The sequence below is a fragment of the Neoarius graeffei genome, chromosome 14 (genome assembly GCF_027579695.1).
Source record: "Neoarius graeffei isolate fNeoGra1 chromosome 14, fNeoGra1.pri, whole genome shotgun sequence".
Classification (NCBI taxonomy): Eukaryota; Metazoa; Chordata; class Actinopteri; order Siluriformes; family Ariidae; genus Neoarius; species Neoarius graeffei.
This window is the reverse complement of record NC_083582.1, coordinates 74,485,149-74,557,237: the sequence shown is the minus strand read 5'-3', so window position 1 is coordinate 74,557,237 and position 72,089 is coordinate 74,485,149. Positions and strand designations below refer to the sequence as shown.

Here is a 72,089-nt window from a genome sequence, read left to right as displayed (position 1 = left end):
TGAGATCACCTGTGCCAATTTGCTTCCTCAGCTTCAAGGTCGCACCTGTCCATTGTACAACAAAGTTTGCAAATCTGCACCAGGACCAGAGGTGGACAAAGTACCCAAGTTTATTACTTAAGTCAAAGTACAGATCACACTGGTCAAATGTTACTCTGATACAAGTGAAAGTCGTACAGTCAAATTTTTACTTAAGTTGAAATATTTGCTTTTAAAAATACTTAAATATTAAAAGTACATTGTCTCTCAACACATTGCTGTATTATTCCCACAACGCTTACAAAACCTAATGCCTCTGAAGCAACCGACTGGATTTACTGATAGTTTGTAGAATCTGTAGAGCTGAAGCTTCACCTGACGTGCTCGCAAACTCTTTTCAAACTCGAAATCATATTGGGTAGCTAACGCTACTAGAAAAGAAAGATTTCTACATTCTGTTTGTTTGGCAAGATTATGCTAAAGTTAATGTCATTCATGTTAGCGTAACTCTGTTTTTACATTGCTAACTAACAGTGTCCAAGTTAACTAGCTATGTGTTAACGTTAGCTGTGGACAAGGCTACAGCAACTTGGCGGGCAAATCCATAGAAAGTCATTTGACTAACCAGACTGCATAGCTATTGCAACGTTATTGCTAGCTTTAAAAGCACAGACAACTTCATTGCAGGGTTTCTCTTGGAATGAAACATTTACAGACCTCAATATGCTTCCGCAGGTTGGATGGTGAATTTTTGTAGGCTGTGATTCATTTTAGGCAAACAAAACAAACATTTAAAATGAAACAAATCTTTAATCCTTTCTGAAAACTGAAACATGGGTTCTAGGTATGGCCATGGGTGCATGCATTCTCCAGAAAAACCGCCTCCTTACATTCTGCCATCAACTGATTGTGCTAAATAATGCTGCAGAGAAATAATTGAACTTGATTTTATACAGTCGATAGAGGTGACGTGACCCTGGTGATTACTGATAGGCTCTCAGTGTCACTTGCGAAAAAAAAACCCAATCATGTTTTATAAAAGAAAACAAAAAACATCAAATATAGTGAAGTTAAAGTCATAAGTCCCCCCCCCCCCCCCAAAAAAAAAAAACATCTCAAGTGAAGTACAGATAATCAAAAAGTATAGTTAAGTACAGTACTCAAGTAAGTGTACTTCATTACTGTCCACCTCTGACCAGGACTAAAGAAGCACACGGTTGTTCATAAAGGTCTGATTTGACAACCTGATCCAATGAACCCCATCAAGATATTAGGTTTTGTCTGATCTTCAGACTTATGAGCCACCTCAGAGCTCATGGATGCAAGTATGTATATATAATATATTCTATCCACATTCACTGGATATGAGCAATTGTGCACTCTGATTGGCTACTCGACTACTAGGATATCAGCTCAAATACCATGAGTAGAGAAAAACAAAATGGCGGCATGCATCAAGTCAGATATATCACTTTTACTTGTTATCAAGTACAACCCCAATTCCAAAAAAGTGGGGACAAAGTACAAATTGTAAATAAAAACAGAATGCAATAATTTACAAATCTCAAAAACTGATATTGTATTCACAATAGAACATAAACGACATATCAAATGTGGAAAGTGAGACATTTTGAAATTTCATGCCAAATATTGGCTTATTTGAAATTTCATGACAGCAACACTTCTCAAAAAAGTTGGGACAGGGGCAATAAGAGGCTGGAAAAGTTAAAGGTACAAAAAAGGAACAGCTGGAGGACCAAATTGCAACTCATTAGGTCAATTGGCAATAGGTCATTAACATGACTGGGTATAAAAAGAGCATCTTGGAGTGGCAGCGGCTCTCAGAAGTAAAGATGGGAAGAGGATCACCAATCCCCCTAATTCTGCGCCGACAAATAGTGGAGCAATATCAGAAAGGAGTTCGACAGTGTAAAATTGCAAAGAGTTTGAACATATCATCATCTACAATGCATAATATCATCAAAAGATTCAGAGAATCTGAAAGAATCTCTGTGCGTAAGGGTCAAGGCCGGAAAACCATACTGGGTGCCCGTGATCTTCGGGCCCTTAGACGGCACTGCATCACATACAGGCATGCTTCTGTATTGGAAATCACAAAATGGGCTCAGGAATATTTCCAGAGAACATTATCTGTGAACACAATTCACCGTGCCATCCGCCGTTGCCAGCTAAAACTCTATAGTTCAAAGAAGAAGCCGTATCTAAACACGATCCAGAAGCGCAGACGTCTTCTCTGGGCCAAGGCTCATTTAAAATGGACTGTGGCAAAGTGGAAAACTGTTCTGTGGTCAGACGAATCAAAATTTGAAGTTCTTTATGGAAATCAGGGATGCCGTGCCATTCGAACTAAAGAGGAGAAGGACGACCCAAGTTGTTATCAGCGCTCAGTTCAGAAGCCTGCATCTCTGATGGTACGGGGTTGCATTAGTGCGTGTGGCATGGGTAGCTTACACATCTGGAAAGACACCATCAATGCTGAAAGGTATATCCAAGTTCTTGAGCAACATATGCTCCCATCCAGACGACGTCTCTTTCAGGGAAGACCTTGCATTTTCCAACATGACGATGCCAAACCACATACTGCATCAATTACAGCGTCATGGCTGCGTAGAAGAAGGGTCCGGGTACTGAACTGGCCAGCCTGCAGTCCAGATCTTTCACCCATAGAAAACATTTGGCGCATCATAAAACGGAAGATACGACAAAAAAGACCTAAGACAGTTGAGCAACTAGAATCCTACATTAGACAAGAATGGGTTAACATTCCTATCCCTAAACTTGAGCAACTTGTCTCCTCAGTCCCCAGATGTTTACAGACTGTTGTAAAGAGAAAAGGGGATGTCTCACAGTGGGAAACATGGCCTTGTCCCAACTTTTTTGAGATGTGTTGTCATGAAATTTAAAATCACCTAATTTTTCTCTTTAAATGATACATTTTCTCAGTTTAAACATTTGATATGTCATCTATGTTCTATTCTGAATAAAATATGGAATTTTGAAACTTCCACATCATTGCATTCCGCTTTTATTTACAATTTGTACTTTGTCCCAACTTTTTTGGAATTGGGGTTGTATATAAAAAAAACAGAAATAGTTAAAGGAATATAGCTCCCCCCCCCCCCCCCCCCCCCCCGAAAAATATCTATAAAATTTGGTTTGTTACAACGTATCTTTTGATAGTTTTCAAGAATTATTATTATTGCATTTTTTTCACAAATTGCTCCTGTCATTACGCTGGTTTGTTTACATTCTAAGCAGAAATTATTTTGTCAGACGTTTTGTATGAAGTTTTTTCATCAAATTTGCAAAAAACAAAAATAAAAATGCTCTGTTTCTCAAATTCCAGTGAATGTGGATAGAATAAAACAGTCATTCCACTCGATCTTGTTGTACATTGTTGATAGCCCAGTCAGTGCTATGCGCCTCGTCTCAGCTCATGTACGACTTGATTTCGTGGAATAACTTGATAGATAGATAGATAGATAGATAGATAGATAGATAGATAGATAGATAGATAGATAGATAGATAGATAGATAAAAATCCAGAAGACATTGTTTGTTTTATCTTCCTGGAGGACTCCTGAATAAGGCTTATCAGACAAGCTTCCAAGTAGAACCTTGTTAAGAAGCTGACCCTTATCTAATGGTCAGCTTCTTAACAAGGTTCTACTTGGAAGCTTGTCTGATAAGCCTTATTCAGGAGTCCTCCAGGAAGATAAAACAAACAATGTCTTCTGGATTTTTATCTATCTATCTATCTATCTATCTATCTATCTATCTATCTATCTATCTATCTATCTATCTATCTATCTATCTATCAAGTTATTCCACGAAATCGAGTCGTACATGAGCTGAGACGAGGCGCATAGCACTGACTGGGCTATCAACAATGTACAACAAGATTGAGTGGAATGACTGTGAGATTTTGAAACCTCCTTCCATCAGCAAGGGCATTGAAGATGAAATGTGACTGGGTCTTTCAGCATGACAATGATCTCAAACACACCGCCCGGGCAACGAAGGAGTGGCTTCGTAAGAAGCATTTCAAGGTCCTGGAGTGGCCTAGCCAGTCTCCAGATCTCAACCCCATAGAAAATCTTTGGAGGGAGTTGAAAGTCCGTGTTGCCCAGCGACAGCCCCAAAACATCACTGCTCTAGAGGAGATCTGCATGGAGGAATGGGCCAAAATACCAGCAACAGTGTGTGAAAACCTTGTGAAGACTTACAGAAAACGTTTGACCTCTGTCATTGCCAACAAAGGGTATATAACAAAGTATTGAGATGAACTTTTGTTATTGACCAAATACTTATTTTCCACCATAATTTGCAAATAAATTCTTTAAAAATCAGACAATGTGATTTTCTGGATTTTTTTTTCTCATTTTGTCTCTCATAGCTATGATGAAAATTACAGGCCTCTCTCATCTTTTTAAGTGGGAGAACTTGCACAATTGGTGACTGACTAAATACTTTTTTGCCCCACTGTATCTATATATTTATTGTGTGTTCCAGTCTGGCATTAGTTTTTTTTTTTTTTCAATACTATCTTGTTTGCAGACTGCAGAGTGCATTAAATGCTTTATCATGCAAACTTTGCCTCATCTTTTTATCTATCTATGATAATATGAACTACTGTATATAAATAAAGATGATCATGAAATTACTCCTTATGCTCTGAGTGAACGTGTAAAATTGGCTCATGTGGAATGATTGTAAGGCAGTTTTATTGCTTGTGCTTCGTGTTTGCTCTTTTCCTGTTGCCTCCATGCTCACACCTGTCAGCATATTTTCATTACACTTGTAGAGTACACACAGCCCTGAGAGCAACACACACACTCAGCACTCATCACGTTCACAGCTATCATTCGAACTGTTGAACTGTATTCACTACGTTAACCCATATTTCACATGCAGAGTCCAGAATGTTTTAATCAATTCATTCATTTATGAAACTTGTGTACATACAATACCTTTCCAAACATTAAAAGTCTTCTTAAGTAGAAGCAGTATTTTCCCCTGTATAATGCTGGTTTCAAAAATTTTGGCACCCACATATTTAATACTTTGTGACGCCTTTCCTTAAAAAGAACAACAGCACTGGGCCTCTTCCTGTAATATCTCACAAGGTTGAAGGCTCACATTTCCATGCAGAAAACTTCCTGTTCCTTCACAGTCTTAAGTTTGTGCATGTGGACATCTTAAATTTAGATCACAGATTAAAATCTGGAAACAGACATGGCGGTTTACAAAACATTGATTCTGTGTTCCTTTTAATCATGTCCGTGATAATTTGGTGGTTGTTTTGGATCATTATCTTGTTGAAGCATCCATCTAGATCTGTGTATTAACCTCTCTGCAGACGGAACTAGATTTTAGAATCAAATTATCTGATTCATAACATTAATATTCCAAAAATAAAAATATGCATTTCTAGTGTGTGTGTGTGTATATATAGTGGGTTTGGAAGCTTTAACTCATATGTGGTTTGTTTTGATCAGTAAACATGTTGACGGGGCAAAAAAGTTTGCCTTGTCCAACAACAATATGTGACATTTTGGATTTTGCTGTTCTTTGGATGGGCTTTTTTCAAGTAACGCTTCCAAACAGTTCATTTTTAGTTCCCATTTTTGTCCATTCTTTTGAAGGGTGCCAAAAAGTCTGGATTTGACTGTAATATAAATCAAGCAAATGATTCAATTAAACAAACACTGGTCCATTTAAATTACAGGACCGAGTTAGTGTCAAGCTTGAAGAGGGATATTAGTTAATAAAAAAAAAAAAAAGGCAAGGCCTATTGCATGAGTGTTCAAATTGTGGCTGGCATGAAAAATATTTTAATATCGAGAAGTTTTTGGCATTATATAATTCCTAAGAAACACTCCAACACTCCACCCTTTTGCCTTGTAGTTATTGGTGTAAGGGTCAATATTTTTATTTAAAAAAAAACTAAAATAATAATAATAATAATAATAATAATAATAACAACAGGTCTGTTAAAAACCATCAGAGCTATAATTCACACTCTGTAAACACTCATGAAACACTTGATGATAATACGTAGCAGCATTCTGGTACACTCAGCTTCCCATTCTTCAGCAGTGCATCATATTTCCTGTGGTTTCCCTGGAGAAGGAAAGGAACTATAAATAAACACAGAAGGAGGGTATAAAAGCCCCTTGAATCATCTGAGACTGTGATTCAGCAGAAGAAAGACATTAGACACAGTGCTCTCTGACTTAAAAAAGAAGAAAGAAGAAGAATAAGAAGAAGTTTTATAAAGACAGTAACCAAATCACATGAATCTCCAAGAGATCCTGGATTGTTTCACTCTTTGTGGTCGTCCCTCAGACATGTGGTATCACATGCTGGCTTTTCCGTGCCAGAAATGCCCTTATTGTTCTGCTGTGGACAAGTTTCCCACACGAATGCCAACGATTTCAGCTGTATTGTTTGTTAAGTACGAGGCAGTCAACTGAGAATTGTCACAACTCTTCAATTATCTCAGGAGGTGAAAATGAGAATGCAATTGCATTTCATGTAAGCCTTAAAGGAACCTTAAATTTAGGAGTGTATTTAAGTTTCCTTTAACATCAGCCCTTAAATTTATATGACCTTTACTGAACTTTTTTCTCATCTCATCATCTCTAGCCTCTTTATCCTGTTCTACAGGGTCGCAGGCAAGCTGGAGCCTATCCCAGCTGACTACGGGTGAAAGGCGGGGTACACCCTGGACAAGTTGCCAGGTCATCACAGGGCTGACACATAGACACAGACAACCATTCACACTCACATTCACACCTATGCTCAATTTAGAGTCACCAGTCAACCTAACCTGCATGTCTTTGGACTGTGGGGGAAACCGGAGCACCCGGAGGAAACCCACGCGGACACGGGGAGAACATGCAAACTCCGCACAGAAAGGCCCTCGCTGGCCACGGGGCTCAAACCCGGACCTTCTTGCTGTGAGGCGACAGTGCTAACCACTACACCACCGTGCCGCCCATGAACTTTTTTAATTCATTAAATATACTAGTGACTTTAAAGTGCATCTCATCTCATCTCCTGTAGCCGCTTTATCCTTCTACAGGGTCGCAGGCAAGCTGGAGCCTATCCCAGCTGACTACGGGCGAAAGGCGGGGTACACCCTGGACAAGTCGCCAGGTCATCACAGGGCTGACACATAGACACAGACAACCATTCACACTCACATTCACACCTACGCTCAATTTAGAGTCACCAGTTAACCTAACCTGCATGTCTTTGGACTGTGGGGGAAACCGGAGCACCCGGAGGAAACCCACGCGGACACGGGGAGAACATGCAAACTCCACACAGAAAGGCCCTCGCCGGCCACGGGGCTCGAACCCGGACCTTCTTGCTGTGAGGCGACAGCGCTAACCACTACACCACCGTGCCGCCCCTGAACTTTTTTAATTCATTAAATATACTAGTGACTTTAAAGTGCATATCACGGGTAAATTCAGGAGCAAGAGCAAGATAATTCTCCTATTTTATATTAAACTTTGATCAAATATCTGTCACATTTTGTATTTTGTGCAATTTTTTTACCTTGCGCAATACCAGAAATATTTAGTTGAAATCAAGCCATTTGAGGCGAATTGGTCCGCCTCTGAAAAAACTTGCCATTTGGATTTCCCGGGAAACATTGATTTTCGTGACATCACATGCGGGACGCCTCCCTCTGAATCCTACATCAGCGCTGGTTTGTTTATGAGAAAATGACCGTATTATTTACATCCCCAGTGTTGTCTCCGTCATCTTCACTACTTGAATCAACATCAAATCCAAACAGATGAAGCCCCAATTCTGACATCTCATTATATTCTTCACCCAAAGGTGAAGTAACATTGCGCTCAGGTGACAATTCCATATTTCAATGCAAAATCGCTCGCTGCTAACCTTGGTCTACACAGGCTGTGCACTGAAACTGCGCAAGCTCGCGCAGCCTGCTGGCGGATCCGCACGTGACGTCACTAATCTGGCTCCAGACTCCCTTGGGATTTTTCCAGACGCGTTTTGTTATTTTATTTTTTTCTGCTGTAGACAGATGACCTTGTGCAAAATTACCCTTCTGGATGAGTGTGTAAAGGGACATACTTTCATATTAAACCCCCCCCCCCGAAATTGGTCCAGGATATGCACTTTAAGACCCTTTATTGGTATTCTGAAAAGTAGTATTGACTTTAGGTGACATCTCAAACTTTCTTCTTTAACAGCATTTTGTTGTCTTTAAGAAGTCATGGAAGCTCACTTAAGTTATTCCACAAAATCAAGTCGTACATGAGCTGATAGCCAATGAGGCACATAGCTCCGAATTGGCTATAAGCCATGTATGACGAGATTGAGTGGAATAACTGATTATTCTGTCCACATTCACAATTTTGAGAAACAGAGCATTTTTATATTTATTTTTTTTCAAATTCAATAATAAAAACATCAGACAAAATCATTTCCGCTTAGAATGTAAACAAACCAGCGAAATGACAGGAACAATTTGTGAAAAATGCTATAATAATTAAAAAAAAGATATGTTCTTACCATCAAATACTTTTATTCCATATTTTGTTACTTTTTTTGGGGGGGGGGTTGTTTTTGAGTAGAGTTTTTATTTCATCCTTGGTTGGTTCAGCAACACGCTCCGCCATTTTGTTTTTCTCTATTCACGGTATATGAGCTAATAGCCTAGCAGTAGAGTAGCCAATCAGAGTGCCCGATTGTTCATATCCATTCAAAATGGATAGATAATTAAAGTTATACTTTATATAAGAATTCTTAAACTTATAAGTAAATACAGTGAAATTTATCATTTTGTAAACTTTCTGGATACTTTAACAAAATCTTAAAGCTGTTCATTCGTCTCCTGTCTGTCGCAATGATCCACAGCATCATGTGTCCAGTTGAATAAACTTACTTGCATCCAGTATGACTGAGATTGCAAGATAAAGAAAGGGCGGAGTCAGAGCTCCTGCTGTCTTTAATGCAGTGAAAATTTGTTTAGTTGCAGTTAGGATGATGGACAGACTGCCATTGGAGCTTCTTATCAGTGCTGCTTCAGACTTCCTGTTTTATAAACTGCATCTGTCTTGTGGCTTTGAGACCAAGTTTTTGAATTTTAAAGAGCCAGGTGGGTTGTACTATCTTTTCTTTGTAACAGAGAAAGATTCTGTGGCAATCAAACTTTTCTGGACTCCTTTAACTGTAAAAATACATCCCACTACTGCCTCAGTGCAGCAATTAAAATATTAGGATGAATATTTAAATGTGAAAGTTGATATTCTGGCAATTTAAAATGCTAGTCTTACGGAAATGACATAAAATCCTGGGTTTTCTGTGTCTGATACGCTCAAATAGGTTGTAAAGTTCACCGATAAATAAAAAATAGATTCAAAAAAGATTTTTTTTTTTTTTTTGCGTCTGGATTCTGTTCCAAAAATCACTAAAAGCTTCTCCGCCGTTAGATCGGAGTGATTTATTGGTCAGCGGCGCTGCGTGTGTGACGTCATGCGCAGCTGCCTTCTGTTGTAAAGCTACACAACTTTACGACAACAAAGGCGAAGAAGAAGTGACTCAGAGTCAGCGTGTTCTGGTTTGATTTTAGATCAGAAACTGTCTGTTGGCTATCTGAGTATTATATTTGGCCACATAGAAACTACTTTAGAAAGTTATGGACCTGATTAAAGACAACTAATCAATACAAGCAACAGGCCGAACCCAAGCTCGACACTTCCTGTGTGGCGGTGAGCTCTGAGCTCTTTGGGACGACGTTTCTGACTTCTGTTTCCAGATCGTAGGAACGGCTCCGCGTCCCAGACGTCGCTTAAATGCTTCTATGTGAATTTGCCTCACAAATTTATCTTTTTCAAAATGTTTGAAACAGACACCAAACCATCCTGTCGGCTTGAAGTGGCCTCTCTCTGGTGGGGTTTACATTAGACCGTATCAGCGGATCATCAGATTAACGTTTTTAAAACGATTAGTGTGCACACAGCAACACCAATACACGATTTGCGTGCACACAGCAACACCAATACACGGATACGCTCGGCTCTGCAGGCATCCTGAGCTCCAAATCACTCCGCCCTGAACAGCGAGTGCCCTCTGGAGGGTGCGCACTCCGGCCCTGCGCAGCTCACAGAGCGCGCGATTGAAGTGCACTAGCAGTGATTCGGGACTGAGCCGCTGTGTGTGTGATCCCAGCGCATATCACTTACCACTTGCAAGTGGAAGGATGGCAAGCCTAAAGACAATCATAACTACACAATGGGCAGTATTTGCATCAGTATTTTCAGTATTTTCATACTTTTATACTCTTTAATGAAAGGTGATACAAGGCGGAAGTCCGTGCCGTTTTTCAGCAGTCGCGTCACATGACCAATGCCAGCGAATCAGGAAGGTGGATGTCACAGTGACGTTGTCCAATGATGACGCCAGCTAGAGCTCAGCACAGCGTATCCGTGTATTCTCAATGTTTACACAGCACCAGACCAGACACGATCTGGATTGAATACGTGGACCCTGGCGGATTCCCGTTTCCCGGCGTTTCCAGGCGTTTTAATGTAAACGGACAGTGCATCCGCGAAGAAAACGAGACAGATACGGTCTAATGTAAACTTGGCCTCTGTCTGTACAAATCGAACCCATTCATTCTGTAAGCGTCCTGCTGACTTTGGGCTATAACGGATCGAAATTCCGCTTTTTAAAATCGGCTACACTTGAACAGCCCTGAACGACACACCTCTTCTGAGGCATAGTTTGGTTTTAGTTTTGTTTTGGAACAAAAAAATCGTTAAAAACATGTTAAACTTTGTAAAGCAGTCGAAGCCAGAAATGCCACGAACTTTCAAGCACTGAGCGTATGACGTCACTTCCTTTGAATTAACAGTAACTTACCAGGAACGCATTCGTGTAACAGCGGACTCAAAGAGCCGAACTTTACCGGCTAAATAGAACATGTTCCCGGTCTCGTATTAAAATACAATTTAGAAAATAAACTATTTAACATGCCTAGTTTTATAAGGTATCATTTCCAGGGGTGATGTCATTTTTGTAAGACTAGCACTTTAATGGAACTGTAGAGTTTTTTTATTTATTTTTTAATTATTATTATTATTATTATTATTATTATTGAACTTTCTATCAACAGAGCATATTGGTTCCAAGTTGACATTGTTTTCGAGTTACTGAGGTTTGGATTAAATCCATTCAATGTCAAATCGGCTAATAAGAAAAGGACTTAACAATAAATAAAATAACTTTGAGCTTTGATGATAGTGGTTTGTGATTTCCACTTCTGTAAGAAAACCCTTTGGGATCCATTAGAATAGTATATTATGCTGACTGTATTAGTTGCAAAGTGATAGAAGAAAAAAAAAATGACCATGTCATCGATTATTAAAAGCACACCCTAACTAAAATCTAACCCTTGATGAACTGTTTTGATCTGTTGCCTTGGAAATGAGAGTTCCTAATTTTAAAATAATGGGACACCGCCCTTCTAATGACAAGTACAATTTAAGGAACTGCGACCACTTTGAGGAAGTCACTTGGAGTCTGGGGGAGGGAGGTTGGTCGACTGTTCTAAGCTAGCTGGCTAATTAGCATTGTGATAATGGAGCAAGCCACTTCCTGTAAAGCAAACATTTCATTCCAATAATACATCATATCTTTTAATTGTGCTAATGCAAAAGAAAAATAGTTAGCCACTGCTAGTAATAGATTTTCATTGCAATCGTATAACTTTGCTAACTGGGCATGATTTTGCTCATCATCATCATCATCATCATCAAAAACAAATTACTTCATTGACAGACTCAGTACACAGAAAAAAGACTTCTCAATTGTGTGTATAGCGTGTAGAGTGAAAACGTACAGAACAGTAGCTACACATTTGAGGAGAGGGAAGAAGAACTGTGCCAAGAAGAACAAAATAGCATAAGGGGAACTGAAAGTTGATCCAGTGAACATTATTAGGGAGTGTGGTCAATTCTCTGTGGTGTATTAACACACAGTACTTTCAGACAGTTGCTGTGAATACTAACTTTCCACACCTTTGAGTGTGAATGAGTGATTAATAAGGGATGGTTTACACCTGCACACTGTATAGCATTAAGCTACTTGTGTGCTTTTTTTTTCTAAAGGCATCCTTGGATTGTAAAGAGAGACGTTGGGTGATCTGCTGCAGAGATAAGACTGATGTGCTTTATCAAAATATATTATATGGAAATGAGTGTTTTACTGGGAAATACCCCACTTATATTTTTCATACGAGCTTCATCCGGGACATGGAGAACCAAAACCGTGACATAAATTTCTATATGTCACTAGTGAGGAAATTGATGAATTGTTTTGATAAATTTGGATGCTTTTTGTTTGTGAAAGTGTTGATATAATAAAAAGAAAATCACATGTTGGCTTGAAGATATGAAGTTTATCTTCTTGTGTTGAACAACGAGTATTTTTCATATGAAATACATCACGGATCTAATGGCCCTTTTCCACTACCCTTTTTCAGCTCACTTCAGCTCGCTTCAGCTCACTTCAGCCCGACACGGCTCACGTTTCGACTACCAAAAAACAGCACGACTCAGCTCGCTTCAGCCCTGCTTAGCCCCTAAAACTCGCACCATTTTGGAGTGGGGCTGAAGCGAGCCAAAGCGAGCCGAGTGAGGCTGGGGGCGTGAGCAGACACTCCCCTGTGCACTGATTGGTGAGGAGGAGTGTCCTCACATGCCCACACACGCCCCGCGAGCACGCTGGGATCTGTAAACACCGCAAACCCGGAAGAAGAAGAATTACGAGAATTTCTGAAGCCTTATGCGCCTCGCCTCATCTATACGCTCTTGCCAGTATCTGTTGGCGTTGTCGGTGACAACAAGCCACAGCACCAAGACCAGCAACACTAACGACTCCATGTCCTCCATGTTTATTGTTTACTATTCGGGTCATGAGACTACCGCTTAAAAGCTCACTGATGTCACTGTTTGCGCTGCTTAATGACATCACATGACATCCACCCACTTTCGCTAACTCCACCCAATGTGTCCACCCACTTCCAGCCAGCACGGTTCAGCGCCGTTGTAGTCGAAATGCAACTCCAACAGCCCCGCTCAGCTCGACTCAGCTCGACTCAGCACGGCACGGCTCAGCCGCGTTTGTAGTGGAAAAGCGGCATTAGTGACATATTTAAATACAGTCAAAGTAAAAAGTATGTGAACCCTTTGGAATTATCTGGTTTTCTACATGAATTGGTAATAAAAAGTGATCTGATCGTCATCCAAGTCACAGGTACTGATATACACAATGAGCTTAAGCCAATAACACAAAAAAATTCTACTTTTTCATGACTTTATTATACAAATGCATTCAACATTCACAGGAGTGGTGGAAAAAGTAAGTGAACCTTTGGATTTAATAACTGGTTGACCCTCTTTTGGCAGCAATGACCTCAACCAAGCGCTTCCTGTAACTGCAGATCAGACCTGCACATCATGCAGGGGGAATTTTAGCCCATTCTTCCCTGCAGAACTGCCTTAACTCTTCAATATTCTTGGGTTGTCTTCTGTGTATGGCTGTCTTCAAGTCATTCCACAGCATCTCAATAGGATTGAGATCTGGGCTCTGACTAGGCCACTCCAAAAAGTGGATTTTGTTCTTCTGAAACCATTGTGCTGTGGATTTGCTGCGATGTTTGGGGTCATTGTCCTGTTGCATCACCCAGCCTCTTCTGAGCTTCAGTTGACGGACAGACACCCTCACATTATCCTGGAGAATTTGTTGATAAATTTGGGAATCAATTTTCCCCTCAATGATGGCAAGCTGTCCAGGCCCTGATGCAGCAAAGCAGGCCCAAATCATGATGTTCCCTCCACCACACTTTACTGTAGGGATGATGTTTTGATGTTGATATGCAGTGCCCTTTTTATGCCAAATGGAGTTCTGCTTGTTCCTCCCAGATAGTTCAATTTTGGTTTCATCACTCCACGAAACATTTTCCCAGTACCATTGTGGAGTGTCCAAGTGCTCTTTTGCAAAATTCAGGCGTGCAGCAATGTTCATTTTTGACAGCAGTGGCTTCCTTCTTGGTGTCCTGCTATGGACTCCTTTCTTGTTCAATGTTTTGCGTATTGTTGAATCACGAACAGAGATGTTAGCCAGTTCTAATGACATCTTCAAGCCTTTTGCTGTCATTCTCGGGTTCTTCTTTACCTCATTAATGATTTTGCGTTGTGCTCTTGGGGTCATCTTGGCGGGGCACCCACTTCTAGGCAGAGTAGCCACAATACCTAATCATCTCCATTTATAGACAACTTGCCTGACAGTAGACTGATGAATACCTAAAATCTTTGAGAAGACTTTGTAACCCTTTCCAGCCTTATGTAAGTTAGCAATTCTTGATCTTAGGTCTTCAGATAGCTCTTTTGTGCAAGGCATGATTCCCATCTGGATATGCTTCTTGTCAAAAGTTCAAACTCAAACTTTTCAGGGGTTTTTATCAATCAAAGTAATTCTAGGCCACATCTCTGAACTCGTTTCATTAAATGGAACCCAGGTGTGCTAAATTCTGACTGCAATGAGCTTTTTAAAAAGTCATTAGCTTAGGGTTCACTTACTTTTTCCGACCTTCAGTTTCACAGTTTGAATGATGTATTCAATATGGTCACACATTCTTTGAAAATCTGTGTATCTTTAGTTATAGGAGACTGTCTTTGTTCATTATTGTAACTTACATGAAGATATGACTACAGTGGTGCTTGAAAGTTAGTGAACCCTTTAGAATTTTCTATATTTCTGCATAAATATGACCTAAAACATCATCAAATGTTCACACAAGTCCTAAAAGTAGATAAAGAGAACCCAGTTAAACAAATGAGACAAAAATATTATACTTGGTCATTTATTTATTGAGGAAAATGATCCAATATTACATATCTGTGAGTGGCAAAAGTATGTGAACATCTAGGTTTAGCAGTTAATTTGAAGGTGAAATTAGAGTCAGGTGTTTTCAATCAATGGGATGACAATCAGGTGTGAGTGGGCACCCTGTTTTATTGAAAGAACATGGATCTATCAAAGTCTGATCTTCACAACACATGTTTGTGGAAGTGTATCATGGCACGAACAAAGGAGATTTCTGAGAACCTCAGAAAAAGCGTTGTTGATGCTCATCAGGCTGGAAAAGGTTACAAAATCATCTCTAAAGAGTTTGGACTCCACCAATCCACAGTCAGACAGATTGTGTACAAATGGAGGAAATTCAAGACCATTGTTACCCTCCCCAGGATTGGTCGACCAACAAAGATCACTCCAAGAGCAAGGCGTGTAATAGTCGGGAAAGTCACAAAGGACCCCAGGGTAACTTCTAAGCAACTGAAGGCCTCTCTCACATTGGCTAATGTTAATGTTCATGAGTCCACCATCAGGAGAACACTGAACAACAATGGTGTGCATGGCAGGGTTGCAAGGAGAAAGCCACTGCTCTCCAAAAAGAACATTGCTGCTCATCTGCAGTTTGCTAAAGATCACGTGGATAAGCCAGAAGGCTATTGGAAAAATGTTTTGTGGACGGATGAGACCAAAATAGAACTTTTTGGTTTAAATGAGAAGTGTTATGTTTGGAGAAAGGAAAGCACTGCATTCCGGCATAAGAACCTTATCCCATCTGTGAAACATGGTGGTGGTAGTATCATGGTTTGGGCCTGTTTTGCTGCATCTGGGCCAGGACGGCTTGCCATCACTGATGGAACAATGAATTCTGAATTATACCAGCAAATTCTAAAGGAAAATGTCAGGACATCTGTCTATGAACTGAATCTCAAGAGAAGATGGGTCATGCAGCAAGACGACGACCCTAAGCACACAAGTCGTTCTACCAAAGAATGGTTAAAGAAGAATAAAGTTAATGTTTTGGAATGGCCAAGTCAAAGTCCTGACCTTAATCCAATCGAAATGTTGTGGAAGGACCTGAAGCAAGCAGTTCATGTGAGGAAACCCACCAACATCCCAGAGTTGAAGCTGTTCTGTCTGGAGGAACGGGCTAAAATTCCTCCAAGCCAGTGTGCAGGACTGATCAACAGTTACCGGAAACATTTAGTTGCAGTTATTGCTGCACAAGGGGGTCACACCAGATACTGAAAGCAAAGGTTCACATACTTTTGCCACTCACAGATATGTAATATTGGATCATATTCCTCAATAAATAAATGACCAAGTATAATATTTTTGTCTCATTTGTTTAACTGGGTTCTCTTTATCTACATTTAGGACTTGTGTGAAAATCTGATGATGTTTTAGGCCATATTTATGCAGAAATATAGAAAATTCCAAAGGGTTCACAAACTTTCAAGCACCACTGTATGTTTTATATGGGAATTAGACATAAATATAGAAAATTCCAAGGGGTTCACAAACTTTTTACTTTGACAGTAATATTGGCTGGCGTTGAGTGGTATATCAGAAATATTCCATTCAGCTAGCATGATACTGAATGAGTATGAAGACAAGTAGCTGAATGGAATAATATCTAATATACCATGAGAAAAAGCCAGCCAATATTATTATTATTATTATTGTGATACATAAACACTCTTGGGGCGGCATGGTGGTGTAGTGGTTAGCGCTGTCGCCTCACAGCAAGAAGGTCCGGGTTCGAGCCCCGTGGTTGGTGAGGGCCTTTCTGTGCGGAGTTTGCATGTTCTCCCCGTGTCCGCGTGGGTTTCCTCCGGGTGCTCCGGTTTCCCCCACAGTCCAAAGACATGCAGGTTAGGTTAACTGGTGACTCTAAATTGACCGTAGGTGTGAATGTGAGTGTGAATGGTTGTCTGTGTCTATGTGTCAGCCCTGTGATGACCTGGCGACTTGTCCAGGGTGTACCCCGCCTTTCGCCCGTAGTCAGCTGGGATAGGCTCCAGCTTGCCTGCAACCCTGTGGAACAGGATAAAGCGGCTAGAGATAATGAGATGATGAGATAAGCACTCTTCATATCAGCATTCTCAAAGGCCAATGCTAGCTTACCCGTGACTCGGTGCTGTTAGTGAGGTAGTGCAGTTATCTTCCAGCCGGTGTAGTGTTAGCGAAGCCCAATGCTAGCACAGTCAAGCAGAATATTATTATTATTTTCCCCATGTAATTGACTTTGTTACTTTTAAAATCAACATTGACAGCTACACACAATGGAGCGACCTGGCAGCCAAAATTCTCTCAAAATCTTCCGCTTTTAACAAAGCAAACCTAACGGCCATGTTAGTTTACAAACTGTCACGGTCACTCACTAGAACAGAAGTTTTACATCTTTGACATGTCTCTTTTCCAGTTTTTCGATGTCCGTTGGTATGTTTTTCTCTTGTAAATATGCGTGAAGAATATCTAATGAAGTTTGGGGTGTTCAGTGTGTATTCAGTTTCAGTTTATTTATTTAGTGCTTAAACTTAGCACTGGATTAGCCTCGTCTTCTCTCTTTCCCGGCGGACAAAGAAATGATTCTGTGCATGCACAGCAGAAAAGTTTTGTCATTGGATCTTTACGAGCTCTGATGTGTGATGTCGTGTTGTCTTGACAACGTGCAATATTATAACAATATTGCATGCTCATTCTCCATTGGGGAGAGTGGCGCAATACATGGAGGATAAGCAATATGATAACAATATTGCATGCTATCTATCAATAAACCCATTAGAAGGGAATAGAACACATTTTTTTATTCCATGGAAAAAGTGTCCTGTGTGTATAATAATTCCCTGATATTTCACTCCAATGATGTCACTCCCAGTGTTTTCCCGCTGACTAGATGTGCGTTGTCAAAATGGCAAACCGGTTCAACATGAAAATTCTTTTGATTAACTTGCATGTATATATTTTTTTGTGAATGCGTCCATATTATATAAAGAATATTACATGGAGGAGTAAAGATATGAAGTTTATCTTCTCGTGTTGAAAATTATTTCACTCATTCGCTTCACTCACTTGTGATATACATTCATGACTCAAAGATAAACTTCATATCTTCATGCCACCATGTAATATCCTCTCTATATTGAATGTATTAGAGTTGTAAAGAAAATTTAGTGCCAAAAGGCAGCTCTGCAGATTTATTCCTAATCTCCCAGGGCATCTGGATAAGGGTGTGTCAAATCTCTTGGCAGGAAATTATATGATGAAATGCTACTGTGACTGATAGATGGATAGATACACTGCTTTTTTTTTTTGGTTTGGTTTTAATCAAAGTCATCACTGTATTACTCAGCAGTAGTCACGTAGGTATTCATTCATTCATTCATTTATTCCCACGATCATGTAATGGTAGAAAAGATTACCACCCAGGGGTTTTTTCATGCCCCAAAAGGAAAACTTTAAAAGAGTCAAATATCCCATGAGTCATTTTAGATCATTAGTCAGTTTTATTATTTTTGTCTGTCCCACCCTACTGTCACATTTCAATGAAGTCATGTCAATGATTCCATGGTCACGTCAGATATTAGTGAAGTCAAGTCAAGTCAACTTTATTGTCAAATATGCTATACATGCTTGACATACAGCAGAGACTAAACACTCAAACAGACAATATAAACAGTATAAACTCTATATAAACTCTATAAACATATATAAACATATATAAACTCTAGATATGAACTAGACGTACTGTAGACTAAACACTCATATATACATACATATGGTATATATATATATATACACACACACACACACACACACACACACACACACACACACAGACAGACTAAACACTCAAACAGACAATATAAACAGTTTAAACACTCTAGATATGAACTAGACGTAGACTAAACACTCATATACACACACACACACACACACACACACACAGACTTTTAAAGTTTTCCTTTTGGGGTATGAAAAAACCCCTGGGTGGTAATCTTTTCTACCATTACATGATCGTGGGAATAAATGAATGAATGAATGAATAAATACCTACGTGACTACTGCTGAGTAATACAGTGATGACTTTGATTAAAACCAAACCAAAAAAAAGCAGTGTATCTATAAACAGTTTAAACACTAGATATGAACTAGACGTAGACTAAACACTCATACAGTATATACATACATGCATATATATATATATATATATACACACACACACACACACAGACTAAACACTCAAACAGACAATATTAACAGTATAAACACCCTAGATATGAACTAGACATAGACTAAACACTCATACAGTATATACATACATGCATACACACACACACACAGACTAAACACTCAAACAGACAATATAAACAGTATAAACACTCTAGATATGAACTAGATGTAGACTAAACACTCATATATACATACATATATACACACAGACTAAACACTCAAACAGACGATATAAACAGTATAAACACTCTAGATATGAACTAGACGTAAACACTCATATATACATACATACATACACACACACACGCACACACACACACACACACATTAAGTGTTCCTAGTCATATTAAAATTTGATAAAGGTTAAGACGAATACTTCAGAATTTCTCGAGGAAACCGGTGACTCAGGAGGGGCGGTGTCTGTGGCCATGTGCTGAAGTATTTCCCCTCCAGATTGTCAAAAAGAAGAAAAAAAAAAACAGGGGGTCATGCTTTCCTGAAAGTTAATCCCTCTAGATCCTCAAAACACGAGGTTGTAGGCTTCCACATGAAATCCTTCAGAGTCATAGAGTTAACCTTTTTTCATACATATAAAATCTGCAAACATTGCTCACATGTTGACTTTACAACTTACAAGAACACAATATGGCTTTGTCAAAACTGCTAACATTAATAAATCATTCTACATGTTAACATTCCTTCAGAGAGGAGAAGTTGGCCTTGTGCATATATAGAGTTTAATTCATGATTTATGTATCCAGTTTGAGATATAAATGATAGTGTATACTGAGTAAAGTGTTGGTGGTGTGCTTTTTTTTTCTTCAGTACATCATTGTTTACTTTTACTAAAGAAGTCACTGACTCATTTTGATGACTAGTTTTACCAACATAATTTTACCTCAAAAAATATTTGGCTACTTTATTAACATCCACTAGTCTGGAGAGATTCTGGAAACACTTTTTTCATTTAAACTTCTTTCATCAACATATTTGCCTGTTTTTACTTTGGTTAACGGTTTCCTCAAGGCACGCTGCAATACAGATGTGAGTAAGGAGTCAAACTCTCATGGTTACCAGAGGACCAGCCCCCTACTGTAACCCTAGCTATATAATAGGCAAGAAGCCAAGAGCTAGAGAAATGTGAATCAATGAGCCTTCGACACCCATGACCCTGTCACCAGTTGTCCTTTGGATCCTTGGACCACTTTTGGTAGGTACTAACCACTGCATACCAGGAACACTCCACAAGATGCGCCATTTTGGAGATGCTCAGGCCCAATCATCTCACCATCACAATTTGGCCCTTGTGAAAGTTACTAAGATCCTTACTTTTGTCCATTTTTCCTCCTTCCAACACATCAACTTCAAGAACTGACTGTTCTCTTGCTGCCTAATATATCCCACCCCTTAACAGGTGCCACTGTAATGAGATAATCAATGTTATTCATTTTCTATCTCCACTACTTCCACATTGGATTTCTCAATAATATGAGATTGAATGTTACTGGGAAATCGCGAGGGCCAACAAAGCACTTGTTCTTTTGTTTTTTGGAGCTAACAACAAAATAATGACCATTGTCAGTGATGTTTGAGATTTGTTTTTTTCTTCTCCAGTGTAATGGTGTTGATGATGTCTGCCTGTGATGTCAGTGTAGCAACAATCAACAAAATAGCACCAGAATTTTTTTTTTCCCCTTTCAAGTTTCTCATGGATGGGATGCAACATGCATGTCTATTCGATCAACATCCCTGTCAAGATCTGATGTATGTCATAACAGGCTCAAGCACTGTTAAAAATAATCTGTGATGATGTGAAGACTGCAGCGGGGATTCCAGAGGCGACCAGGGTCAAGAGCAATGAGCGAAGGCCAACTATTTGTGTTCACTTCATTATTTGGTTTTTAGGGGAGAGAAACTCATGCACACATCTCCACGTAAAACACATCAGCCATGTTGACTCGGAGAGGGGAGTGAGGTCTTACTATGTATTGCTCAGCACGTCTAATCATGAAGTGGTGAGAGGTTTTGATGCGCACAACACGTGACACACAAGCAGAGGCAGTGCAAGTCTGGAATGTGCTGCTGTGGGATGGAGAGATAGCAGAGAGAAGGAGGCAGACTGGGGTCAGGAAAAATGAACAAAGACCCATCTTCTTTGTTAGATCTTCATTATCATTTGTATAATTGAATAACTACTTGACTTATTCTGTACACCTCTATTGTGGGGCACATTAGCCTTCTCATGAAGGAAACAAAATAAAAGCAAATCATTTTTAATCGCTCAGGACTGTGTCATACTAGAGTCATCGAGAACATGAAATGGAAGTTTCTCTTATATGATTTTCACAAATTTCCACAACTTAAAAGAACATGTGGGTGACAATTTAAAGGTACACAAATGTTCTCTTCCTCCAAAAGCAATCAATCTGACAAGTTTGGCGCCTTCACTTTTATTTATTTATTTATTTTATTTATTGTAGTGCATACATTACATTAAACTTTTTAGAATTAAATAAAAAAAAGAAACCATCCTTGTTCTTACATTACATAAGCAGTTTTGGTAATGCTTTATTTATTTATTTTATTTTATTCTTTTTGAAATTACTTGATTTCATTGTACAGGGTGTTGGCTGACATTTTTTCTTTAAATGAACAACATTTATTTTATTTTTATTTTTTTTACATTTGCTTACTTCATTTTGCAGTGAGCCTAATGGAACAAAGAATATATTTTCCTGAGATACAATCTCAAACCATCGTATTTGTTCATGTTTCAAACAGCATTAGCACACAAAAATATCAAACGTATTGTGAAAAAAATATCTCCATAAAATTAGTGCTCAGATAAAAAACAGAATGTGAAGATTTGCAAATCAAGGAAATCCTATATTTCATTGAAAATAATACAATGACAACATATCAAATGTTGAAACTGAGAATTTTAATTTAAATTTTTTTTAATCTATGCTCATTTTGAATTTGATGTCAGCAACATGTTTCAGAAAAGTTGGGACGGGGCAACAAAAGAAAGTTGTGCAATGCTAAAAAAACCCTAATTTGGTTAATTGGCAACAGGTCAGTAAGATGATTGGGTATAAAAAGAGCATCCCCGAGAGGCGGAGTCTCTCAGAAGTAAAGATGGGGTGAGGTTCACTGGTCTGTGAAAGACTGCATGGGCAAACAGTCAAACAATTTAAGAATAACGTAACATTCTCAATATAAAATTGCAAACAATTTGTGGATCACATCATCTATGGTCCATAATATCATTAAAAGAGTCAGAGAATCTGGAGAAATCTCTGTATGCAAGAGACAAGGCTGAAAACCAACATTGGATGCCTGTGATCTTCAGGCCCTCAGGAGACACTACATTAAAAGCAGACATGTGTCTGTAGTGGAAATCACTGTATGGGCTCAGGAACACTTCAGAAAACCATCGTCTGTGAAAACACTTCATTACTGCATCCACAAATGCAAGTTAAAACCAGATATAAACAATATCCAGAAACCCCGCCCCCTTCTCTGGGCCCAAGCTCTTTTACGATGGACTGAGGTGAAGTGGAAAACTGTCCCGAGGTCTGACAAATCAAAAGTAGAAATTCTTTTTAGAAATCATGGACTCCACGTCCTCCAGGCTAAAGAGGAGAGGGACCATCCGGCTTGTTATCAGTGCACAGCTCAAAAGCCAGCATCTGTGATGGTATGAGGGGGTATTAGTGCACATGACATGGGTAGCTTGTACATCTGGGAAGGCGTCATTAATGCTGAATGATATAAACACATTTCAGAGCAATATGCTGCCATCCAGACAAAATCTTTTTCAGAAAAGGCCTTCCTTCTTTCAGCAAGACAACGCCAAACTGCTTTCTGCACAGATTAAAACTGCATGGCTCCATAGTAAAAGAGTCCAGGTGCTAAACTGGCCTGCTGCAGTCCAGACCTGTCTCACATTTAAAACATTTGGCACATTATGAAGCACAAAATATGACAAAGGAGACTCCGAACTGTTGAGCAACTGAAACTGTATATCAGGCAAGAATGGGACAATATTTCATTTTCAAAACTACAGCAATTGGTCTCCTCAGTTCTCAAACGTTTACAGAGTGCTGTTAAAAGGAGAGGTGATGCAACACAATAGTAAACATGCCCCGTCCTAATTTTTTTGAAACATGTTGCTGACATTAAATTCAAAATGAGGTCTTGAGGTACCAACAAGATGTCTGCATTACAGACACAACTGAACAAAGATCTAGATTCTGAGTGAGAAAAAGAAATGGAGGCATGCATATCTTAATTTTTTTGCACACCTTGGAACAGATTTTCAATCACAGGCTCATGTCTCAATATAACATTTTCCTGCTATGAGTCTTCAGTTGTTGCAGCCACTGGAACCACAGTGTAAATGTGAAAAGTATGCAAGTGACTCAGAAAGTAAATCTGTGAAACTTTCTGAATGATTCAGCTGTACTTGTTGACTGAATTTATGGCTTTTGTAAGACCAAGACCAAGCCCTTCATTGTAAAAGCAGTGGAAGCATGGAGAGTCACAGTTTGATGTTAGGATCCTGGCAAACAATGAAGCTTATATGTAATTAGCAACTTCAACTTGAACTCAAAGGTCAAAATTGGGAGGAGATGGAGATCTTATCTGTAAAAATTGACCTCAGTGGAAATCATCAGTCTAAACATCTCTTCAAATTTACTAATTTACACCTAATTTACAAATTTTATTGATGAAAGTTTCTTTCAAGGGAATTTGGAGACTTAATTAACCGCTTTGATTTTGACTTCAGTTCTTTTGTGCATTGAACTGAAATACCAAAACAGGCGAGGTGTGTCAACTTAGAAGTCATTTTATTGCTTCCTTTTAAAGTATGTTCCAGTTTACTCCCCCAAGAATAGAGAGACAATAACTATTAAAAGGCATGACTAAGATCAGAGATTACACTGTCCGTCCCAATAGACTGCATGTCTGAAAAATTCATAGTCCCTCCCATGCCAGGACCTGGTCTTCCCAGGCAGTCTCCCATCCCAGTATTAACCAGGCCCTTAGGCGGTACTGATCTCCGTTTCTATACCCCATGGCTCCTCGCCTATTACATATGCAACTGTAATGGTCCTCTGGTAACCATAAAAGTTTTACTCCATACTCACATCTGTATTGCAGCGCCTTGCCAGATGGCAGTAGGTACCATTTTAATGATGGTCTTTGGTATGAGTAGAACTCACAATCCTTTGGTCAAGAGGTGGACATGCTAACCACTAGGCCAGCTCACAGTTTCAACCGCATGTACATTTCTAAAAAAATAATTGAAGTGTGTTGCAATTTGGTGAAATTTTATAATACTTTAGTAAACTTAAATAATGCACTTAATTTGGTTCTCCAGCTCACATCACAGCTGAAGGTTCTACAGGTTAAGAGAGAAGGTTCACTGTACTCACCATCAGTGTATAAAGTCTGGTTGAGCTGCACTTCTGCAAACTGATATTCCCAACATCTCATCGCTGATCGTCACTGTTCCCAATGACTAATCATACATCACTGTTGCTCCCAAAGACCAATCAGTCAGTGTGTTTACATGCACATCCAAATCGAGCTGCTGTCGGTAATCGAGCTAAGGGTCCCAGCAGGGGTGCCAGAGAAATCCAATCCTACATGCACACAAGGAAATCGAGCTATTGTGTGAGGTACATTGTGCACCCGAGCCACAGGTGGCGCTACACGCCCCATCGTGTTGGTACACTTCCGGTTGTTGTCATGAAGAAGAGCTATTCAAGAGTATAAACAAAGTTCTCCTTATTCCTCCTGACCTCTTCTGCTGCTCGCTACTACTACTATTGTCATGCCGACCGAGGCTGTTGTGTTTCCCGCTTGTGGTCTCGCCACTCATCACTTCCAGAAGGGGCAGTGCTGAAGTAAGTAGCTCGACTACGTAGCTCGATAGGGTCTACATGCACTAAGTAGCTCGGCTACAATCGCATAATCTAGGTCGTGTAGCTCGATTACGAGAAATCCAGTTTGGTTCGATTTCAGCCGAGCTAAGGTGTTTCTATGGCATTTAGAACTTCGATTTCAGTCGAGCTATGGCAGAAATTTGATTTTCTCTATGTGCAAGTAAACGCACTGAGTGATCACACTTGTTCCCATCGACCAATTACTGTTGTTCCCAAAGACCGATCACTGATCACCACTGTTCCCATTGACTGATCACTGATCCCTGTTGTTCCCAATGACCAATTACTGATCACAATTGTTCCCATCAGTGAATCACTGTTGTTCCCAAAGAACAAACACTGATCACCATTGTTTTTCCAACAACCAATCACCAACATTCCCAACAACCAATTACTGTGCACCATTGTTTCCCAGCAACAAATCACTGATCACTATTGCTTGTTTCACTCAGTAAAGCTTACTTTTAAAAAATTTAAACTTTCTTTTCGGCAATATTTAGAAGCAACATTGCCATTAATTGCTTGTTTCATTATGTCTGCATACTTGAAAGAAATTATAGAGTCTATTTTGTAAATACATAAATAATTTATTTTGCCCTGGCCAAAAACTTCTTTTTTTCTCCATAAACTGGAGAAACACTAATGTTATTTTCTATTCTGATAAAACTCTTATATTCTAAGTGTCTTCAGAAAATCCTGGAACACCTTTTTCATATGCAAATGATCACGGCAGTTCAACGAATATGCAAATTAGTAAATCAGTGATTTGATGTCTTTTGTTAATGTTTGGAGCTCACCTTAGCCAGTTTTCCTGAAAAGAATTGGCAGCACTGCCTGCATCTGTGTAAAGTCACAAGTGGGTGTTGGAAACTGAGCGTGTGTTTTAGATCGCACTGTTCCTCCTCAAACACACATTAACTGAAACATCTGTTTCTCTCATGGTGTTTGAGATGTCCTTCACAAATATTTTAGTCCACACTGAGGAAATTCTGTGACACTGACTAGGTTTAAACAGCTTTTAATAGAAAGAATGAAGACTGAAAGAGTCCTTAATTCGAAACTTGGACATTTTCTTCAAGAATGTGTTGCAAATAAACTAGTTAGTCTAATTTTACTGTATATGGTAGCAGGAGGAAACAATACAAGATTAGCATCAATTATTTATTTATTTATGTTCCATAATGAACAAGTTGAGAATCCAGTTATTTAGCTACGACAGGATATTTCTGGGCTTTATTTTAAACAGCAGACCTACAAGTGAGGATGAGCACCAGTCACATGTTTAAAGTTAGCGTTGAAGTCAGTTGATTCTGATAATGGCCAGTGAAAGTCAATATAAGTAGATAAACTCTCAGCAAGTTTGTTTATTTATCTATTTATTTAACAGATTGGTACCAGTTTGTAATTGCTCAAGGTTCTCTTTTAGGACCTTGTTTTTTTCTCCAATTATATCCATCTCCTTGGATACTGGATATACTTTTATTCAGCCCTTTGGAAGTATTATGCTTAAATAATTTTGAGCTTTGGCTTCTATGATGATAGATTAATTTATTCGTGACTGCTGACTATTTCATTCATGTGCCTCAACCAAAATACTTTATTAGAATCTTTTATATGGAAAAAGATTTTCAACTCAAAGCAAATTACTACATTAAAGCCGCAAACAGGTTTCTAAGTATATCCCACCAAGCGTGGGGTGCTGGGAAAACTCTTCCTCATGCTCATGCATTTCTCCTGATCCAGGAAGAGTGAGTTGGCCTTGATGGAGAGGTCATGCTCCAGAGCGACTTTGGTCTTCACCAAGTTCTGCAGAGTGTTTTCAGCCTCTGCTAGGCGTTCTTGCAAAATATGAATTGTGTTCTCAATCTCCCTCACTTCACTCACCAACCTGAAAGAGGTGATGGGGAAAGAAGGGAAAGTATACTGTAAGTAAATACATATACATCAGTCCGCCAGATTTTCATACCAGATGCTCAGATTATGGATTTTGAGTTATACCTGCTGCATTAAACTACCAAACTATGGAGGTATGTAGGAAATACAAACCAAAGTGAAACTGGACCAAGGAAAGTTACTCTAAATCTGACATGAAATCATGTGCACGCAACCGAAAATGGTCCATTTTCCAGGCAGAAAGCCTTCAAAATGTCCATGATGTTTCAGCGAGGTCTAAAGTGTATTTTTGAATCAGAATGACACTAGTTTCACTATGAGTTTGCTAAACAGCTATCATCATCTAACACTGTCTCCGCCTGTGGCAGATTGCGCACTAATATAAGAAATTGCCTTCCAAAGTTTCCTGTTATGTGTAGCTTTGTTAAGGTCGTTGATATCAAGACCAGACCATTGGTATATATTGTTTTGCCAATGCTTTTTCGATCTTCCTCTGTTCCGTTTGCCTTCCATCATACCTTCGACACAGATCTTAGCAACCCAGATAGCACATATCCGGCGGCCCGCTAGCGACAGTGAGCGGCAAACACATCTGCCGGTCTGTTATCAGACCACCAGCAGCTCACGGGTGGCAGGACACGTGAGAGTAACGAGATCTCGTAATTATAATAGCTATAGTCATTTCCAGCTGTTTGGCACCACGTGGTTTACCGTTACACACAGCAGGGTTCTGGGCACCGATTTCTTTACAAACTTCAGTGCAGGTAGGTTAAAACTATCTTCTTCTCTTGTAATAAATAAATAAATAAATAATATATGCATCCTTTTTTTTCCCTTTATCGGCTTGCCGACATCAGCCCGACGAAGGCCCGCTGGTAATACCTCTGATGGGCCGCCGTGGCAGCCGATGGTGGGCCGACAGAGGTGTGCTATCTGGGAAGTCCTCTTTCTGCCTGTTTTACATGGCCAAAGAGTTTGAGGGTTTTGCTCTTGATTACATTCATTATGGGAGACATTTTAGTAGCTTCAAGAAGATCCTCAATTTTGATGTGGTCTGTTAACCTGTGGTTTGTCATGAATCTCAAAATATGGTTTTGAAAGATCTCTATTTTTCTGCATAGGTTTGACGTCCAGTTTACACATTTTAGTCTATGAAGGACAATTGGTAAAACGTATGTATTGTAGATTTTGCTTTTGATATGAAAAGGAATCAGCTATAGCTAATTTAATTTGATGCCTCATTGATTGGTTAGCACCATGCCAAATTAATTTTTGGCACTGTGCCAGTGATGTCAGAATATTAGTCGCCGATACTCCGTTTCTAACATGGGACCAACTTTAACCTGTACAAAATGTTACCAATAAAGCTAGAACTGTTGTTGATACAGGATAGTCAGTTATAAAATGTGTTTTTATTCCTTCTAACGTCTGAAAATGCAGTGTTGAAAACATGGAGACCTGGACTCAGAATCAGTCAGGACATGTACAATGAATGCATGCTGTCAAGTGTTGACTCATTTCCAGTTCTGGACATTAACTATACGGTAGTCATTTAAAACAAGTCCCTGTCTCAAGTCCTCTAGAACCAGCCTCAGTCCAACAAAGTCGTGGATGATGTTAAAAGTGGTAAATGTATCCCGTAGGGGCGCTATTGAGGTGATTGATCCAGTAACTGTCACGAATAGCCAGCAAAAATGGTGCAAAATATCGCATGCTTTTCAATGCCATTTCTACACATTCTGTAAACCGAGCATCTGGTACAAAAATCCTGTGCTACAACACATATATGAACCATATTCTATCTGAGTTTTCCCTTGACTTTGATAGGTTCTCCAAAGTTGCACCTATGATGAGGATTGTCTCTGCAGAGTTCCACATTAGGTCGACGGGTTCTCTCCTCCAGACGTGTCTGAGCCACTTTGAGAGGGTTCTCCTTATCACGAATCACCTTTTTCAAGGTATCAATGAGCATCTCGGTCTGGTAGATCTCCTGAAGGGTCTGAGGGAATAAGAGGAGATATGTTTTTGGAGATGTGAGCAAATTAACCCTTTGATGCAAAACATGGGTCAAAAGTGACCCGGCTGAGTTTTTATCTTCTATATCTTTGCAATAAATTAATTCCATCATTCAGTATTCAAGGTATTCCTCAATTAACTTGTTTTTGATCATCATACAGTACATCCTTATTTTATTTTTTCCTTTCTTACTTTTTGAATAAAAACCCTTTTTGTATCACTACCCTTCTAATGCACAACATGGATCCAAAACGACCTGCGTTCATTTTCCAGGTTATTTCATGTATGGCTGAGTGTTTCTATGATATACTTTTGAAATAAATTCATTTTGTCATTTACTTTTCCAAATATGCAGTAAATATCTTGTTTTTGTTGAGCACAAATCATCATTTTTATTTTTCCTTTCTTAAGTTATGAACAAGCACAGCTTTTGTAATTCTACATCAAGTTTACACACATGGATCAGAACCGACCCGCATACATTTACTCCAGCGTTTGGTGGGAACTGTGAATTGTGCTTGTGTCAGACATTTCACAGCTCAGCACGGCGCCCTTTGCCCATCTAATACATGCAAGTAATGTTTTTCAATTGTTCTAACATTACCTTAGAAAAAAAATGGATTATGTTTAGGTTACCTTGAGAGTGAGTAGATTACTTGTCAGAAAGTTACAGGTAATTACTATTAGCTACCGAGCTGTTGACATATTCTACTTTAGTTAGCTAATTTTATTGTAGTTGGCTTAGCTAACGACATAGTTAATAAATAAATAACTGGCCCCATTCACTGCTAAAATAATTACTTGAAACAAATTATTATTATAGTATTAAGACATTTAATTTTAAATCACACTTGGATGACCCATGTGTAGTAATCTAAAAAGTATTTTTGTTCATAAAGTAGGAAAGAAAAAATTAAATTAATGATTTGTGGAATTAAAAACAAGATATTTAAAGAATATTTGGAATATTCAATCATAAAATAAATTGATTTCAAAAGATAGAGCAAAGAAAAACTCAGTCAGCAAGAAATAACCTGGAAAATGAATGCGGGTCATTTTTGACCCATGTTGTGCATTAGAAGGGGTGTGCATATGTTTTGCATCAAAGGGTTAAAAATAACATTCAAACCTGCTATTCGAAAATCCTGCTGTTCTTGATGTGAAGGAAGGCCAGCTACAAGTGGCCTATCAAATCTCGTGACCAGAATGTTGTAAGTTGTAAGGCTGTAAAGATGATTTTAGGGTAAAAATGCTTGTTGTGAAGGTAGTTGTAGTACATTATTTGTACCTATTATTGAGAGAAATGAACATAGACCAGACTAGAGCTCCAAATATTTTTGACAGACTTGTGTGTGGGTGGTTGGGAGAAGAAGGATTTGAATCAGGGTTGACTACATGTGGGGAATTTCAGGGGGCGTGGATTGATGTGGTATTTGGATCTTTGCACGGTGCTATGAATTTGTTTTCTCTAAATTAGTGATTAGCAGCTGGTTAAAGTCTTGAAAAATTGACAGCATTGCCACAATCCAGGTTCAATCCTGAGCTTAGGCTGCTGTACCCCAGGTTCTCCAATAAATGTTCAATAAATTGCCCCAGGCATGAAGAAGCCTAGGCATGGCACTGAGCAATGAACTGACCTGTTCATGTTGGCATTTTCAAATCTTTTTCATGTGGACGGATATACTTGTAAAGCTCTACTCTTGATGTGGAAGGGAATTAATTTGAAAATAAAGAAGTTAAAAAATGCTTTGAAAAATATCAGGACAGGGTCTAAAAACACTTCAGATTACCTTCTCATCTCATCTCATCTCATCTCATCATCTCTAGCCGCTTTATCCTTCTACAGGGTTGCAGGCAAGCTGGAGCCTATCCCAGCTGACTACGGGCGAAAGGCGGGGTACACCCTGGACAAGTCGCCAGGTCATCACAGGGCTGACACATAGACACAGACAACCATTCACACTCACATTCACACCTACACTCAATTTAGAGTCACCAGTTAACCTAACCTGCATGTCTTTGGACTGTGGGGGAAACCGGAGCACCCGGAGGAAACCCACGCGGACACGGGGAGAACATGCAAACTCCACACAGAAAGGCCCTCACCGGCCCCGGGGCTCGAACCCAGGACCTTCTTGCTGTGAGGCGACAGCGCTAACCACTACACCACCGTGCCGCCCCAGATTACCTTCTTACAGTAATAATAATATTTAAATGACCAATTTTACCAATGATGGATGATTTTCTCCAAAACAAGTTGAATATTGTGCACATTATGAAGTAGGAGAATCTCAGAAAGAGGATATATAGCAGTTATTCCACAAAATCCATTTGTACATGAGCTGATAGCCGACGAGGTGTGTAGCACCAAGTTGGCTATAAGCCATGAGATTGAGTGGAATAACTGTTTTATTCTATCCATATTCACTGGATTTTGAGAAACTGAGCATTTTTATTTTTAATTTTTTGCAAATTCAATAAATAAAAACTTTATACAAAATGTCCGGCAAAATAATTTCTGCTTAGAATGTAAACAAACCGGTGAAATGACAGGAGCAATTTGTGAAAAAATTTTGCGATAATAATAATTTCTGACAAATAAAAAAATGATACATTCTTACCATCAAATATTTTCATTCCATATTTTGTTGCTTTTTTCCCTTTTTGTATTTTTTGGAGTTTTCTTCTTCTTCTTTAGGCTTTTTTGTCGGTTGGCAAACCAACTTAAAGGTGCATTACCGCCATCGACTGAGCTGGAGTGTGGAACAGGAAATATTGGAGCGGGGAACTATATTCTTTCAGCTATTTCTGTTTCTTTTAAATACTTGATAACAATTTTGTAGTCTTGTTTTCAAGTAGAGTTTTTATTTCGTCCTCGGTTGGTTCAGGAGCACGCTCCGCCAGTTTGTTTTTCTCTACTCATGGTACGGTATATGCGATGTCTCATCACATCGCTCCTGTGGAGGACGGCCCCATATGGACAGTTGAAAGTCGCACTTGGAAGACGCTCTGACTCTTACAGTAATGCTTTTATGGCTGAGGACTTCAGTTGACTTGCTAACTTTAGGACTGCAGTTGTGAACAGTTTTGCACTCAAGTTTCCATCAATAAAGCGTTATAACATCAACGAAACAGACTTCATGGTAAAACTGTTTAAAATGTTATAATTATGTTGTCTGTTATCACCCAAATGAGGATGGGTTCCCTTTTGAGTCTGGTTCCTCTCGAGGTTTCTTCCTCATGTCGTCTGAGGGAGTTTTTCCTTGCCACCATCACCACAGGCTTCATCATTGGGGATAGATTAGGGATAAAATTAGCTCATGTTTAAAGTCATTAAAATTCTTTAAAGTTGCTTTGCGACAATGCATATTGTTAAAAGCGCTATAAAAATAGACTTGACTTGATAGCCTAGTAGTAGAGTAGCCAATTAGAATGTGCAATTGCTCATATCCAGTGAATGTGGATAGAATATTTTCAGTTACTCCAAGGGTTCTAATTCACACAGGCTATGTAAGACATCCAATTTAGTCCACCAGTCAAACTGCAACACTGTAGATGATGACGCTTTATTATCTACCTTGAGCCTGTGATAAGAGCTGTCAATAGCTTTATCGTGACCTTTGGTTACCCTGCTACACAATAGCACACAGTGTTTAAAGCTGTTACTTCAACGAGCTTATCACACTCACACGCATTGTGCAATCGCTCCTGACACACCAGCTTCTCTATTTAGCCTAAAACACAATTTCATTCCTTTGGATCTTGGTCTGTATAATATGATTTTGGCTGGTACACACTGATACAGTTATGAAATGTGGTTGTTGAGGAATTAAGAGTTGAGAAACCTGCAATGAAGAATACATGCATGTAAAGGGCTTGGTTCTCCTCTGCAAATCATCATAATTACAAGATAAGATATGGAAGGAATTCCCTTGTTACAGCTGTGTTAGCACAATGTAAAACGGTTGCACATGAAATATGACAACACTGCGTCTGGTTTTCATTATCGTCGTTTAAACTGATCGTGGATGATTAAAGATTTGCTTCTGAAAATGAATAACAATGTCACAAATCAAGCAGGAGGTTTAACCATGGGCCCTTGGATGAAGGAATGGTTTGACTTTGCACTAACACATGCAAACATGACTGATTTCAAAACGGACCACATTTCACAACACGAGGCTGTGGCTGCAGTCTGGAAACCACTCCATGGTTTCAGGGCTTTTATCTTGCACATGTTTAAACAAGGCTGAGATGTGAGGGACATGCTGTGGTCCTCACCTTAGCCAAGTGAACCTGCAGGCTGTTCTTGGTATCAGCCATTTCAGAGATGCGGTTGGTGAAGGATACGTTAACGGTGTTGAACTGGTTCCACATCTCATTCGAGGTGATGTTGAGCAGCACCTCGATCTCATCACGGAGTTTGTGTGATGCCGCACGTTGACTCTGGGAATGCAGGATGTTGTCATCGGTGAACTTTGACCATGAGTCAGGCAAGCTCAGACTGCTTGCAGATAAAAATAATAATAAAAATTAGTAACTTAACACCAAAACATAGGAGCATACTTCTAGTCGAATAAATAACAGAGTAACCAAAGGGTTGAGCTCTAGACCCAAATAGAGATCTAGATTATGTCTCATGTGTTCTAGTGAAGCCATGGTCTAATGGTTAGAGAAGCAGTTTTGGTTCCAAAAGGTTGCTGGTTTGATTCCCTGGACCAGCAGGGTGGCTGAAGTGCCCTTGAGCAAGGTACCTAATCCCCAGGCTGCTTTGGGTATGTTGTACATTGCTCTGGATAAGAGCATCTGCTAAATGTACTGTATGGCTTTCTATTAAACAACTGCTGACCGTTGTATATTTCTTCCTCAAAGTGATGTCATAAGAAAATATTTATGTACGTTTAACACTATTTCAAACCTGTCTTTTTTGGTGTTTGGACCACTTTGTAACTGTCCTTGGAAAAAATACATTGGAAATTGTAGATGCCTTTCTGATTTATCATCGTCTAACATTAATGGCTACAGAAACTGTTACCCCTTGGTAATTTATCTTTGTGACCACTTAAACCATTTTGCAAACATATTTCCTGTCTCAAAGTGTTTTCGGTGTACAACAGGCTCAGTTGCTGGAAAGTCAACATTCTCTCCTGCACTCTCTTTAATTCTGAACTCGTTTCTAGTCTGATAGTCAAGACCACCGAAACTGAGACCAACCCTGTGTCCGAAATCACTCACTAATCACTATATAGTGGACTATATAGTGAGTTCGCCATTTTGTAGTGCTGTCCGAATGTATAGTGAGAATTATTACAACCTTGTCGTATCCCACAATACATTGTGAAAAGTAGTGTACAACCGATGGTCACTAACCAAGCAATATATACCATCATGCTTTGCAGTCACGCTGAAAGAAAAATGGCCGACAACAAAGAGGAGCAGCAACACCGGGCAATAATATTGTAGTGTGTTGGGGTGAATGGATGGAGGAAGAAACACATTATAAATGGACATTCAAGTACAAGTAAAAATAGTAAGAGAATAGAAAATAAGCTAAAATAGAATAAGACACATAAAATACATGAATAAAGGTTACAGTTCAGAGCGAGGAATTAATCAAAAGCTTCAGATTTGATTTGATAAAAGGCAGCGGTGAAGAAGAAAGTATTCAGCCTTGATTTAAAAGAACTGACAGATGCAACAGACATAAAGTACTTTGTATTTATTAATGTGGGAAATACGCTCAGTATAATATGGATTTATCACAAAAATACATACAGGTATTTATTATTTTGAAAACCCGCCAGCCGACTGATCTGGCACATTTTAATTGTGTGACAGTAATGACGTAAATGACAGCGCGGTGGAGTAGTGTCCAAAAGTGTTTTTTTTTTTCATTTTACCAATAAGCTCACTATCTAGTCCTCTATATAGAATTCCCTAGATAGGGAGTAGAGAATGAGTGAGTGATTTCGGACACAGCACAAGTCATGACCAAGACCAGAGTGTATCGAGACCGAGACAAGACCAAAACTTTGCAGGGTTGAGACCAAGTCAAGACCAAGACCAATGCAGGGCAAGCCCAAGTCAAGACCAGGACAAGACCAGTGTGTGTGAAGGGGGGCAGGGTGGGGGAGGGGTGACGACAGTTAACAGTAATGAAAATTTCAAATTAGCAATGAGTCACATTATTGGTTGCATTGGAAGCAGGAAATTTTACATCCAATCACAGTGATGATGTGAACAAATAAGTCAGGCAATGCACAGTCAGTTTAGTGAAATCCCCAAGGTTGTGGTCTTGACTGGTCTTGAAATAAAATCCAGAGTCCTCTATGACTGAGACCGAGACAAGACCGAGTAAAAATGCGGTCGATTCTGAGACAAGACTGAGACCTTCAAAAAGTGGTCTTGAGACTGGTCCCGAGTACAACACCACCACTCATTTTTGTAATCAGTTTTGAACCAGAGTCGATACATAAATGACAAACACTGATTTTGAAGCAGTTACTCAATTCACCCGGCACTGAAAACTTGTATTCATCTTATATTCAGTTGTTCTACACTTCTATACACCAGTGCCTAACCGTTACTATTAGAGCTGGGACTTGAGCTCAGCCAAAACTTAGCCAGACACCAAAAAAGCAACAGGGTAAAGGATTTTGTAAGGGATTAGCGTCAGGCTGCCAGGTCGCTCCGTTGTGTGTAGCTGTCGATGTTGATTTTACAACCCCGATTCCAAAAAAGTTGGGACAAAGTACAAATTGTAAATAAAAACGGAATGCAATGATGTGGAAGTTTCAAAATTCCATATTTTATTCAGAATAGAACATAGATGACATATCAAATGTTTAAACTGAGAAAATGTATCATTTAAAGAGAAAAATTAGGTGATTTTAAATTTCATGACAACAACACATCTCAAAAAAGTTGGGACAAGGCCATGTTTACCACTGTGAGACATCCCCTTTTCTCTTTACAACAGTCTGTAAACGTCTGGGGACTGAGGAGACAAGTTGCTCAAGTTTAGGGATAGGAATGTTAACCCATTCTTGTCTAATGTAGGCTTCTAGTTGCTCAACTGTCTTAGGTCTTTTTTGTCGTATCTTCCGTTTTATGATGCGCCAAATGTTTTCTATGGGTGAAAGATCTGGACTGCAGGCTGGCCAGTTCAGTACCCGGACCCTTCTTCTACGCAGCCATGATGCTGTAATTGATGCAGTATGTGGTTTGGCATTGTCATGTTGGAAAATGCAAGGTCTTCCCTGAAAGAGATGTCGTCTGGATGGGAGCATATGTTGCTCTCGAACCTGGATATACCTTTCAGCATTGATGGTGTCTTTCCAGATGTGTAAGCTGCCCATGCCACACGCACTAATGCAACCCCATACCATCAGAGATGCAGGCTTCTGAACTGAGCGCTGATAACAACTTGGGTCGTCCTTCTCCTCTTTAGTCCGAATGACATGGTGTCCCTGATTTCCATAAAGAGCTTCAAATTTTGATTCATCTGACCACAGAACAGTTTTCCACTTTGCCACAGTCCATTTTAAATGAGCCTTGGCCCAGAGAAGACGTCTGCGCTTCTGGATCATGTTTAGATACGGCTTCTTCTTTGAACTATAGAGTTTTAGCTGGCAACGGCGGATGGCACAGTGAATTGTGTTCACAGATAATGTTCTCTAGAAATATTCCTGAGCCCATTTTGTGATTTCCAATACAGAAGCATGCCTGTATGTGATGCAGTGCCGTCTAAGGGCCCGAAGATCACGGGCACCCAGTATGGTTTTCCGGCCTTGACCCTTACGCACAGAGATTCTTCCAGATTCTCTGAATCTTTTGATGATATTATGCACTGTAGATGATGATATGTTCAAACTCTTTGCAATTTTACACTGTCGAACTCCTTTCTGATATTGCTCCACTATTTGTCGGCGCAGAATTAGGGGGATTGGTGATCCTCTTCCCATCTTTACTTCTGAGAGCCGCTGCCACTCCAAGATGCTCTTTTTATACCCAGTCATGTTAATGACCTATTGCCAATTGACCTAATGAGTTGCAATTTGGTCCTCCAGCTGTTCCTTTTTTGTACCTTTAACTTTTCCAGCCTCTTATTGCCCCTGTCCCAACTTTTTTGAGATGTGTTGCTGTCATGAAATTTCAAATGAGCCAATATTTGGCATGAAATTTCAAAATGTCTCACTTTCGACATTTGACATGTTGTCTATGTTCTATTGTGAATACAATATCAGTTTTTGAGATTTGTAAATTATTGCATTCCGTTTTTATTTACAATTTGTACTTTGTCCCAACTTTTTTGGAATCGGGGTTGTAGAAATAACTCAGTAAATTCTACAGGGAAATGAATACTTAAGTCTGAGTGAAAAATGCTGTGGCAAGCGTGCAGCATAGAAGAAGAGTCTGGAGACAGAAATCTTAGTTTCTCGGTCATTAGTCTGTGCTACTTGCTCTCAATAGATAGCACTGGCTTGACCACTTTATTAGCATTTGCTAACACGACTGATGAACGCTACACCGGCTGGAAGGTGCCTTCACTGCTGCGCCGACGGTGCTGACTCGCGGTTAAGCTCGCGTTGGCCTTCGAGAAGGCCGAGGGCGATACATTTTTGGTCCCTCCCACTATAAATCAAAATCTGATTGGTTAATTCATCTGTCACTTCCTACATAAACATACACTGCCATGGCCTTCTGTCCCGGCAATGAAGTCCGAACCAATGAGTGAGCAGCTCTAAACTCTTCTCAGCCTGGAGACAACAAACAAAATAAACAATCTCATTGGATAACTCGATTTGAATGTTTTCAGGACAGTAACCCTTTCATTTCTGAAGCAAATTTGATATAAAATGAGGCTGAATTAGAATTAGAAGAAAATAATTATCATGAAATTATGAAAGAATGAAAGAAATTAAATATAACATTTGAAATGCTGATATGTTTGAGCCTTCTCTGAAGGTCTAGAAGGCCTTGACTTTTTAAAGGGTCTTCTGTGAAATGTTTATTTCACATTTTTTTGAAGGAGTCTCCAGTGTCAGCAGCCTGTAACTGCTTGAGGTGAAACTATAATACTTCGGACAGAGAGACGTCTTCAGCATGGAGGGCTTTTTGGTTTCACAGAAATGTGACAAGCTGCATTTTTTGTCTTCTTAACTTCGAGAGAAGGAGAAATGTAACTATAAACAGAAAAAAAGCATGATACGTCATTCTTTAATAATTTTTTAAAAAATTATTTGTGATGACAAACTGCTGTGGTATAAAAGGAATAAAACATGATGGGGCATGCTGTGATAGGAAAATAGGCAAGTTTATTATTTATCTTAGGTGATAGCCTTGAATAACCTAAAAGTAATAATCCAAATGTTACAAATGAGAAATCCGAGACACTAGTTGAAATGATATCCCTTGGGATAAGTGATCATCCTGTCCTTCATCTTGTTCTAAAATTAATGTTTGTGTTCTATTCCCTCCAGCACAAATGCAAACCTCCACATGAAGATGAGCTTTCTGTGAAACTCACGAGGGATCCAGACGCTCGATGCCTCTGTAGTAGCTGATGCCGTCTGAGGCGTTGCACATCTGATGACACCTGTCGTCTATACGCTGAGCTCTAACCTTATCACTTAAATCTCTTTCCAGTTCATGCTGCGCTGATCGATTTGATCTAAAAAGGCGTGCACGCACACACACACACACACAATTCACTATTTAGCTATTTCCTCACTCGCTACATTTACATGCACAAAATATTCCAGTTTTTGCCCTTATTCAGAAAAAAACCCAATATTCCTACTCAGCAGTTTACATGGCTTGTGAAAACTAATATTAATATCCACTAATATTCTATCCACATTCACTGGATATAAGCAATCATGCGCTCTGATTGGCTACTCTACTACTAGGCTATCAGCTCATATACCATGAGTAGAGAAAAACAAAATGGCAGAGCACATTAAGTCAGATATATCACTTTCTTATCAAGTATTTAAAAGAAACAGAAATAACAAAAGGAATGTAATCCCCCCCCCCCCCCCCCCCCCCCCCCGTATCTCCTGTTCCACACTCCAGCCCAGTCGGTGGCGGTAATGCACCTTTAAGTTGGTTTGCCAACTGTCAAAAAAAATCTAAAGAAGAAGAAAAACAAAATGTCGGCGCGTGTTGCTGAACCAACCGAAGATGAAATAAAAACTCTACTTGAAAATAAAACCCCAGAAAATGCATTTAAAAAAAAACAGAATATGGAATGAAAGTATTTGATGGTAAGAATGTTTGTTTCTTTTTTTATTTTTCAAGAATTATTATTATTATTATTATTATTATTATTATTATTATTATTATTATAGCATTTTTCACAAATTGCTCCTGTCATTTCACCGGTTTGTTTACATTCTAAGCGGAAATTATTTTGCTGGACATTTTGTATAAAGTTTTTATTTATCGAATTTGCAAAAAATAAAAAATAAAAATGCTCTGTTTCTCAAAATCCAGTGAATGTGGATTGAAGAAAACAGTTATTCTGTTCAGTCTCGTCATACATGGATTATAGCCAACTCAGTGCTACGCGCCTTGTCAGCTATCAGCTCAGGTACGACTCAATTTCGTGGAATAACTGTCAAATACTCCCATTTATCCCATGCATTTGTGCATACTCTTATTGTCTAGGTTTGTGTCCAACACACAGAGCTGACTGTAAACAGGTAGAAGGCCGTGTGTTTTAAACTGCCGTAAAAACCCAAACTGAGATGTATAGTCCGAATGCACTGTATACCGTACATGTCCAAAGAATGCTCCAGAAACCCAAATAACATCAGAATATCCCATGTATCCTCATCGGAAAATGCTAAACTCCGAATATTCAAAAGGAATATTCTGTTTCCCTGACCCATACCAAATTCCAAAGATTGTCATATTCAAAATAATATTGAAATAGTAGTGTACAGTAAACATATTAACTGTTTGCATTTTTCAGAGCAATGATTAAAAAAAAAAACTTGCTGAAAAATTGACTCACGCCAGCTGTGCAATGGCTTTGTCCAAACTCCTCCTCATTCTCTCCTGACATGATTTAATTACCTCCACTTCCTGAACAAGAGAAGAATATAATAATCACTGCGAAATCAAAGCAATTTACCCTAAAATCCATCTCGAGTAACTTTAATTTTGAAAATTAAGAGTTTCTGAGAAACATATTACAGAAAGTCTAATCTCAGTTTGAGAACTGGACAGTTAGCGCTATGATCCAAAGTCTTAAATCATTATATTCCACCTGACATTATAGGCATTTAGCAAACACTCTTATCCAGAGTGACGTATAACACACCCAGAGCTGCCTGGGGTTAGATGCCTCGCTGAAGGGCACTTCAGCCATTCCTGTTGGTCCAGGGAATCAAACCAGTGACCTTTTGTTCCCAAAACTGTTTCTCTAATCATTAGACCATGGTTTCCCCATTTAGGTATTAATTATACTCCAATTGTTATCATGTTTAAGTTTAAATGATACGGCGAAGACTGCACCTTGATCAGGTCTTTTTCGACACCATCATGTACCAGGTCGATGGACATCCTCTTCTCTCGATGAAACAAACATTCCTGAGACACCTAAAAAAAAAAAAGATCACCAGCCCAACCATCATTACAGTTCAACACTATACTAATGGGTAGAATAGGTTTTCAACATTTATCCTAAAGGAGTAGATCATGTTGTTTAAATGTGGGTTTGTCTGATCTGTAGTGATACACCATTGTCCAGGCTTGGCATTACTGACTGGGGGTCAAATGTTTTGTTTAGCAAGCCATAATAGAAACCAGAAATGTTTTTGCTGTGGGTTATAAATGGTGTACAAGTTAAAACAGCACTGCATGAGTTATGATATATATATATATGAGAGAGCGAGAGAGAGGGAGGGAGCGGCATGGTGGTGTAGTGGTTAGCGCTGTCGCCTCACAGCAAGAAGGTCTGGGTTCGAACCCCGTGGCCAGCGAGGGCCTTTCTGTGCGGAGTTTGCATGTTGTCCACGTAGGTTTCCTCTGGGTGCTCCGGTTTCCCCCACAGTCCAAAGACATGCAGGTTAGGTTAACTGGTGACTCTAAATTGAGCGTAGGTGTGAATGGTTGTCTGTGTCTATGTGTCAGCCCTGTGATGACCTGGCGACTTGTCCAGGGTGTACCCTGCCTTTTGCCCGTAGTCAGCTGGGATAGGCTCCAGCTCGCCTGCGACCCTGTAGAACAGGATACACCTGCTACAGATAATGAGATGATATATATATATATATATATATATATGCACATTAAATAGACATAGACTATTTTACTGAATAAATATGCTGATTGTGCATGAGTGAAATGGTTTACTTGTTCTCCTAGATAATCTGCATTTATGATTTCTCTTCTTCCTCTTCTTCTTCTTCTTTTCACCCGTCCAGCGTGTTCTGGGTTGGGTCCCTTCTTAAGGTTTCTTGGCTAAGTATATACAGCCGGCCAGCCGCTCCTCTGCTGCACTACTTTTGTTTATGGACAATTTAGAGTAGCCAATTAGCCTAAAGGCATGTCTTTGGACTGTGGGGGAAACCAGCGCACCCGAAGGAAACCCACACAGAGACACGGGGAGAACATGCAAAGTCCACACAGAAAGGCCCCCCTCGAACCCAGAATCTTCTTCCTCATCTCATCTCATTATCTCTAGCCGCTTTATCCTTCTACAGGGTCGCAGGCAAGCTGGAGCCTATCCCAGCTGACTACGGGTGAAAGGTGGGGTACACCCTGGACAAGTCGCCAGGTCATCACAGGGCTGACACATAGACACAGACAACCATTCACACTCACATTCACACCTACGCTCAATTTAGAGTCACCAGTTAACCTAACCTGCATGTCTTTGGACTGTGGGGGAAACCGGAGCACCCGGAGGAAACCCACGCGGACACGGGGAGAACATGCAAACTCCGCACAGAAAGGCCCTCGCCGGCCACGGGGCTCGAACCCGGATCTTCTTGCTGTGAGGCGACAGCGCTAACCACTACACCACCATTTCCTGTGAGGTGAAAATGCTAACCATTGCATCACCATGCTGCCCCATTTATGATTTACATTACACTATACGTAATGTGAGAGTATTTTAGTTCAATTAGGAAAGAAATGTTTAGGAAAACCAAATGTTCAGTAAAAACACTGCTTAATGAAAAATATACTGTATGCTTTGTAAATATTAGAGTACTAACAGTTATTGCCCGTCACTGAGGAGATGTAGACTCGGCCCTAGTGGAAGTCTCCAGCAAGGAGCGCTCTCGTACAATCGAAACTCCCAGGCAAGTGGGGGAGGGGATTCCCTGCCGAGGCTGCGCGCATTGTGTTAGCATGAGCATGTAGCCCATGGGAAATGAATAGTGTGTTGGATTAGCACCAATCCCATGTTTTGGAAAATTGAAAATGTTGTCTTGGGCCCCTCTGAGGTGTCACCAATCCATGTGCAAAGTATGGAGTATGTGTGTCCAGCCGTGTCGATTTGCATAGGTGAACAGACAGACAGACAGACAGACAGAGAGACAGACAGCCTTCCTTTAGTTGTATAGATATTTAACCATGTGCACAGACACACACACACAAATCGCTTGAACCTAAGATAATACTAAAGCTGTACACCAAACTTCATCAAAATCTGTTCACTATTTTTTAAGTAGAGCTGGCCTAGTGGTTAGTGTGTCCACCTCTCGACTGAGTGCTCGTGAGTTCTACTCGCGGTTGGGTCATACCAAAGACCATCATAAAAATGGTACCTACTGCCATCTCGCAAGGCACGCTGCAATACAGATGCCAGTAGGGAAGTCAAACTCTCGCAGTTACCAGAGGACTTGCCCCCCACTGTAACCTGAGCTGTATAGGCAAGAGGCTGTGTGCTATGGAAACGGAGATCGGCGCCACACCTCAATGAGCTGGTTAATACTGGGACAGGAGACTGCCTGGGAAGACCAGATCCTGGCGTGGAAGGGACTTTGACTTTTTGTTGACTTTTTAAGTAACGTTGGGAAAAGACAAAAAAACTCCTGAAACCAAATACATATCTGGATTTGTATTAAAATGTAGGCAATTGTTCCTTGGCTAATGGTTCACCTTTCCTCCAAATTTTATCAAAATCAGTTCAGTACTTTTTAAGTTATGTTGGGAACAGTTGAACAAACAAACTGAGGCGAAAACACAATCTCCTCCAACAAAGATCGTGGCAGTAATAAGCACAATAAGGATACAATAAACAAAATATTATATACAGTGGGCCTAATTTCGCCAATATTCTACTGTTTGCGTAAACCAATCAGCTAGAATTTTCTGCCAGATTTACAAGTTTCAGAACATCAGTTTACTTTGTACTCTAGTGGCAATGTTGATGAATGTCAATAGGATGTAAATTGCAGAACATTTGCATGCTATAGCTCATTTGCATTCAGCGATGCCTACAAAACTCCATAAAAGGTAAACAGCAGAGGTAGAGATCAGAAAGCATGAAACGGGAATAGACCAGGTGAAGTAAAAGGATGGTTTTCAGAGACGGAGATTGTTTTGACTCACATACACACCAAAAAAAAAGTACATATTTAATAACACTACAGCAAGTGATGGTTGGAGATAAATTGCAGAAATTTATGTACATTGAGGCCCAGTGTACATCAGTAGAGAAAGAGACAGAAAAAAAATGGTGGACAGAAGAGAACATATTGCACTCCATCTTGCTTCAGTATAAAGTGACCAAGCAGCAATGGAGAAAAGTAAAGTCTCAGTGACCCTGGGAACGGAAATCCTCTGAACTACAGGCTATTTAGAAGTAGCTAGTCTTGACACTCTTTATTGTAGATGAGGTGTCTTTGTGAAGATAATAATCAACTCTTGTTATCTGAAGATTTCAGAATAACCTTAGGATTAGAACACACTTTCTTCTCCTTAGTGTCTGTTACCTACAGAGTCTATAAGAAAGTAACCTGATCTTTCAACACTAACCCAGTCTCGCTACTCTTTACCCAGATCATTGTGACACGATGAGGATAAAGTATGCCCCCATAAGCTTTCCCTGGGTCATCTAGTTTCATGTTTACCTAGTAACAGCTTCCTGGTGACTTCTATTTCCAAGCACACATTTCCAAGTATGCACTGAGTTACCAGTTAATAAAGGCCAGAGGCGAACCATTAGGGCCTTCTAGGCCTTCAGAGAAGCCCAAACATATCGGCATTTCAAATGTTACATTTAATTTCATTCATTCTTTCCTGATTTCATGATAATTATTCCCTTCTAATTCTAATTCAGCCTCATTTTCTATCGAATTTGCTTCAGAAATGAAAGGGTTACTGTCCTGAAAACATTAAAATCGAGTTATCCAATAAGATTGTTTTGTTTATTGTGTCTAGGCTGAGAAGAGTTTAGAGCTGCTCATTCATTGCACTGTAAAAAAGAATAGTTGAGAATACTTGAAATTTCAAGGCAACAGTCTGCATTAAGAATTTTATGTTTTGCCAACAATGTGCCCATGATAATCCAAACTATGATAACACTGTTATCTTTATTAAGAATTCTTAATTGTCAATTTTCAATTCCTCATTCTGCTAACATAGATTTCTCTTTTTGCTGAACAGTGGCATTCACAGTAGTACAAAAAGGCAATTGAGGTTATCACAGTTTTTTGGGGGGCTTTTTTTTTTTACCTTTATTTGGATAGGACAGTGTAGAGACAGGAAATGAGCAGGAGAGAGAGAGAGATCAGGAAATGACCTCAGGTCGGAATCAAACCCAGGCCCCCAGATTTATGGTATGGCGCCTTATCCACGACAACATGCACTTCAACCGGAGAGAGAACCACATTGCCCAGCCCTTGCATTTGGGAGAGGAAACCACGTGTCTTGGTCATTCAGAGCATGCGCTGAATAAACACCTGTGACAATTATGTATTTTCAATTCAGATTATTCACTATTGTATATTTACACATCATTGAGGTGCACCCTATCAGTTTGATGTGGATTTTTCTTGATGTGGATAATTCTAAAAAATAGAATTACGCTTTGTTCAAGTAATTCCATATTCACAATTGAATGGACAAGAAAATATGAATAATTATTAACGAACAGAAAAATCCACATCAGACTGATAGGGTTGTCATGTTGATCATGTTGTCGTGGCTCAAGTGGATAAGGCGCCATACCATAAATCCGGGGACCCGGGTTCGATTCCGACCTGAGGTAATTTCCCGAGCTCTCCCGCTCATTTCCTGTCTCTACACTGTCCTATCCAAATAAAGGTAAAAAAAAGCCCCCCAAAAAATTGTGATGACCTCAATTGCTTTTTTGTACTACTGTGAATGCCACTGTTCAGCAAAAAGAGAAATCTATGTTGGCAGAATGAGGAATTGAAAATTGACTTAATTAAGAATTCTTAATAAAGATAACAGTGTTATCATAGTTTGGATTATCATGGGCACATCGTTGGCAAAACATAAAATTCTTAATGCAGACTGTTGCCTTGAAATTTCAAGTATTCTCGACTATTCTTTTTTTACAGTGTGGTTAGGACTTCATTGCCGGAACAGAAGGCCACGGCAGTGTGTGTTTATGTAGGAAGTGACAGATGACTGATTAACCAATCAGATTTTGAATTATAGTGGGAGGGACCAAAGTTTATCGCCCTCGGCCTTCTCGAAAGCCAACGTGAGCTTAACCGCGAGTCGGCACCATTAGCGCAGCAGTGAAGTCACCTTCCAGCTGGTGTAGCGTTCATCAGTAGTGTTAGCAAATGCTAATAAAGTGGTTAAGCCAGTGCTATCGAGAGCAAGTAGCACAGGCTAACGATGGAGAAACTAAGATTTCTGTCTCCAGACTTTTCTTCCACGCTGCACGCCCACTACAGTATTTTTCACTCAGACTTAAGTATTCATTTTCCTGTAGAATTTACTGAGTTACTTTTAAAATCAACATCGAGAACGACACACAACAGAGCAACCTGGCAGCCTGCTGCTAATCCCTTGCAAAATTCTTTGCCCTGTTGCTTTTTTGGTGTCTGGCTAAGTTTTGGCTGAGCTCAAGTCCCAGCTCTGATAGTAACGGTTCGCCACTGATCAAGGCTAACTACAATCTAGGTGCAACAAAATGCGATCCTCCTCACAGTGACTTGACTGAGCGTAGTCCTGCACATGGAAACCTATTGGAGGTTTGTGTGTATTATGAATGCACAAGGACCTGCTTATCATGGTTGTGGACCTGATTGTTGCCTTGTGGTCTGTTTTTTGTTTGCTCACATGTTTGCAATTTAATTTTGCTTTCTTTTATTGTCTCACCCTCACCTTCAGGGGTGCCAGAATATTATACTTGCTGTACTGCTCCTAAATAGGTTGAATATTGTGCCAACTATGAACTAAAAATATCTCAGGAAGAGGCTGTTTTAAATTCATTGTCTATGCACAAGGATTCTGGACCATGTATAATGGAAAGGACGACCACATGATGACTGCGGACCAGATTCTTATTTTGAAAGAAAGAAAAAGAAAGCACCTGCAGTGGCCCCTCGGTCTCAGCAAGCGCTCTCTCCAGTCTTCTTTTCACCTCTGTCAGAGCTGCTATCTCTGTCACCATGTTGTCAATTTCATGACCCAACTCAGACTTCCAGAAGCTGATATCGTTGAGCCTCTCCCCCAGGTTCTTGCTGGTGTTCTCCTGAGTCTTGCGTGTGTGCTGATCCCGGTCCTGGATCAACCGGATTGTGTCTTTCCTCAGCCTCTCTGCACTCTTCCTGGAGGACTCTGAATCTCGGTAGTTGTTCTGGTTGGACTTGTACCAGTCATCTGGTGTATAGCGGGTCATTAGTGCAGTCCTGTTGGATGGGTAGAACGTAGGCTTAACTCGAACTAGGTCCAGGTTTTCTCTTTGAGATACGGGGACAATGGAGGGAATGGCACTCCCGCTCCTGAAGTACATGTTCGTCTTCCAGTTGGAGTTCTGGTTGGTGGTGAGGGTCGGCTGGAGGCTTCTGTAGCTGGATACTGTTGTGGAGATGGCTGGCAGGAAGTTGCTGCTCTTGGGCCGTGTGTATGTGGCCAATTGTGTTGATCTGATCAGCTCCATGTTTGTCAGGCAAAACCAAATCTAGTTTTTATATGAAATGAGCCATAAAAAGGAAGATATAAAAAAAACAACAGTTGTGATGGCAAGTCTACAATTTCCACTGTTGATTGGAAAACTTGTTTCACAAACCTACAGTGTTCCATTCCTTATAAATTTGAATGACTCCTGTTTGATAACTGTTGGTGTTACAAAATGTCTCAATTTCTAATATTCAAGTCATCTGGAAATATTCAAGTTACTGAAGTCCCCACTAAACCCGAAACCCTCCAGTTTGTGTTTTCCCTCCATTAAAACATAAAGTCAAGCTTGGACATTTTTCTGCACAATGGATTTTAAAAAGTCCAAAAATATCAGAAATATAAACAGAGAGAAAACGAGACAGAAATGATAAAAACTGTGAAAACCTCACCAGTCACAGTTTTGCAGTATCTTCAGTGTAACCCAGATCTCACTCTGACTGTGGACTGTGACACAGCATGGAACGACTGATTGGATCCGACAGATAGGGCTGCTGTAATGCATTATTAATACACAGGTAAGCTTTTCATTGCTGCTCAAAGCTCAATGGCTAATGACTGAAGAAACCTGATTATTCACAGAGCTACCACACAGGTGGTCGCCACTGGAGATACCATGGTTAATAAACTCTTACTGTTTGAAGTACATCAGTTACAGTAGTAAATGTATACAGAGTTATGCAGTGTTTTATTACCTGGTAAAGTGTTAATTTGTGTCCAAATTCAACCCTGGGGGGTTTGCTAATGAAAAACCATTTTGGTGCAGCAATTAGGGAATTAAGTACAATTGTGTTATACTGCAGTATTTTTCTAGCCTGGTCTGGGGCAAAAAAGTATTTAGTCAGTCACCAATTGTGCAAGTTCTCCCACTTAAAAAGATGAGAGAGGGCTGTAATTTTCATCATAGGTATACCTCAACTATGAGAGACAGAATGAGAAAAAAAAATCCAGAAAATCACATTGTCTGATTTTTAAAGAATTTATTTGCAAATTATGGTGGAAAATAAGTATTTGGTCAATAACAAAAGTTCATCTCAATACTTTGTTATATATGCTTTGTTGGCAATGACAGAGGTCAAACGTTTTCTGTAAGTCTTCACAAGGTTTTCACACACTGTTGCTGGTATTTTGGCCCATTCCTCCATGCAGATCTCCTCTAGAGCAGTGATGTTTTGGGGCTGTCGCTGAGCAACACGGACTTTCAACTCCCTCCAAAGATTTTCTATGGGGTTGAGATCTGGAGACTGGCTAGGCCACTCCAGGACCTTGAAATGCTTCTTACGAAGCCACTCCTTCGTTGCCCGGGCGGTGTGTTTGGGATCATTGTCATGCTGAAAGACCCAGCCATGTTTCATCTTCAATGCCCTTGCTGATGGAAGGAGGTTTTCACTCAAAATCTCACGATACATGGCCCCATTCATTCTTTCCTTTACACGGATCAGTCGTCCTGGTCCCTTTGCAGGAAAACAGCCCCAAAGCATGATGTTTCCACCCCCATGCTTCACAGTAGGTATGGTGTTCTTTGGATGCAACTCAGCATTCTTTCTCCTCCAAACATGACAAGTTGAGTTTTTGCCAAAAAGTTCTATTTTGGTTTAATCTGACCATATGATATTCTCCCAATCCTCTTCTGGTTCATCCAAATGCTCTCTAGCAAACTTCAGACGGGCCTGGACATGTACTGGCTTAAGCAGGGGGACACGTCTGGCACTGCAGGATTTGAGTCCCTGGCGGCGTAGTGTGTTACTGATGGTAGCCTTTGTTACTTTGGTCCCAGCTCTCTGCAGGTCATTCACTAGGTCCCCCCGTGTGGTTCTGGGATTTTTGCTCACCGTTCTTGTGATCATTTTGACCCCACGGGGTGAGATCTTGCGTGGAGCCCCAGATCGAGGGAGATTATCAGTGGTCTTGTATGTCTTCCATTTTCTAATAATTGCTCCCACAGTTGATTTCTTCACACCAAGCTGCTTACCTATTGCAGATTCAGTCTTCCCAGCCTGGTGCAGGTCTACAATTTTGTTTCTGGTGTCCTTTGACAGCTCTTTGGTCTTGGCCATAGTGGAGTTTGAAGTGTGACTGTTTGAGGTTGTGGACAGGTGTCTTTTATACTGATAACGAGTTCAAACAGGTACCATTAATACAGGTAATGAGTGGAGGACAGAGGAGCCTCTTAAAGAAGAAGTTACAGGTCTGTGAGAGCCAGAAATCTTGCTTGTTTGTAGGTGACCAAATACTTATTTTACCGAGGAATTTACCAATTAATTCATTAAAAATCCTACAATGTGATTTCCTGGATTCTTTCCCCCCATTCTGTCTCTCATAGTTGAAGTGTACCTATGATGAAAATTACAGGTCTCTCTCATCTTTTTAAGTGGGAGAACTTGCACCATTGGTGGCTGACTAAATACTTTTTTGCCCCACTGTATGTAAAATTACCATGGATAAGAATTATTACATTTCCTTGTACTGAGAAAGAAATAATAAACGAGCCCATCAATGATGGCGTAGCTCACTCCGGCCCCGTCTAGTCCAGAAGGAACGATCTAAAGTAGGCCACCTTACACAATAAATGTTGCGAGCTATATACACTATATACAAGCTATATATAGAAGCGATATCCACCCTAGGAATACCGACCTATTTGGCAGAAAGAATCCAAAATGATGAGGAATTGACCGAAAAGAAACGATTTTTGTTGAACTGCTCATTAAGGCTTAAATAGTCCATAACTTCATTAATAATTGTAATTAAGCAAATCTGGAGAAACAGAAAGGTGTCAGCATGAACTTTTTTCAGCAGTTTGCTTTACAGAAGCTCTTCTGTGGAATTGGACCATATGGGCTCACCTGCGTGCCCCATGTGAATCAATGAGCCTTCGACACCCATAACCCTGTTGCCGGTTCACCGGTTATCCTTTGGATCCTTGAAGATATTAACCACTCCATACTGGGAACACCCTAGAAGATGTGTTATTTTGGAGATGCTCAGACTCGGTCATCTCGCCATCATGATTTGGCCCTTGTCAAAATCACTCAGATCTTTACGCTTGCCCATTTTTCCCGCTTCCAGCACATCAACTTCAAGAACTAACTGTTTGTTCTCTTGCTGCCTAATATCTGTTTTAACAGGTGTCATTGTAATGTAATCAATGTTATTCACTTCACCTGTCAGTGGTCTTAATGTTCTGGCTGATCAGTGTATACAATTTCCTTCACTTCATGCATACAAAAACTGAACACTTCCAGTGTTAATGTAACTCTTACAACTTTCCTCAAGACACTTTTTTTTTTCCAAAATAGAATATTTTCAGTGGGTCAGCAGGTTTAATTTTCTATGCAATGCTGACACAGGGATTTGCATGCGAGCTCATGCCGACCCTCCTGGTGGGCATCACTGCATGAGTCTCTTTGAGCTAGCACCCATCCTCAACCAATGAATTAGCCATCCCACAATCCAGTCACGCCAAATTAACCAGGCATGAAAGCGAAAGAAAGCTGAGGCAACAGGTTCTCTGGAGAGATGCTGTGTTTACACTGCTCTCACACTGACTGACTGACTGCTTTCACACCCCACAGAGGAGAACACTCTCACAGGAAGCTAGTCATAAATGGTACGCCTGTTTGGGAATGTTATGTTAGCTCAGTAATTAATAGCTGGAATGATTTTGACTAAATTTTTGGTCACATAACTGAATTTTTCTCCGTTCCCACCACTAGCTACTCAGTTTCACGTGTAAACGGTTTCATTTCCCAAAATATAATTTTTAAAATGAATACATGTGCAAATCTTCACTGAGTCTGGCATCATGTTTCCAACCCTCTTGAAGATAAACAGTACACTCTCAGATGAACGCTCTCGATTTTTTAACATGCTAAAAGGAACTATCTCAAGCCAGATGTGGACATAAAGGTTTTTTTTTCCCCTGTTGGACATAAAGATTTTAAACTGTAAGAATGTGTGATGGTCAGCAGCTGCATGTATTTATATTATCCATATTGTTTTATCTGGACAGCAGGAACTTGGACAAATTGGACACACACACCCTTTAGGAATGTGCAGAGGAAAAGACAGGATTTGAATGAATATCCTGTTTCTTATATACACTGAATGTTCAAATCTGGGTCTCTTATAACCAAGTGAACATCCTGCTATTCATGACTTTTCCAATATATCAGATTTTCTTTCTTTGTTTATTTCACGGATAGTTATATTTAACGTCCATAAAACAACTTAGTTCAGGTTCGTGACGTAGTTGAGCCACTAAACCCCAAGAAGCCTTTATTTGTCACATGTACACTTAAGCACACAGTGAAATTTAACCTCTGCATTTAACCCATCTGAAGCAGTGATCACACGCATGCACACACAAGTGAGCAATGAGCTCTCACACACACACATACCCAGAGCAGTGGGCAGCTACACTACAGCGCCCGGGGAGCAGTTGGGGTTAGATGCCTTGCTCAAGGGCACTTCAGCCCAAGGCTGCCCCATGTTAACCTAACCTGTGGGAGAAACCAGAGCACCCGGAGGAGACCCACACAGAGACACGGGGAGAGCATGCAAACTCCACACAGAAAGGCCCCCGTCGGCCACTGGGCTTGAACTCAGAACCTTCTTGCTGTGAGATGACAGTGCTAACCATTGCACCACCATGCCACCTCATTACAATGTGTCCCATACAAAAGAAAAATACAGTGAAAGTCTGAATGAAATGAAGATTTACTGCAAATATTTATTATTGAGGTGTTTGATTGCCATTTTTACAATTTTGATGGAAGTCTAATAATCTCATCTCATCTCATTATCTGTAGCCGCTTTATCCTGTTCTACAGGGTCGCAGGCAAGCTGGAGCCTATCCCAGCTGACTACGGGCGAAAGGCAGGGTACACCCTGGACAAGTCGCCAGGTCATCACAGGGCTGACACATAGACACAGACAACCATTCACACTCACATTCACACCTACGGTCAATTTAGAGTCACCAGTTAACCTAACTTGCATGTCTTTGGACTGTGGGGGAAACCGGAGCACCCGGAGGAAACCCACACGGACACGGGGAGAACATGCAAACTCCACACAGAAAGGCCCCCGCCGGCCATGGGGCTCGAACCCAGGACCTTCTTGCTGTGAGGCGACAGCGCTAACCACTACACCACCGTGCTGCCGTCTAATAATCTATAATTCGGTATTACAACATGTTTTTTTTACACACGCGCACACACACCTGCTGTATTTAGCTTCCCTGGATAACGCAGCCGGTTCACTGAGGGGATTGAACTAGTTTTATTGGAACTTGATTGATGTAACTCTTGAATAGTTACTATAAAAATTGTGATTTTCAACAAATATTAATTTGTCCTGTCAGACAGGCAGATGTCGATTTGACTTGTCCGGACCAAACGTTTGGTTGTCCCGGACAGTCGGACTACCGTTAACATCGAGCCCTGTATTAGGATTAGATTATGTGGACCGTCTATCAAGTCCCCTTGAATGAGCCATAACCTGCAGTTTGCAGCTAGAGCTGCTGTCAGAACTAGAACTGCTATTATAGAGAATTAATCAATGGTCTGACCAATCAGAATCAAGAATTCAACAGTGACATGATATAAGATGTTTTAAATGACTGATGGATCCATTTTGACCAAATTCAAACTAGAATTGAAAAATTATATTCTTTTGACAATAAAAAAATCTTTGAATCTTGAATCTTACGGTGGTTTTACGCTTGTATTCTCAGAAAATGAGAATATACATACATTTGCAATTAAACTGCCAGCCTAAACAAGAATATCCATTCTAAATTCTAAATACTCAGCTACAATATAAAAACACTGGTACTGTACACATTACCATAAGTAGTAAAAATGTTAATGTAGCCTCAGGTACTCTTGATGCAAAAGTTTCACATATTCACAGGCAAATACTTTTTAATTCACAAAGAAAGCCTTTCATGTATTAGGTTTCTCAGATATTTCTTAATTATCAGATGTAATACAAGACATTTAGACCATATACTTTTTGTTAATACACTCACCAGCCACTTTATTAGGAAAACCCATACATCCACCTCCTGTTTGATGCAGTTCTCTAATCAGCCGATCCCTCGACATCAGCATGATGCATCAAATCATGCAGATACAAATCAAGAGCTTCAGTTAATGTTCACAATGTTCAAACATCAGAATGGGAAAAATTGTGATCTCAATTTTTGTGTGACTTTCTTTCACTGTGGCATGGCTGTTGGTTTGAGCCAGAAGGTTTGAGTTTGTCTCGTCTCATCTTGTCTTCTTCCACTTATCCGGGGCCAGGTCGCGGAGGCAGCAGTCTGAGCATGGAAGCCCAAACTTCCCTTTCCCCAGACACCTCGGCCAGCTCCTCGGGAAGAACACCGAGGTGTTCCCAGGCCAGCTGAGAGACATAGTCCCTCCAGCGTGTCCTGGGTCTTCCCCGGGGCCTCCTCCCAGGGGGACATGCTTGGAACACCTCCCCAGGGAGGCATCCAGGAGGCATCCAGGAGGCATCCAAAAGAGATGCCCGAGTCACCTCAGCTGATTCCTCTCAATGTGGAGGAGCAGCGGCTCTACTCCGAGCTCCTCCCAAGTGACTGTGCTTCTCACCCTATCTCTAAGGGAGCGCCCAGCCACCCTGCAAAGGAAACTCATTTCGGCCGCTTGTATCTGCGATCTTGTTCTTTTGGTCATTACCCAAAGCTCATGACCATAGGTGAGAGTCGGAACATAGATCGACCGGTAAATCAAGAGCTTCACCTTTTGGCTCAGCTCCTTCTTCACCACGACAGACCGGTAAAGCGACCGCATCACTGCGGAAGCCGCACCGATCCACCTGTCAATCTCACGCTCTATCCATCCCTCACTCGTGAACAAGATCCCGAGATACTTAAACTCCTCCACTTCAGGTTGGTGGAGAAGTCCTGCCTCGAGAGGGCAAGCCACCCTTTTCCGGTCGAGAACCATGGCCTCGGACTTGGAGGTGCTGATTCTCATCCCAGCCGCTTCACACTCGACTGCAAACCACCCCAGTGCATGCTGAAGGTCCTGGTTTGAAGAAGCCAACAGGACAACATCATCTGCAAAAAGCAGAGATGAAATCCTGTGGTTCCCAAACAGGATTCCTTCTGGCCCCTGGCTGCGCCTAGAAATTCTGTCCATAAAAATTATGAACAGAACCGGTGACAAAGGGCAGCCCTGCCAGAGTCCAACATGCACTGAGAACAGGTCTGACTTACTGCCGGCAATGCGAACCAGACTCCTGCTCTGTTCGTACAGGGACCAGACAGTCCTTAGCAAAGAGCCCCGAACCCCATACTCCTGAAGCACCCCCCACAGAATACCATGAGGGACACGGTCGAATGCCTTCTCCAGATCCACAAAGCACATGTGGACTGGTTGGGCAAACTCCCATGAACCCTCGAGCACCCTATGAAGGGTATAGAGCTGGTCCAGTGTTCCGCAACCAGGACAAAAACCGCATTGTTCCTCCTGGATCCGAGGTTCGACTATTGGCCGAATTCTCCTCTCCAGTACCCTGGAGTAAACCTTCCCTGGGAGGCTGAGAAGTGTGATTCCCCTATAATTGGAGCACACTCTCTGGTCCCCTTTCTTAAAAAGAGGGACCACCACCCCAGTCTGCCACTCCAGAGGCACTGTCCCCGACCGCCACGCAATGTTGCAGAGGCGTGTCAGCCAAGACAGCCCCACAACATCCAGAGACTTGAGATACTCAGAGCAGATCTCATCCACCCCCAGTGCCTTGCCACCGAGGAGCTTACTAACCACCTCAGTGACTTCAGCTTGGGTAATGGACGAGTCCACCCCTGAGTCATCAGCCTCCGCTTCCTCAATGGAAGATGTGATGGTGGGATTGAGGAGATCCTCGAAGTATTCCTTCCACTGTCCGACAATGTCCCCAGTCGAGGTCAACAGTTCCCCACCCGCACTGTAAACAGTGTTGGCAGAGTACTGCTTCCCCCTCCTGAGGCGCCGGATGGTTTGCCAGAATTTCTTCGAGGCCGACAGATGGTCCTCCTCCATGGCCTCACCAAACTCCTCCCAGTTCCAAGTTTTTGCCTCCGCAACTGCCCGAGCTGCGGCACGCCTGGCCTGCCGATACCTGTCAGCTGCCTCAGGAGTCCCGGAGGCCAACATGGCCCGATAGAACTCCTTCTTCAGCTTGACGGCATCCTTTACTTCCAGTGTCCACCACCGGGTTCGGGGATTGCCGCCACGACAGGCACCGGAGACCTTGCGGCCACGGCTCCGAACAGCCGTGTCGACAATGGAGGCAGAGAACATGGTCCACTCAGACTCAATGTCCCCCGCCTCCCTCAGAAGCTGGGAGAAGCTCTCCCGGAGGTGGGAGTTAAAGACCTCCCTGACAGAGTGCTCGGCCAGACGTTCCCAGCAGACCCTCACCATATGTTTGGGCCTGCCAGGTCTGTCCGGCTTCCTCCTCCACCAGCAGATCCAACTCACCACCAGGTGGTGATCAGTTGACAGTTCAGCCCCTCTCTTCACCCGAGTGTCCAAGACATAGGGCCAGAGATTCGATGAAACGACAACAAAGTCGATCATCGACCTCCGACCTAAGGTGTCCTGGTGCCACGTGCACTTATGGACACCCCTATGCTCGAACATGGTGTTTGTTATGGACAAACCATGACTAGCACAGATGTCCAATAACAAAACACCACTCGGGTTCAGATCAGGGAGGCCGTTCCTCCCAATCACTCCCCTCCAGGTGTCACTGTTGTCACCCACGTGAGCGTTGAAGTCCCCCAGTAGACCAATGGAGTCCCCAGTCTGAGCACCTCTCAGTACCTCTCCTAGGGACTCCAAGAAGGCCGGATACTCTATACTGCTATTCGGCCCGTAGGCACAAACAACAGCAAGAGCCCTCTCCCCGATCCGAAGGCGCAGAGAGGCGACCCTCTCGTTCACTGGGGTAAACTCCAACACATGGCGGCTGAGCTGGGGAGCTATAAGCAAACCCACACCAGCCCGCCACCGCTCACCATGGGCGACTCCAGAGAAGTGGAGAGTCCAGCCCCTTTCGAGGAGCTGGGTTCTGGAGCCCAAGCTGTTTGTGGAGGTGAGCCTGACTATCTCTAGCCGGCACCTCTCAACCTCCCGCACAAGCTCAAGCTCTTTCCCCCCCAGCGAAGTGACATTCCATGTCCCAACAGCTAGCCGCTGTGTTCGGGGATCAGGTCATCGAGGCCCCTGCCTTCGACTGCCGCCCAATCCACACTGCACCGGCCCCCTACGGCTACCTCTGTGGGTGGTGAACCCACAGGAGGTCGAGCCCACTTCACCGCTTCGGGCTGAGCCCGGCCGGGCCCTGTGGGCAAAGGCCCGGCCACCAGGCGCTCGCATACGAGCCCCAACCCCAGGCCTGGCTCCAGGGTGGGGCCCCAGCTGTGCCATACTGGGCGACGTCACAGTCCTTGATTGAGTGTTATCCATAAGGGGTTTTGGTAAGGTTTGAGTTTGGTTTGAGTATTTCAGAAACTGCTGATCTCCTGGGGTTTTCACACATAACAGTCTCTAGAGTTTACACAGAATGGTACAAAAAACAAAAAACACTGAGTGACAGTTCTGTGGGTGGAAACAAATGCCTTGTTGAAAAGAGAGATCAGAGGAAAATGAACAGTGCCGAGTTTCCCAAAAGCATCGCAGCACAAAGATCATCGCTAAATGGTTGCGCGAGCAGCACAATGAATGCTCTCTCTCCAAGTTAAGACGCTCTTAGTATTAAGAGGCTTTTGGGAAACCCACCTCAGATTGGTTCGAGCTGCCAGGAAGGATATAGTAACTCATATAATCACTCTTTACAACCGTGTTGAGCAGAAAAGCATCTCAGCATGAACAGCAGAACACCGCATTGGGTTCCACTCCTGTAGCCAAGAACAGGGATCTTATAATCAAGAACAGGCTCCTATTAAATTAGCCAGAGAGCGAAAATTAATAGACAGAAAGAAAGAAAGAAAGAAAGAAGTAAACAAACTGCGATTGTTCAAATGGCTTTATGTCCATTTTTTTGAATCTGATATACTAGTAGATATTTTCTAATACCCTGTCTGTCAGTGCTTTGTCTGTATAACTGCATCTCAAACACTTTTGTATCATCTGGACATCTTCTGGATTCTCTCGGTTGTAATATTCGGCCGCCTCGTATCCCAACCCCCACACATTCTTCTTGACATTTCTCTCCTGCCAGATGTCATATGCTGCCTTCTTCAAGTCAGGTCAGAAGACTCAGAGGGTCGTGACAAAACCTCTTTTCAAACTATTTTTTCTGTTGATTTGGCCTCATGTTTAGGATTATAGTCTTGCTGCTTGGAATTCTATTTTTTTTAAATAGAGATATAGGATATACAATATTATCCTATTGTCTATTCAAAGACCAGGGTGGATGCAAATGTTTGCCCTCACCTATACATCAGCACTATAGTTACTTTTCAGGTTAAAAAAAGAGAGAGATGTATCTGTCAGGGGATTATAAGAAAGAGGAAGGCCCTTGAAAACAAAATTTCCAGTGAGATGCTTAATATATGGAGAATTGTACAGAAAAAAAAATGGAATGCGTGATCAGTCAGATTTAAAAGAGCATAGAGTATTATGAATAGATTACATGAAATATAGATTTTCACATTAAAATGTAATTTTATTGCTTATACTATATTTAATTGAAACAAGTTTCTTACTAATTTGCACCGGCAGCGGTGGCACAAATTGTTACTCTCACTTAGGATCTTTCTACTTTCTTCTTCTTCTTCTTCTTCTTCTTATTATTATTATTATTGTTGTTGTTGTTGTTCTCCTAATGTATTTTAGGATGCTATTTCTCCCTCAGTTTTCAACCAATCGCCACCAAATTTCACATGAAGAATGACTTTTGGGCTGAATTAAGTTGCTATGACTTTTGGTGCTGATCTGGATCACTGAACCAGAATGATCTATGAAAAACAGGCTTTTTTAAATCACTTATAACTCTGTCAATTTTCATGATTTTTTTCAATCAGTTTTTTTTTTAATTCAGCAATAAGTCCTTCACCTTGACTTTCAATTGACAAAGGTCAGCTAGTGCAACTTAGTGTGGCTTTAGTCACAGTATCTATCTAGCTATTAAATTGAATTTTGAATGCGAGTGTGATCAGTTCACATAGTAGTAACATAATCCAGGTTCATTACAAAACTTCATGAGGATGTTGGCACTGATGGGAAACAAATACATTCTGGTGAGAGTACAGGTGTTAATTTTATTTCCTTTGAAAATATGCCAACTGATGGAAAAAACAAGAGAGCAACGTAGATGCTTGTATATAGCCTTTGTGGACTTTGTTAAGGCGTTTGACACTGTCAATCGTGAGCTTCTCTTCATCATCCTCGGCAAACTTGGTTGTCCACCAAACAGACAGAACCGAGGAAGCCTTTAGGATGAAAGGCGAAACGTTTTCAAGAATCTTCAAGCAAGTCCACTTGCTTTCTTCAACCAACCACAGATTACTATGTACCTGTATGACTGAGATTCTTCACAGATATGTTTCTACGCACTTTGGGATGAGATCCCTTCGACTGGTGCGGGAGTATGGGAGGACTTCCAGAAAACTGGCAGACATCTTAGCCAGAGAGGATCGTTCATTTTTGTCAACCTGGAACGACCATCACTGAACAGAGGTGGGTGTCTATGACATCTTTTATCAGCCACCTACAATGCAGCCATCAGCATTCTGATTTGGATTCTATGATGATCCATGAGAGGATAAATACTGGATACTCCCTATTAGTCAGACAGAACTGAGGATGCCTTTCGGATGAGAGGCGAAACATTTTCAAGAATCTTCAAGCAAGTCCAGTTGCTCTCTTCAACCAACCACAGATTACTATGTACCTGGATGACTGAGATTCTTCACAGATATTGTCCACCAAAGTTTATAAGAATCATTAAGAAGCTATATACAGATATACATGCCAGACTTACTGTTGATGGTGAGCTCACTCAATCCCTTGAATACAACAGCGGGGTAAAGCAGGGTTGCAAATTAGCTCCAACACTTTTTGGTATCTACGCATCAGTCTTACTCTGGCTCGCCTTCAAGAAAATCAAGCACATCTACAGTGTACAGATCAGATTACATTACGATGGTGACCTCTTTGACCTACGCAGATTTAAAGTAAAACCCAAAGTCTTCACAGAGTTCATCAGAGAAGCTCAGTATGTTGATGACATTGCAATTTTCAGTGACACGCCAGAGGGCCTGCAGTCGTTATTGACCTCCTACAATAACGCTGCCAAAAGGATGGGCCTGTGGATCAACACGGTCAAAACAGAGACCGTGTGTATTGGCAACATGGCTGAGTTCTTCATAGATGGTACTAAGTTAGCCAACGTCACCTGCTTCAAGTACCTTGGCAGCTATGTTAGCAGTGACTGCTCTATGAAGGAGGAACTCGCATCTCGTTTTCAAGCAACATCCTGTGCATTTGGTCGACTGCGCAAGAGAGTGTTTGACTCACATGATCTCTCAGTCTCAACTAAAGTCGCTATGTACAACCAATGCTTAATGCCTTTTCTGATGTATGGCAGCGAAACTTGGACCCTATATCAGCATGAAGTCAAGCAGCTTCATACAATACAACAGCGTAATCTACGTCTGATACTAAACATCAAATGGGACAACTACATCAGCAATGAAGAGGTGCTGCGGTGCACGGACGTTGAAGATATTGAGGTGAAGTTAGTGCGGACTCACCTGCACTGGTTGGAACATGTTTGCCGAATGGAAGAAGACAGGCCAGTAAAAGAGCTCCTGTACTGTGAGCTGGCCCACGGCTCTCGACCAGTAGGCCGGTCTAAGCTCCGTTTCAAGGACACCTGCAAAAGTGCTTTGAAGTGCGGCCATGTCTTGGATCAGTGGTCTTCAACCGTGAGTAACAGAGTCGAATGGAAGAGACTCATTAGGGTAGTCTTCGACGCATACAATTTGAAGAGGGTTCGGGAGTATGAAAAGAGAAGGGCTTGATGCAGAGCTGAACCGAGAACTAAAACTGTGGACTTACCCGTGTTCGGGTTATAGGCATCACACACAGGTGTTAATTTTATTTCCTTTGAAAATACATCAAATTGTGTTGGATTTACAAAAATAGTGTTAATGTATCTCAATTTATTTACTGTATGTGGAACCAATGTATGGATTTGAAGTAAACTCAGTGAACATTTTTACCTCCACCAACTTTGTTGGAGGAAGTTATGTTTTTGCCTCCATTTGTTTTGGTTTGTTTGTTTGCCTGTTCCAAATGTAACTCAAAAAGTAGTGAACAGATTTGGATGAAATTTGGAAGAAAGGTGAGTCATGGGCTAAGGAATAATTGGCTAGATTTTGAAGCAAATCCATATATGTATATGGGTCCAGGATCCTAGTCTGGTTAACACCAGACCATATCACAAGTGAAATATGGTCTGGAATCCGCCTATTGAATTTCTCGTAGGGGAGGTGTGGTTTGCGATTGTCAACGGCCGTTTATTGGACGTTGCGAATGTCTATCATTTGGCGTATATGTAGCCCATGGCCAATCATGGCAGTTGTACCCGGCGACGTAGTTAGAGCGACGAAGAAGACGAAGAGGTGAAGAAAGACTGTAACGCCAAACGCTGTTCTTTTTTTAAAACAAACTTTCGCTCTAAACTATTCAGAACAGTGTCTAAAGCTTGATCGAAAGTTTGGTTCGTATCGCTCGCCACCATGTTAAATGTGATCCGTAAACAGTCCCAAATAAACTACAAGCTTCCGTTTGTCGAATAGTACGCGTCACCGTCTTTCCACCCCTCCCCACTCTCTGATTGGCTCCCTAACTCAGGCGAGCCTTTAGACCATAGTTGCCATGCTGTCTTTTCAGATCGGAACGATTGTGCAAAGCAGCATGGGATTTCCCAGGCTACCAGGATCCAGATATGTTTGCAGATCTAGGATTTTTTTTGGTCTGTTCCCAATGTAACTCAAAAAGTAATAAACAAAATTTGATGAAATTTGGTGTACAGCTTTAGTATTATCTTGGGTTATGGTAATTTGATTTTAATGCTGATAATATATGTGGCTTGGCGGAGGTTTGCACTCTACCAAGTTCCCTTTTAGTTTTCATTGTATGAACTTCTCAGGGTCCAAAAACAAAAAATGCAAACAAACAAAAAAACACACCTTACTGTCCCTGAACTTAATTTCCTAAAAACAGATTCTGGACCAGCCGTCCTAACATGGTCTTGCTCTGAATAATGGATAACTCCAGATCACTGAGTAATTATTGGCCTCTCCATCAAGTGTTTAACGTTTACACTTTACGTCAACTAATACTTCTTAATACAGTCCAGCTGACAGGTTTGATCATTTGTGTTGTATGCTTTTTGATTTAAAGAACAGAACGTCTCATTCATCCATTATTTTGCACAAATCAGCTCTACTGAGATATCACTATTCCTGCAGCAGGTGATGATGGAACAGCATTAGTTGCCGTGGCTACTGTGGTTGCTGTTGATAATCATGTCTCTAGTGGAGGGAAATCTGAGCTGTGAATCAGTGAGTCAGGTGGGTCTTCTCTCTTTAGAGCTTCAGCCGAGTTGCACAGTGCTTATCAATCATTCATCCCAACAGGAAGCGAGCACACAAGGCAATTTAGCACACCACAATCAGATGCAGGTCCTGTTACAGTCAACGCATCGACTCATTTTCACACTGATCACGAACAGGGGCAGGGCGAGAGATTCGGTGTGGTGTGTTTCAGTCTTGAAGAGACTAATGTCTTTGGTTCATGTAAATGAGCATTTTCAGCTCTCAGAGGCTTATTATGCTCAAAGAGCTATTGGCCAAATAAAAGGACTCAAGGGCATGGATGGTTTGGAGGAAAGATGAACCATGGAGGAATTTGGAGTAAAGATGAACCATGGACCAAGAAACAATCGCTTCAATTTTTGTGCAAAAATGGATATGTATGTGGATCCAGGATTTCTTTATCTGTTCCCAACGTAACTCAAAATGTACTGAACGGATTTGGATTAAATTTGGTGGATAGCTTTAGTATTACCCTATGTTCAAATGATTTGATGTGGATGTTGATAATATGTATCTTGGTGGAGGTATGCACCCTACCACATGCCCTTGTAGTTTAAACAATATTCCCCAATTCTTTACTAATATTAGTGATCCTACAGGGTGACCCAAAAAAAAAGTTTACATTTGGTTGATTGCTTGTATAAACACCAATTTAGGTCTCTTTAACTTTGTTCAACGCTCCAATGATTGCTGCTGAACTCCTAATTCCACTGCTATGCTCTTTTCGCTCAACTACATGTGCTTCGTTTGAAAATGAAGAAAACTTCTGCTGTGCCTGAATTACTGCGTGCTGGACTGTCTCCTACTGAGATTGCAACACAGCTGGGAATATCAAGATGTGCAGTGTCCAAAATTAAAAACAAGTTAGAACGCACTGGAACAGCCAAAAGAAAGCCTGGATCTGGTCGCCCTCAGTCTGTACGGACAAAACACATGATTAACAAGGTTAAACGATGAATCAAGTCCAATCCTCTCAGGTCCATGAGAAAAATGGCTTCTGAGCTTGATGTCAGTCCTTCCTCAATGCAACGACTTGTCAAGAATGACCTTAACATGAAGTCCAAGGGCCAGGGTGAAGGTTCCACTTCTTACTAAAGCTCAAAGAGAAAGTAGGGTGAAATGGTCCAAGGCATTGTTGAACAACATCAAGCATGCTGCGCCAGGTCATGCGATCTTGTTCTCAGATGAAAAGATCTTCACTGTCGATGCCATATCAAACCGAAAAAACAACCGATGGATTGGAGGTGATCCCACAGATGTACCTGATGCTGTAAAGTATGCTAACACTACAAAGCACCCAGCTTCAGTCATGGCTTTTGGTCTCATCTCCTCGGATGGCAAGAAGATGCCTCCAGTTTTCATTCCCTCAGGTGTATGCATCAACACTGAGGGCTATCTGGATATTCTGCAGAAAAAAGTCAAGCCATGGATCCAGACCAACTACCCTGATGGGAATTATGTGTTCCAACAAGATGGTGCCCCTGCTCACACTTCCAAGAGGACCCAAGAATGGTTGAATGCCAACCTGGAGGCATTCTGGCCCAAGGATATGTGGCCTTCACAGAGTCCAGACCTTAATCCACTGGATTATAGTATCTGGGCAACTGTGGAGGACAGTGCCTGTAAGAAGCCCCACCCTTCTCTACCAGCCTTGCAGAGGTCTGTTCTGAGATCTTGGAACCGGATGACAGCATCCTACGGGTACATCAAGAAGACTTGTCAAGTTTTCCGCAGTCGTCTGGGGGCGGTCATGGCAGTCAGAGGAGGACACATCGAGAAGTAGAATCTACTGTGTATGCTGTTTCTAATGATGTATAGATTGTTAATAAAATTTGTATTAGAAGCTAAGATACATGGTGTTGAAGTTTCATTTATGAAAGTGTAAACTTTTTGGGGGTCACCCTTGTAATCTCTTTCTACCACTTTTGTAATATATTACCACAGGCAAGAACATCAGCTTGTCTTCTATTTATACTGAGAAAAGAACAGAAACACAGTTTAGTCAAAAACTTCTAAATACAAGGGCAAGCCTAAGGGTAGTTGTTGGGATGTCAATAAATATTTATGCAAATCTTTATTTATGCTGAACATGATAGGGAAAAAAAATCTTCATTACAAACTGCTTAATAGATTCTATATGAAATGGACTATTTTTTTCAGAGGAATTAATTTATGTGACCTTTATCACCATAAGAGTTGTGGTTTTGAATTTATGTTGCATCATGACATTTTAAGTTTAGTGACAGAATTCACTGACTGCCTTTTTCCGTGTTTGTTTTTTTCTTTAATGTATAGGAAATATGTTTTTTTTAATTTGTTTAAATTTCAAACCACGCACTCATGAAAATGAGTCTCAATGGAATGAATACTGTATCATCCATTCCTTCATTATCCTGGTGGATCCGGAGCCTATCCTGGGAACACTGCGCATGAGGCGTGAATAGATCTTGGAAGGAATGCCAGTCAATCACTGGGTGCCATGCATGAAAAGATTAAAATTTACAATTTCATTTATTTCAAGCAGTCCACCCCAGCAAGTTTTGAGACATGGGAAGAAACCAGAGAACCAAGATGTGAACACAGGGAGAAGATGTGAAACTCTACACAGACAGTAACCTGAGCTCAGGATCAATCCTGGATCACTGAAACTGTAAGATTGCAACTTCATTCATTATACCACTGTGCTTTTCATCCATCCCTAACCGCTCATCCTGTACAGGGTCGCAGGCAAGCTGGAGCCTATCCCAGCTGACTATGGGTGAGAGGCGGGATACACCCTGGACAAGTCATCAGGTCATCGCAGGGCTGACACATAGAGACAAACAACCATTCACACCTACGGTCAATTTAGAGCCACCAATTATTCTAACCTGCATGTCTTTGGACTGTGGGGGAAACCGGAGCACCCGGAAAAAACCCACGCGGACATGGGGAGAACATGCAAACTCCACACAGAAAGGCCCTCATTGGCTGCTGGGCTCGAACCCAGAACCTTCTTGCTGTGAGGCGACAGTGCTAACCATGACGTCACCGTGCTGCCCTGTGCCATTCAATTATTATTATTATTATTATTTTAGGCGGCACGGTGGTGTAGTGGTTAGCGCTATTGCCTCACAGCAAGAAGGTCCGGGTTCGAGCCCCGTGGCCAGCGAGGGCCTTTCTGTGTGGAGTTTGCATGTTCTCCCCGTGTCCGTGTGGGTTTCCTCCGGGTGCTCCGGTTTCCCCCACAGTCCAAAGACATGCAGGTTAGGTTAACTGGTGACTCTAAATTGAGCGTAGGTGTGAATGTGAGTGTGAATGGTTGTCTGTGTCTATGTGTCAGCCCTGTGATGACCTGGCAACTTGTCCAGGGTGTACCCCGCCTTTTGCCCGTAGTCAGCTGGGATAGGCTCCAGCTTGCCTGCGACCCTGTAGAACAGGATAAAGCGGCTACAGATAATGAGAATGAGATCATGCGTAGAATCTGGATTGTAGTAAATGTAAGAAGACAAGACATGGGGAGGTTTTTTTTTAATATATTTTTTTCTGACCAGTATTAGTTTCTCTGTTCTTCAGCCAAGTTCCCTGTGCACCTTCCTCACTATGGCTTCCTGCAAACGGTTAAATAACACAGCGCGACGCTGCTGCCAACTCAAGTCAATCAAGCCAATAGCCAGGAGTTATTTGGATTGACGGTCTGGATGTATGGTCTACTGGTGCTTTCATTTCCAGCGAGCTTAAAACACTAGCTTATCTTGCATATCATTTCTCTAGGGACTGATACCGAGTTGCTCAACTGCACACTCATATACACATGATATAACAATGCTCCTGTGAGTATTGATCAGACGTTGCATATATTCTGCTCTAAACACATTTTCTCCCTCTTTCATTTGATTCAAATTTGCCCTCTGAAGTCATGCCGCTCCAACTGGTAAACTTTGTTCTCCAGGCCAACGACTTTACCCTAGAACGTGAGTGAAACCTTAGCGCAACCTATATATGTAACAGTCTTGCGTCTTTCAGCTGGCTGGGCTGCTCCGCTGCATGCCGCACATGCGTGAGGGGCCAAAACTGAGCTTCTAGCATCAGTAGCACTCAGCGTCCAAAACTGAACCTATTTAGCATGTTCGTAAGCATTAACGCAATTAGAACTTGCAACACCCTTGAGAATGTAGATCATAGCAGTTCTCTCTGTTTCTATGTTCAACAAAAAAATGATGGGAATATTTTTATATGCTGACTTTAGATTTGGGATTTAAAGCAGAGTGTATTTTAATTTGTTAAGACTCTGCTAAAAATATTTTTTGACACGTGTTGCCTCAGATATGCAAAATCCAATCCTTGCACTTACAGCAAACGAGAGAATTGAGAACAACATGTGCAGATTGAGTATACGGTGAGCCGACATATGAGGTGTGTGGGAGAGCAAATTGATTTGGCGTGCCGCTAAAGGCATCTCAGGACTCTGCAGGATGGGTTTCAGCTGATCAGAGTGAGAGAGAGAGAGAGAGAGAGAGAGAGGGAATCTGGAGCTTGGGCACTGAAGGCGGCATAGCTAGGCTTATATTTCAGTCATGCTATGGGTGTGGCAGTTACCTAAGTGCAGAGGAGATGGATTGCTCAGGCATACCGACCATTCTTGTTTCCCAAATCTGTTACTTAATGACGCCAAACTCGCTCCAAAAACATATCCGAGAGAAAGAGACACTGTTCAAACAGTAGTATCCACACAGTCTCTTGTTTACTTTTCCCCTTAACTCACTTATGATGCAAGACTGAATACTCTGCTTCTGTAAACCGACTCCCATCTGCGCTTTTTCATTTTAAAAAGCACTAGATCACACTTGAGCTGAGGGATAACCAAAGCATTAAACCTGAGGAACAGAGCGCTACCCCCTGCTGAGACCAAATTGCAGTTATGGAAAACCAATAAATCCCTGTCTTACCTTTTGTATACTCTACTTTATGAATAAATCATACATGTAACTTGAGTTAACTCAGTGGGTCGCACATTTCACTCGTATTCAAGTTTGTATGGACCAGGTCTCTCAGCAGACATTTTACTTTGTCCTTGTTATATACACTTTACAGTACAGTACAGTACAGTACAGTTCTTTCTGGTATGTGTTCATTGAGGCAACATCTTTCTCTAATGGACATTACATAACTTTCAGACTCTGAAACTTTTTTCTGCTCGCACTGCACTTTTATCGTTTGTGATCTGATTAGTGGATGTAGCAATGTGCAAAGTAGTCAAGTCAAGTCAATTTATTTGTATGACGCTTTAAACAATAGTAGTAGTAGTAGTAGTAGTAGTGTGTAGTAGTCAAAAATAATTGCTCCAGCTGGTCTCCGGCCAAGTCTGGCATTCCTCATGGAACTGTTCTGGGCCCGATTTTATTTCTCATCTACATAAATGATCTAAGGCGGCATGGTGGTGTAGTGATTAGCACTGTTGCCTCACAGCAAGAAAGTTCTGGATTCAAGCCCAGCAGCCGATGAGGGCCTTTCTGTATGGAGTTTGCATGTTCTCCCCGTGTCCCCGTGGGTTTGCTCCGGGTGCTCCGGTTTCCCCCACAGTTCAAAGACATGGAGGTTAGGTTAATCGGTGGCTCTAAATTGACCGTAGGTGTGAATGTGAGTGTGAATGGTTGTTTGTCTCTATGTGTAACCCTGCAATGATCTGGCGATTTGTCCAGGGTGTACCCCGCCTCTCACCCATAGTCAGCTGGGATAGGCTCCAGGTTGCCCATGACCCTGCACAGGATAAGTGGTTACGGATAATGGATGGATACCAGTGTGGAACTGTTTCCCACCTGACATGGTCAATGCTTGAACATTAACTTTCTTTCAGGGCCTAGTAAAGAATGCCAACATACTTCATGCCAAAGTTTAAACTGACCGCCCATTACCATGATTAGTATGACTAAAGGCAATTAATCTGATTAAAGTAGACCTTGTCACAAAGCAGCCTTACAGATCTTTCATCGGGAGAGGCAATTCCTAAATTCCAGTTTTCTTTTTCATGAAAATAAACATGACAACCATTTATTATGTGAATTTCTCACTTTTTTTGTCTCATTGGCTGTTGCTCATCTGTTCTTGCTAAAAGATTCATCACTAGGAATTTCAAACATGCTTGAAATCATGGTTGAAGCAATAGGAGAAAGTGCAACACTGATAATAAAAACTTCTTCATCACCACACCACACCTTGTCCTAAAACTTCAGGTTGTTGTTGTTTTTATCACAACTTGTTCTTTCTCATATCATTTGTCCTGCTTTTAAGTAACACTCCCTTTCCCCTGAGTAAGGTTTGTTTGGGTTTTTTTTTTTTTACCTCTTGTAGTTTAATTTAAATCACTTATTTCACAAGTTCTAGAATTTTCCTAACATCTCATGATGTTGCAAAGCATCCTGGAGTTATAATGAATAATTTGCATAGGGTTAATAACCTTTTAATAACCTTCAAGACCCAAGCTTGCCAGATTCAACAGTCTGTAGTGTGCAGTGTGAGTACTGAGCGAGAGTGCTGTTCTTATTGGGGTAAGGAATCTCACAGTTATGCAGCCGCATCATCAAAACACATGCCCGTTACATTCCAAACTTTAATAAATCTCCTAAATATATTCCTAAACGTGTGGCCTTTTGACAAGACGTGCAAGTCGGGTGTTAGCAACTTCATATTTGCACACAACCAGACAAGAGTTGGATGAATTGTTGAAGATTTTTTGAACAGGTCTGGAAACAGTTATTTATTTTTACTTGTAGGGTATTTGCATGGAAATTAGTAGCTTGATACATAGTTGAAATGTTCTGCTAGTACAACGGCTAACTTTTAATGTTTAAAGGTGGAGTACGAGATTTTTTCAGGAGTATTTTTTACCATATTGCTTGAAAAGCTCCTCACACCCATGTTGCAAGCAGTACAATAGAAGGTTTGACCCAAAAACGAAATATTTTAATCCAGTCTGCAGTGTAAAATAAAGGAAAAACGCCATCAAATCCTATCGAGGTACCACTTCAAAATGATTGGATACTGACACGTCAATCAGACTGAAGCCCGTGACCCCAAACCCCCCCCAGCCCTCACCGCCCACCCCCGCCTCTACCCTTGTACGTACAGTATGCGCAGGGACCACTCCAGCCATTTCAAAGCAACGGATAGATAGCCTACCATGCAATGGTGGCCCTGTTTCTACTCGATAGGTAAGATAACATTATGTATTTATTACATTTTCAGATAGGACAGTGTTGTCGTTTTAACAAGTGTACACCCTGGCAGCGAGAACATAACCGATGATACGGACCACAATGTAGGTTTTGCTAAGTTAGCATGATTTGCAAAGTTAGCTGACACGGATTGTTATACTAACGCGTATAGTCGTATTGCGTCCTTGATGGTAGTTTTTCCATGGTATTTATTTCATGCATACAAATGATTTGTTAGCTTAGCTGTATGTGGCACAAACGATAACTCTTATTTATTGTTTTCTTAGTTATGAAGGCATGGCACAAGCCAGTTCGACACCAATGAAGCATGGGTTTTTGAAACCACCTCCTCCTCTCGTATCCACTATTCGTTCGGATTCACTCTCAGGCTCTGACCTGTAAGTACCATTATGTTCACATAAACATGGTTTTGGCAACATGCTTTGGAGGTGCGGGTAGGGAGGGGGGTGGAGACGCGGGGGGAGGGGGAGGAGGGGTGGAGACGCGGGGGGTGGGAGCATGGCGAGGGCAGGCGTGTTTCTTTTCAAAATATGGCTTGCGGGAACCATTATTCCAAAATCTCGTACTCCATCTTTAAGGCCCGGTCCCATAATACCGATAACTATATAAATAAATCAGTCCCCTGCAGTTTATGCTCACACCAGTTCAGTTGGTCAGGTTCAATGCCCAAACTGATAATCACATCATCAGATTTTCTTTGGCTAATCAGACACAAGGTACACCACCACTCCTGCCAGAGCAGTTAAGGGCCTTGCTCAAAGGTACTTAAGCCAATCCTGCTGGTCTAGGGAATCAAACCAGCAACCTTTTGGTCGCAAAGCTGTTTCTCGAACCATTAGGCCATGGCTTTCCCTCACACCAGACTGATAACGATCCCTATAGCCCAGGCCTGGGTTTATCCGTGTCAGTGAGATCGCTTCTGGAGCCATTTTTCCAGGCCTGGACCTGATCCGATAAAACATCTGGCCAATCAGCTAATTGTTTACATGATATTTTTCCCCGGGCATCTTTGTACATCCTTGTTGCATCATGAAGTGACAGAATACAGATTCACTGAAAATAAAAAATATAATACAAAGCACATATCTTTTATTCATGGATATGTGATTATTTTCCATGAAATATCAATAGCAAATTAATAAAGTAAACATATTTTTACAGCAGGTACGATATTTTAATTATGAACTTCAGCAGTCCAAACATTTAATTGTTTTAGACTTCTTAATTTTTTATCCGTGATGCAGTTTTTTTTTTTTTATTATTCGTATGAAATCGGTAACCAGTCTGTAATATACTGAAACATCTGTGACCAATCAGTAAATTATTAGCATTCGTGATGCATCCGTATTAAAATCCGTAACCACTCCGTATTTTGTATCCTTTTTTATTATATTTCCGTAATCCGTGACCTATCTGTGTTTCATCAACCACCGGAGTGTGTGCATGGGTTGTATTGGAGTCCAAGCTGTACAGTATGACCCGGAATAATGTGCTACTACTTGGAAAAAAACTTCCATGACTATTCCTAAGTTGCATGCGTTTATTTCCCTGAGTGTCAGGACCAAGTGATATTATAGTGGGGATTATAGTTGAGGTGTTTCTGCTCCAGACTGGAACTAAATTCAGGCCGAGGGACAGTCAGAGCTGGAGTTATAGGTATAGTTATTGGTGTTGTTAATGGACCGGGGCCTTAACCATTAACAGTTCATTTATTGATATACAGTCAGTGTGACAATTCAAAATGGTTATGTTTCTTTGAGTCGCTTCAGGTGACTTTTGAATAGGGCCAAGGACTCTGAACAGATGAGATGCCTTTTTTTTTTGACATCATGAAGAATAACGCAGACTTCTGTGTCTGTTAATCTTTAAACATTTTTTTTAAATTGTTGACTTTTTTAAACAAGTTTGCTAATGAGATCTCATCTCATCTCATTATCTCTAGCCGCTTTATCCTTCTACAGGGTCGCAGGCAAGCTGGATCCTATCCCAGCTGACTACGGGCGAAAGGCAGGGTACACCCTGAACAAGTCGCCAGGTCATCACAGGGCTGACACATAGACACAGACAACCATTCACACTCACATTCACACCTACGCTCAATTTAGAGTCACCAGTTAACCTAACCTGCATGTCTTTGGACTGTGGGGGAAACCGGAGCACCCGGAGGAAACCCACGCGGACACGGGGAGAACATGCAAACTCCACACAGAAAGGCCCTCGCCGGCCACGGGGCTCGAACCCAGGACCTTCTTGCTGTGAGGCGACAGTGCTAACCACTACACCACCGTGCCGCCTGCTAATGAGATGTAATCACAAAATTCTGTGATTCCTTCTTTCTGAACTAATGCTCTCAGTCTGTAGCTAGTCTCTGGTCCTGTAACACAGCTGTCTTCTGCTCAATAATTTACATAAATGTATGGGGTGGTATAAACGGAGGATCTGCTCTGTGACCTGAGCTAGTTTATGTGTAGAAAACTGGATACCGTGAACCACAGCCAGTTTTGTTTGTATATGATTATCAGCTCAGCTAGAGTATTTTTTTCCCAAGTTCTTGTCTATTCATCCGAAATATTTTGCTGAGTCTGAGTCTGGATCAACCAACGGTCAGCCAGTTGATGACCCTTGAACTCGTGTGTCAGAAAGCTGCTCTTTTATAACTGAGGTTCATTCAGTCAGGTATAAACACAGACTTGTACACTGTCAGAAATAGGGGACCATTAGGAGTCAATTTTTGTCCCCCAAGGTACAATCTACACTAGTGTACCCCCTAACGCTCATTATTGGACCTCAAGGTAATTATGTGTACCTTTTCAGGGCCAAAAAGGTCCATATATGTTCCCAAGTAGTATATAAAGGGTATAAAAAAGTACCTTAGAGGGTACTGATCCAGTGACAAGCTGGTGTATCCCTAAAGGTACAATAATGTACTTTATTTTTTGGGAGTGTCAGCAAGTGCAGACTAAAATAAGCAGATTCAGATCATTTCTGGGTGAAATCCAAGTGGGGCTTGACAACCCGGATTCAACCTGCAGGAAGTAAACGATGAATGAAATGTGTTGAAAAAATGCTGCTCTATTATGGATATGATGAGTGCAGAAAATCCCAAAGGGTTAAATTATTAAAATTAGTGCA

The 72,089-nt window shown here is 41.1% G+C and overlaps 1 protein-coding gene across 1 annotated transcript; it reads right to left on the bottom strand.

The window, feature by feature from the left end:
- Positions 1 to 26,765: 26,765 nt before the first annotated feature.
- Positions 26,766 to 47,103, bottom strand: tekt3 (tektin 3). Its single transcript, XM_060939087.1, has 7 exons — positions 46,534 to 47,103; positions 40,527 to 40,610; positions 40,024 to 40,094; positions 38,533 to 38,676; positions 33,285 to 33,507; positions 28,832 to 28,986; positions 26,766 to 26,982 (listed from the first exon to the last, which is right to left on the bottom strand). The coding sequence occupies exons 1-7, from the start codon at positions 47,101 to 47,103 to the stop codon at positions 26,766 to 26,768; spliced, it is 1,464 nt and encodes a 487-aa protein (XP_060795070.1).
- Positions 47,104 to 72,089: the final 24,986 nt, after the last annotated feature.

Excerpts from the sequence above, each read along its gene's own strand:
- tekt3 (XM_060939087.1), bottom strand. The coding sequence starts at position 47,103 with ATGGAGCTGATCAGATCAACACAATTGGCCACATACACACGGCCCAAG. Across the intron at positions 40,611-46,533 it reads AGACCGAGGGGCCACTGCAG|GTGTCTCAGGAATGTTTGTT; the intron begins GTGCTTTCTTTT and ends TTTTTTTTTTAG. Across the intron at positions 33,508-38,532 it reads ATCGAGCGTCTGGATCCCTC|TCTGAGCTTGCCTGACTCAT; the intron begins GTGAGTTTCACA and ends ATCTGCAAGCAG.